This window comes from Rhineura floridana, chromosome 9 (assembly GCF_030035675.1).
Source record: "Rhineura floridana isolate rRhiFlo1 chromosome 9, rRhiFlo1.hap2, whole genome shotgun sequence".
In the NCBI taxonomy this organism is placed as follows: domain Eukaryota; kingdom Metazoa; phylum Chordata; class Lepidosauria; order Squamata; family Rhineuridae; genus Rhineura; species Rhineura floridana.
This window is the reverse complement of record NC_084488.1, coordinates 12,806,478-12,867,425: the sequence shown is the minus strand read 5'-3', so window position 1 is coordinate 12,867,425 and position 60,948 is coordinate 12,806,478. Positions and strand designations below refer to the sequence as shown.

Below are 60,948 nucleotides of genomic sequence, written 5' to 3'. Positions count from 1 at the left end.
TTGCTGATATATGAGCTGGCTGGTCCGTCCAGAATTTACCAGGCTGAAAGGTGGCAACACCACCACCCCGGCCCATGTGTACAGTGTCTTTATTCCCACCCCCACAAATGGAATGACCCTCCTCTAGAAGGAAGCCATCGCGTGGGGCGGGGGTGGGGATAGGGAACGCCAATGGAAAGGGGCTCCTCGGAGGGTGTGGACCTGCATGCCAGCGAGGGAGGGGGGGGGCTTGAAACTCTCCCTCTCAATGGAAACTTTTGATGAATTATTCATTAGGCAAAAAAAGGAAGAAAAAAGGAAGAAAAAAGGAAGGGGGGGGAGAAGAGCGAGCGAGCGAGCCCGAAGTGCTGATGTCAGTCCGGAGGAAGGAGCCTAGCGCAGAGGCTGCTGCTGCTGCTGCTGCTGCTGCAGAGAGAGAGAGAGAGAGAGAGAGAGAGAGAGAAAGGGGCACTGACTGAGCATAAGGGTGCAGCATGCTGCCTGGCTCCTGTTCCACTTCCAGCCTCTTCAGTAGCAGCGGCGGCGGCGGCGGCGTTGCTCCGGCGGAGAGCGCAGGGCCAAAAGGGGACCGCGGGGAAGAGGAGGAGGAGGAGGAGGAGAGAGCGCGATGGCTCGCCTGCGGGGCAGCGGCGGCGGCTGCGGCGGCTCTTTCTGGCTCCTGGTGCTGGCGGCGGCGTGCCTGCTGCCGCGTGCTCAGGTGAGGAAGCCGGTCCGGTGCCCTGCCGTCTGCAGCTGCACCAAGGAATCCATCATATGCGTCGGATCCGCCAACGTGCCGCGAAGCCCCAGCGACATCAGCTCCTTGTAAGTCAAGCCGAGGGAGGGGCTGAGAGGGGAAATCTGCTCCCCCTCTTCTCGGGCAGTGTGTGTCGGGTCTTTAAAGGAAAAAAAACAAACAACTTTCCCCGCTGGATGCTCAGTTCACATAAGGTGCATCGGAAGAGGCGAAGGGTGGTGCCCGGCGTTCCCCGAGCGGTCTGGGGTAGTGCATGCTTGCGCAGCGGGTGAGGTGCTGAGGTTGTCGAAAAGGTATTTTATTTCTTTTCGGCGTGAGAGCGCGGGGGCTTGAGCAGACCGTTCCAGGGAACAGAAAGGTGGGGGCGAAATGGACCAGCGTCTGAAACTCCTCAGGTCACTAGGGAGATGGAGCAAGTGGCCATATTAAGAGTCCTGGAGAGAAAGAAATCATTTACATCTGGATAATTAGTGATCTGGCTTTAACTGCCTTGGAACAAAGATGGTTCAGGTTCCTGGAACTTGACAGAGAGTTAGCTGCCTTTGGATGAAATGTAGGACTTTCCAACTTTCAACATCACTTTGAAATCAACTTCAGGCATTCTTTGACCCTGTTTCACACACTGATGGTTTCTTTTCATTCGGATATCACACACACACAGAGAGAGGAAAAATGTATATATGTAATACATATGAAAATAAATCCATACACTAAGGGGAGAAACAAAGCAGATCCTAACTCGTTGGCAAAGAGGCTGTAAAAAAAGTACACAGTATTTAGGATTAATCAATACATACGGTGAAAGGAGAAACTATTGAGAAGCAGGTTCAGAATGGGGGACATTTTGTCTATATTTCAATAGAATAAAAAGAGGTGGCAGGATCTTCAATGGGAGAGGACATGGAAAAGCTGTTAATAGAGATGATGATGTTGATGATGATCACAATAAAAAGTGTTGTAATTAGTTCCTGTGGATTTTTCTCCATTTTTCTCCCCACTCCCCAGGAGCCTGGTAAATGGAACCTTTTCTGAAATAAAAGAGAGAATGTTTTCTCATTTGCCTTCCCTGCAATTGCTGTAAGTATTGTGTTTTTTTAAAAAAGAGATGATCAAAGCTCTCCCCTAGGTAGATGCATCATGGAACTTTGAAAGAGCTGTTTCCAAATCACAGTTTGGGAGCCACCAAAGGCCTGGTGAATGTTAATTTCTGCAACCTGGGAAAGACTGAAAGGTGCATCCAGTGCCAACATTTGCACTGGAAGGGTTTGCAAGTAAAGAGCTAAGGAATCATTACTTTGGAAAGGAAAGGTTAGCACAGAAACTGTGATAAATCGACATACGATTGTAAAACAATATCTCAAATGCACTATGGTGTTTATTTATTTCATTTGTGTAAGGGTGGGGGCCCCACCACAAACAGTCCTGTTGTTTGGCATTCCTTTAAAGGAGTATGCTAAAATAAAGGGCGGGGGCACGGAGGAATGTTGCTCCAGCTGCAATGTTACTTTGTTGAGGAGCAACCCAAGAAATTGGCCTCTTTGGCACCCCCACAATAATCAACCTCCTCCTTATGTCTCTGTCATCACAGAACCATTCCCAACTTGGTTCCTTCCATTTCCAAATTGGTTTGGGTGGGCTGAGTTACAACATCCACACTTTTAAATCACAATCCATATTGTGGTTCCTGATCCTGACTCCCTGGGCCCCACTTTCACCTGGGAAAGGATAGATGCCTCTCAGACTCTCATTCATTCATGGGTGAAGAGGAGAGAGGAGCCCACCGGATGGCTTAGTAGTGCCAAAATCTATATCCCCCGCACTGGATTTTTCTTGGTTTGGGAAGTATTGGTACTTATCCCCATCCAGCCACAAAGATACCCTGGCCCACAGACTGGAAAATAAATGTTTTATACTGTTTCTGCTCCCAGAAGTCTCCCTTGGGAGCAATGCAGTGAATTGCCACATTGTGCAATGAGTTCTCTGATGCAATACAATGAGCTGCCAAATTGTGCAATGAGTTGCACAACAGCTGACAAAGGGATATATTGAAATTATTGTAGCAAATTGTAAAGACCAATGACAGTGTAACATCTGTCCCCTCCTGTACTATACTAGCCATTGTCCTTCAGGTTATAAATTGTGGTTTACTTTGATGCATGAGTGCTTCTGATCTTTTTAGTCTGACTGTTTTACTGAAACTTTTGCACTCGTTACCATTTTATGATTTGTGGTTGCTGTGATATTTGCACTCCTGTTTTGTGATCACCAAAATCTTTTTTGTTTAACCAGTAAAATGTAGAACTTGTTTTTAAAAAATCAGTGCAGCACAGGCTGCACACACCAGCACATATTCATGATGTCATCAATTAGCGCCGACATGGATAGGCTTCTAGACATGTCTGCTAAGACCTGTAGGCTCTGGAGGATCTACTGTAATCTGTTGAAGCCCACTTGTGGATTTTATATATTTTGCCAAGTTCCACCAATCTGGTCAAAAATATTCATGTGGAAATAATTCAGTGGTAACTGTAAGAAATCAGTTGTAACCATTGGAGAGTGATAGCTATTTATCCCAAGAGGTCAGTTCCACAAGCTAGCAAAGGTTTTTGGGTCTATAATAGCTCTACACTAGGAAGAAAAATGGAATATGCATATTTAGCCATCCAGCTGAAGATAAGGATAGCACCACCCACCTGTTGAACTCTTTTTTTCCTTGAGGGGAAGAGAAGTCCCTAGAAATGTGTAAATTGCCTGAAAGTTGGGGGCTCTTCCTCCACATCTGCAATGTACTATAGGATATAGTTCAGAGTTAAGGTGTCATTTCCTCAATTGTCCCTATTTTTGCTCATTGTCCCTATTTTTATGTATTTCTGTTCCACTGGACTCAGTATGATGGGCTATTCTCTGCTAAGAATAGTTTATTGGGCCAGGAGTCATAGATACTGGTCCTTTTCTGCTGCAGCCTGGAGTGGCAAGACCAAGGCAGTGACTTCTAATTCCCTTTTGTCATCTAATAATGTAATGTATTGCCACCCTGCAGTTCCAGGATGGTCTGGCCTGGTGTGTCCCATCCAGGGTTAAAACAATTATCCATACAAATAGTTATATCAATCATATTAGTATTTTCTATGGTTATTAAATTATGGCTACATTTTGCAATTGATTTTTTAAAGTTTGTTTTATTCATCTCTCTGTGTTTTCTAAACTACAAAACATAAATGAGACAATGGGAATCCAAGTCAGGAAAAATGCTAAATAAATGTTTGACAGTGATATAGAACTATGACTATCAGCCTGTCCAATATATTCATTATGTCTTCCCAATGCTCTATCATGCTCTGACATGATAAAGAAACAGAACCCAAAATAAGGCTGTGCAGAAAAGAGGAGCAGGCCTGATTCTTTATGGACAAGGTCAACAGTAGTGGGGAGCAGTTTAGTTACTACTCCAGTGGTGTCCCTGCACATACCAGGACTCAGAGTACCCAGTGAAGCAGCCATCAACAAGATCCTATTATCCAAATGGGTTGACCTCTCCTTCCCTCTATTGCCATCCCAAGGCTACCAGAGGACCACCTTGCCTTGAAATACAGGGGAGGTGGGAGAGAACCCTGGGGGGTTGTGCACCCTTTAGCTCCTAGCGTTCCAACTGAGGTGGCCCTTCACTTCCCCAGCTTCCACGACAGATCTACTTAAGAACCATCTTTTTCTAAGAAGAGAGATCTAGCTTTCAATACATGTTTTTCTTTCCTTACAGTTTGTATATATATATATATATATATATATATATATAATATTTATTGATGTTTTAATATTTTTATGAAAATATTTTGTGAGATTTGCCTGAAAAGCCAGATAGAAATTTAATTTAATTAAATCCCTTTACTTTCCCTCATTTAAAATGAATGGCTACCATTGGGAACAACATTAGGATGGGCTACAGATACATCAGTCCTAACAATAATAATGGGACATCCTGGAGAGGAGCAAGGTCTCTCTTTCTCCTCTGAAGACAGCTCCACCTCCTGACCTTCTGAACACAATGTCTGGCATGAGAGGAAGGGGAAGTGTTCCTTAACTCCTTCTTGGGGCTATGGTCACTTAAGGCAGGGATGAGGAATCTGTGGCCCCTCAGATGTTGTTGGACTTAAACTCCCTTCAGCCCCAGCTACCACATCCAATGGTTAGGGATAGTGGGAGATGTAGTTCAACAACATCTGGAGGGCCACAGGTTCCTCATTCCTGGTTTACAGGGACAAAGTCAGATTTGGGAAAATAGGAATGTCCCTGCCCCTTGCCCTCTCTCTGCAAATAGTCATAGTGCTGAACAGAATCGGGATTTCTGGTTACCCATCTGTGGAATGCTGTCCCATTTGGTGCTTTTGCTGACATTATTCTGGTGCCTCCCCCCCCCCCAGGCTTTCGCTAGACTTAAAAGATTTTGGTTTTGTTACTAGTGTTACCATGATTTTTTAAAAAAAGATATAATGTATTTATGATTATGTTTTTAAATGTGTTGTAAGCCGCTTAGGGAACTTTGGGTAACATGCAACTAGCAAGTCATAATAATAATAGGTATAAGAACTGTCAACTCCACCGTCTTTGCTATCCACTAATCTTATAAGTTATTGCTGCTGCAGTTTGGTGGGGCATGGAACAATCAAATCAGCTTTTCCACTGTGGATGTGGGTATAATCAATGAGTGACCTCTATTTTTCTCCCCTTCTGTCTGTCAAATTTGATGGGCCTTTGCAGTGTAACATATTTATCCTTATCCTTACATTTATATCCTGCCCTTCCTCCTAGAAGGAGCCCAGGGCAGCAGACAACAAATAATAAAACACCAAGAACATCTTAAAAACAAAACATCTAAAAAAATAAAAAATCTTCTTGCCTTCCGATTTGTCGCAGATCAGCTATAAGTATATAATATATATCAAACCTGTCCATTAATACATACAAGATCACTTTTCTCCATAAGCTATCTAATTAATCGTCAAATCCCATTATCATCATTTCATTTTTATCTTTCAACAAAAAGTCTAAAAGAGGCTTCCATTCCTTAAGAAATATATCTGTCGATTTTTCTCTAATTAAGCATGTCAATTTATCCATCTCTACTAAGTCCATTAACTTCAATAACCATTCTTCCATTGTTGGTGTTGATTCCATTTTCCATTTTTGTGCATATAATAATCTTGCTGCCGTAATCATATATAATATTATTCTTCCATATTTTTTTTATGTTTGTTTATCCATAAAACCCAATAAAAAAAATTCTGGCTTTGTCTGAATATTTATCTTTAAAAATTTTTGCATCATCCTACCTATCTGTGCCCAGAATGATTTTGCCTGTATTATTATGTTTTTGTTGTTTGACTTTGTTTTGTTTGTCTTCTGAAAATTTGAATAAAAATTATTAAAAAAAAAAATCTAAAAAACATCTTAGAAACAAAACATCTTTAAAAATGTCTTTAAAACATCTTTAAAACAATTCCAATACAGATTCCATGTAAAACATGTAGATCTTGAACACCAAACATATGCCAGGTAAAAAGGTTAGAAATTTTCGACTAGGCTATTCTTTGTAAACTGAAATATTCATGTGGCCCATTGCATTGTTTCTACTTTGAACTTTTATCTGCGATACTGCTATGTAAATGTTTCTGGAAACCTGGTTAATTAGATTTCAGTCTACCTCTTTCTTCTTCCTAATCTTACTATGTTTCAACTGCATATCATTCATTGTTAATTGGACAAGTTCAGGCCAATGTTTGTGATCATCTGTGCCCATGTGCCAACTTGCCACCTGTATAAGAAAGGCTCATGGTGACAAGGGATGTATTCAACTATGTGGCTTACTGAATTATGGTTTCAACAGAAACAATCAGCTTCCATGTCTTTCTTACTTACTTGCTATGTCTGTATTGCCATGTCTCACTGATGGGAGGGAGAAATGATGCTTTGCTTCTAAACCACACGTAGAGTAGCCATGTATGCATTGCCAAAAAAGAAAAAGAAATGACAAAGAGAAAATGCATTGCCAAAAAAGAGGTCAAAAGAGGAAAGAAATGTGCCTAACATTTGCATGTGATAATATGCATGTATAGGTGGAAATATAGAAATAATCACTATGATTTAAATAGAAATACAGTGCATCTCACTGTAGTGGGAAAGACTGTGACAACATGACCTCTGTGTCTGCTCAATCTGCTATCTAGGTGTTATGGGTCGATGAGCATCTTCATGGCTCTTGCTATTCCTTCTTATCCTTTATCTTTAAAGTGGGCTTGGATTAGTCAGTCCTTCAAACAGAGGACACTTTAAATATTTTCAGACAGTCTTCTGTAAAGTAGGGCACATGGCCACCCTACTTATAGGGCAATGCACAGAACTATTTCCCTTGCAGAAGGCACATATGTCAAAATGTATTGAGCATTTTCATTCAGTGTAATCAGTCCTCCATTTCCATCTAAAGTTTGCCTCTAGTTACTAGCGCAGGCTGCTGTTTGGGGGCAAATGGAGCACTGCCCTATCCACTAATTGGCTGTCAGTCAGATCCCACCTGCCTGCCTTCTTACTTACAAGTTACAACCAATCTAGGGAGTGGCTCCGCCTACAGTTTCCTTTCTCCTCCCAGTGGAGTCCTTGCAGAGCTCAGTAGAGGAAGATAGGGACAAAACTAGGATTAGTTGACTGTGCTGTCATTTGCTGTGGCTTCACCTACTGTTGGTCTCCATGTCATCTGCCCTACCAGTTCTAGTGGGCACCAGCCACCACTGTTGGTTATTTGGACAATAAGACCTGAGCCCACTTGTCTGTGATAGTTTCTTAATTGTCTTCTCCCCTTTCAGCTCCCCCCTTCATCTGCCATGAATGGAAGAGTACTAAAACTTCTCGCCTGCCATATGAACTTTTGGGAAACTCCCAGAGCTCCTCCCCTTCAGTCAACTCCCTTGCTCCTTCATTTTCTATTATTAAACATATGGCAAAGCTATGGAATTTTAAATTTCTTTTTTCCTGCCACCTGAAGAGTTGCCTTTGCTAACAGAGCAAAGTGCGCTTAGTTGCATGCCAGTGGGGTGGGAGAGTATTAAATGAGCAGTTATCACTTAAATGATGAGCAGCTGATGACCTGTATTTGGTTCTTGTTGTGCATTCTCAATAAGCTTACTAACGGAAGCTCAGCTTTGTTTAGCATTTCTTTATGATGCCATAAATTGTATCATGATACGTTTTAATGGGTTTCCCCATTTGTATTCTGGTTTTTAGATTGCTGAATTCTAACTCATTTACAATCATTCGCGATGATGCCTTTGGTGGTCTCTTCCATCTAGAGTACTTGTAAGTTTATTTGTTTGTTTGATGTAGTAAGGTAAGATTTCTTAAAAGAATGAAGCTACTCCCAATGATTTCCTAGTATGCTGTCCTTTCTCTAGATGTCATCACATGCTCTGACTCATGGGGGCAAGTGGATGTGTCTCAAACTATTCAACATTTCTGCTTTCTACCACAAGTTGTAATGTGTAAACTAGGAACTAGTACAATTTCCCAAGAGAAGATACCAGATACAGGGAGGCCTTTCTTTGCAGGGAATGTACATAAATTTCCATTTAGCACATTGCAACTTAGAGTGGAATGCTGAAGTGCAATCTTGCTTGTCTTTTTGTTTCCTAAAGTGGCCATTTTTAGCACTTAATGTCCATTTATTTCCAGAGGGGAAGCCATGTTTGTCTGTTGCAGCAAAAACAACTAAGAGTCTTCTGGGACCTTCAAGTTTGTTAGTCTTTCAGCCTTTAAGCCTCTTTGTTGTTAACTGGAGAAGTTGTAGATTACTTGTTAAATGTGTTTGACGTTCTATTATCCTTTTATGTCTAATGGCCAGGATTCCATGCACCTCAAGGAGGCTTTGAATTGTCTTTCACAGACAGCAGTCTCCCCACCACCATCCATGCCACATCGGAAACTGCTTTTAAAACTGAGGGAACTTCCAAAAACAGACTGTGATAAACCATGAGGTGGGGCAATGCCTGCTATGTATGAAGCACGTTTAAAAAAAAAATCCCACTGGGCATGCTCAAGCCTTCCAGTGTGCCTGAAGTAGTTCTTTGGATTCCAGCCAATGTGCCAATGATTAAGAGCTGGTGCAAAATTTGTTATCTCACTCCAGTGGAGATATATTATGTGTGGACAATAGAAGAACATTTAAATCTTATGAAATGTGCCACTGTTCATACTGAAAAGCTGAATTACAGTAGGTTAAATGAGGATGCTTCACTGAAAAATGGATAAGTTGACCGATTACCCCAACTAGAGATGTGCTAGAATTCTGCCCAATTTGGATTTGATATTGATTTTCTATTAATTTGCTTATTCTGAATTGTTGCAGATCGGATTTTTGTGCAGCAGCTTTCTGTGGCTATTGTCAGAAATTGATTTTTTTAAAAAATTCCACCTCTAAAATATCAAGGAAGAATGATAATTTTATTAATATTTACTTTTAAAATATCAACATTTCCTTTTAAAATATTGATATTAATATTCAGTCATGCAATCTATTGCATCCTGATTGATGCATTTTCCCTCTGTGCAATAGGATTGATGTCTAAAGTAACAAATTAAGATTACACGAATAGCCACAGCTCTTAATATTACCATTCTATATATGATGGTAGACATATTCTTAGCTCTGGTGTATTGCCATCAGGTGCAGCTTTTTGCCACGTTCACTTCCATAGCGTCCTAGAACCAGGTTCCTTCTGATAAACAGCATGGATGGCCTCCACCACCTCCTTGACTTCCTTTCCATTTCATAGCCTAACCATAAAATCAAGATGTTCCTGTCCATAAATTGCATTCTGATTCAGGAAATCAGTGTTTCATACAGTCACCTTTGATTAAGTAAATGCCTGTTTGACATTTCTGGACAGGGCTAGAAATCAGGTCCGAAAGGCAAAGGTATTTTCCCCCTAACTAGATTTATGTTATTGCCCCTTTAAAAAACCCCAACGCAACTCATATTTTAAAAATCCCCCCACCCCAATTTTATGCTGAATAGTTATATCCTGCTCCTGGTTTTATTATATGAAATTGATTTTAGTAACTTAGGTTGTTTTTATCGTGCTTTATGTATTTTACAATTTTTTTGCAAGCCGTTTTAAGTTTACTTTATAAAGAAATGGGGAAATAAATGTAAAAATCAATAAATAAGTACTTTCAAATCCTATTGATTACAGTAGGAAAGTACACACTTAAATATCTCCCACTGAAATCAATGGGACAACAGTGCTAAGATTCGGCTGGATCATGCCCTACATTCCTTTTTGTATTGGTTCTAACATTTTACAGTTTCTATGGGCATTGCTTCTCTGAACTCAGGAGAGGAGGGTTATATATGTTTCAAGAAATGCAACTAACAGCACAATCCCATGCATGTTTACTCAGAAGTAAGCCCCATTACATCTTCAAAGCTTACTCCCAGCAGGTAGATGTGCATAGGAAAACAACTGGGAAGTCAGTGCATTCATTATGCTGTTCCTCATTGCCTTAATGTCTTGTGCAGCTAGTGCCTCTTAAAAAATTACACGTATAGTTTTCTTCCAAGAGCAGGAAGCAGTCCTGCGGGGCAGATCCTTTGCTGCCAGTCTTGAAACAGCACTAGTCTAACATGGCATGTTGTGACTATAGGTCAACTGGCTCTGTGAAAGGTTTAGCCGTTGTCTGATGGGATTGTTTCAGCAGCATATGTCTGACTCACAAGAACAATTGTTAAATCCAAAGCAATGAAAACATCCTTGCAACTAGAGATGTGGGAAAAATTTGATTCCGTTTGCATTTCAAGCTGAATCTATCAAATGTGCACTTTCTGAAACAAGAGGAGAACCGAAACACAGCCGTCCTTCAAACTTAGCTCTTGTTTGAATTTTGCAATAATCAAACAATGTTTACAAAAATGCATACATTAGGTGACAGTGTGCATAAAATGAACATATAAGTGAAAATAACATATAAAATGCATTATATGACGAGAAATGGCTTGCAAAAATCTGTACCTTAGTCAAAACTGCCTACAAAACTGTCTTCATTTGGAGAAACACACACTAAGATCCTGGAGAATTTTCACACGGATCTTTAAACACACACACACAAATTGCTGCAGAGATGTGGAGAACTGAATTTAAGACTGGAAAAATATGAAAATGAGAGAAGCAAAATGGACAGATCCCGCCATCCCTACTTGCAGCACAGCCTAAAGCCTGCCAAGAGCCCTGCTGCTTACACAGAGCTCCTGCACTGTTCCCTGGAGATGACTTTCATGGGTGCCACTAGAAGTTTGGTTAACAGAGACTTTTGTTCAAATAGACGACAGCATACCTTAAGCCTAAAAAGGGGAATAAGACTTTTCACTTGATGACCCCCCTCCCCCTTTTCTTCCATCTTCAGCTTTTCCTGCTTCCTGAACTTTCTGCTTTTCTGCAAGTACTAAAATATTCCCTTAACATATATCTTTAAAACAAATCTTTCTGCATAGATTTATTGAAGGAAACAAAATAGAAACCATTTCAAGAAATGCATTTCGCGGCCTTCGAGACTTGACACACCTGTAAGTCTTCTAATGCTAATTTGAATTATTTATATCTTACATAAGATATAAATATCTTTTGGGATATACATTTTAAATAAAACAATAAATGCTGTAGTCCTTGTTGAAGAAAATATAAGACTAAATAATCAAATGGACCTAGAATTGATGATGGGAGGCAATGTATTCTGAGCTCTTCATAGTACTCAATTCACAAGTCACTTAGATCGAAATCTTCTCATTCTATTTACATATAAAGAGAATCACATTGTTAAGACTCATCATTTCTAGGATTGTTTTATGGTTAATGATCAATCAGTGACTTATGTCAATGTTTTAATGTTTCACAGTCCTGCTCATAAACTGTTTTGTAATGTGGGGAACCAGATTTGTCTGATTTAGCTGTTTTTCCAAGAGTCTGAGATAAACCTGACAAGCTTGGGAATAAGCACTGGACATCTGCTGGAGGCTCTGCACTGGCAACAGAGAAAGCGAGAGAGCGAGAGAGAGCGAGAGAGAGCGAGAACGAACATCTGATGCACTAATCAGAGCTCCTGAAATTACAACCAGACATAATAATTCTGTTTAGCCTTGTTTGCATGCCCCATCATGTGCCCAGGACTGTACAATGTTGGTCACTCACCCCTGCTGTCCACTGACTCTTACTCTTTCTCCCTCCAGGCCCAATGACGGGCAGTGGGGAGAAGAAGCAGGAAGAGTCAAGATGGCTAGCTCAGGGGCCGACATGGTACTTCAAGGCCCACAAAAACCTGAATTAGCCCAGGAATGTGGGAATCAGAGGGTGACAATCAGAAGTATATTCACTAACAGGCAAAAAAAAACTTTCAGTTTAAGAACTTACAGATATTTCTATCAAGCCAACAGATATTTCTATCAAACTTTAAAAAGCAGGGAATTTGGGCAGTTATAGTGAATGCACAAAGGGAGCAGGAGACCTAACCTCCTCTCTGAGATATTGTACCACCCTATAAATTTGTAAAACAATTTGGGTTGGTCTTTCACAGTCCAATCCACTTGCTGTGTAGTTTAGAAGAATTTGGTGACATGTACCTCTGAGCATACAGTGAGTGGTAGAAACACCTGCAATCAGGACTACAACTCCAAAGATGGAAAATTACATTTTTTGTATGTTTGTTGGTGTTCCTCTTACTTTGCTTCTTCCCTGTGTTACTACTGTCCCCTGTGTTACTACTACTGTTATTACTGTTCCCTGTATTACTACTGTAGTACTACTGTACCTAGAACATTATATTTCTTTCATTATCCAAGAAATCTGTGTTAAATTTATTTTTATTAATTTCAAAGCCTTTTTATTGGTCAATATCATATGATGATGAAGACAGACTTTTGTGTTTCAAACTAGAGGTTATGTTCTATATCTATTTTGGGTGCATTAACAGTTGAATCTGAGACTGCAGTTTGATGTAAAATCAGACTGATTACAATATGCTGCTATTTAAGCAATGACTCTAGCTGTTGGAAAAAATAAACTTGGCCTGCCCAAGATGCACGTGTTCAGCCTGCTATGCCTGAACCACTCCACTTAAGGAAGGGCGGGCATGGTCAATTAAAACATAGAGTAGATGTAGAAATTTGCTAGAATATATTTCACCTCCCACTGATTTATCTTGGGCAAACTGAGACACTCCTCATGTCCACTGGATACTTTTCTGCAGAATAGTCAGTGCCATTATTCCACAATTGTTTTTGGAGTTTTTTATTGTAAATTTTACAAAGTGTTGCTGTACTTCACATATTCACAAAAACAGAGCAAAAGAAAATGATTTACTATAGGAAACTTCACTAAAATTGGATTGCAAAGTAAATCAAACATATTCAATGTGACTATCTGAACTATACCAACTGTCTTAATATTGTTGCTTCCTCCTTCCTAAAACAAGATCAGCACAGCACATGTCTTGTTTCTGTTATTTGGGCTGATTGCAGGTGTTGCCACCACTCACCATATGCTCAGAGACACATGTTACCAAATTCTTCCAAGGTACACAGGAAGTGGATTGGACAGTGGGAAGACCAACCCAAATTGTGTTTGCATTTTGATAAATTTGTAGGGCAGTACAATATCTCAGAGAGGAGGTCAGGTCTCTTGCTCCCTTGGTGCATTCACTATAGCTGCCCAATTTCCCTGCTTATGGGGTGAGATTGGGTGGGCAGGCACTGGGCAGAGGGAATCCAAAAGGAAAACGTGAACAGTATCAGTGTTTTTCAGGATTTCCCCTTTTTATTCTACAGCAGGCACATGAAGTCTCCCACCCAAATTTTAACCAAAGCTGTAACTGGCCACATCCACACCAGACCTTTATTCCACTTTAGACAGTCATGGCTTCCCCCAAAGAATCCTGGAAAGTGTAGTTTGTGCAAGGTGCTGAGGACTGTTAGGAGAAGCCCTATTCCCTTACAGAGCTATAATCCTCAGAACAGGAGCTGATTGTTAAATCACTCTGGCCACTGGATCTCTGTCAGCAGAATAGAAGTCTCCTAACAACTCTTGACATCCTTCCCAAACTACACTTGCTAGAATTATTTGGGCAAGCCATGACTGTTTAAAGTGGAATAAATATGTGGCGTGGGTGTGGCCACCTGATTAGCCAAGCCAAACAGCTGTGAGTCTGGCAGTTTAGAATACTGATAGTTGGTTCTTACTGAGCATGCCTGCGCTATCATAGAGTCCAATGTTAAATTTCTTAAATTAAAAATCAGCTATGCATTTTAAAAAAATGTCAGAAATAGGATTTCTAGCACTGTAAACATGGCTGATTTTAAATTAATTTCAACAAATTATGAGACCACTGACAGAAAAGAGTCCAACGGGTCTGTTTCCCCCCCTTGTTTTACACTTGGAACTCTTGATGCTCTCTGAGTGTTTTGTGTATCACTATGAAAACTTAGAGAGTTGTTAAGCAAGAGCTTCTGAGTTCAGGACTATACATTTTGTAAGGTTTTGTTTTGAAATGAGCTTTGGGGAAGCAGCAGAATGACATGGGGATATTTTCAATTTAACATTGTAGAATGTGAAAAATCCATGCTGGCTATGCAGCCACTCTCATGGCTGTATAATTTCAGAATAACAGCATTGGGTTTTAAATCAGCCCACATTTATACAAAACAATTCATGCTAATAGCATTTTAAGTGATGCATTATGGAGCTACAAATTTCAGTATTTACTTTCACCTTGTTAATTAGAGTACATTTCACACATCACTTGATCGGTCAACACACCTACCTGCATGCTGGATCTTAGACAGGTCATAAACGCACAAGCAACTCAGCAGTGTGCTCTGCTACTGCCAATCAGGCAAGAAGCAGTGCAGGGGACACATATGGCCCTGGTGCTGGTACAGTGAGGTTGGTGACAGAGATGGAAGCTGGTAACAATACCAACTAACTCCATTCCCAACTATCACTCTCAAGCAATAGCTAGCAAGGCACTCAGTGCATATTTGGACTTCCTCCCTCAGAGCTCTCAGTGTTCCAAAAGCTGCTTATATAGCTCTCATTGGCTTCCTTCTCCCTTTGATGACATCAGCAGCTAGCTGACTGGTTCTTTGATTCAGCCAAATTCCTGCAACCTCCCCTAGATCTTTCTGCTCACCGTTCTTATACAGGATAGTTTGAGGACTGGCACCAGTTGCCCTGCTGTGGATTCTGGAAGTGCCATTTCAACATACAGTCATCAAGGTAGAGACATACATGCTTGAATTGTCCTCTGGTTCAGACATACCTACCGACCAGTATAGAATTTCACTCTCCCCACTGTGGTTCAGCCAGGCCAGTGTTTATACAGTCATAGACAGACACACTTGGCATCTGGCATGTTTATCCAGTTAAATGTTTATTCAGTGCCTTTTTAAAAAAAGAAGCCAGTGCACTTTTTAATTTGAAATATTGTTCTGAGTAAGAGTGTGTCTTAACGGCTATCACATGGGGCAGCCAATGAGCATTATGTACAGCCAGCTCCTGCTGGAAACAGGAAGAACTAGTTGCTCCTGAGCTAGATTCTATGAGAGTGTTTGGGCATCTGGCCACAAATTCACAGTGGGCTCAATACTCATCATATGTAGTTCTGTACCGGGCCTTTCTGTGTGTGCTGTTTTTTCCCATCCGAAGCAACAGAAAGAAATTTGTTGGATGGCACTTTGAGACTAACTTTTCAAAGCTTTTAATTACATAAACAAAAACAATGCTTTTCTATTCTTATGAAGTAAGTCAGAGTGTTTTGGATTTCTATTAATTTTAAAGGGTTTTATTCATTCATAATCTTATTACTCATTGTCAACATTGGGAACTGGCTAGCACCCAATGGTTAACATTAGCTAAATGTTGCTCTGTTTAGTGATTGTCATCTCTCTGACAATTTTAACACCTAACTTTACTTTTCCAGTTCTTTGGCCAATAACCAGATTAAAGCTCTGCCAAGAGATGTCTTCAGTGATTTAGATTCTCTGATTGAACTGTAAGTAAAGCCAACCAAACCATTTGCGTTGTTGTAAGCCTGTCCTTGTGTGGCTTTTAAAACCTGATCTTGGAATTTTGGATTAGCATTTTGAGCTTTGTGTACTTTATACTGATTCTGAAAATGAACACATCAAATTATATTTGCTTTGTGGCAGCCTGATTCCAGATTATCCAGTGAAATATTTTCCATTACTTTTTTATTAATGATAATATTCATGGTGCTCTTATCAAGGTTGTCGATGCACATTCCCCCAGCTCCTGGAGTAGGCTTTTTGAGCTCACTCATAAAGTCCCTTTTTGCAATTACACGTTTTTCTTTTAGTATGGAACAATTGTATTTGAGGTGATGGGGGGGTGATATGAAAGCTCAGTCTGTGATGTTTGATCTGTGATGGCTCATCCACACAGGAAAGTCACCATTCAGTGTGAATCAAGCAATGATGAACATGCATGAGCAAATGAGCCTCTCCAAATATGAACTTACAAGTGTTTCGAGTTTTACCTGATTTTGTGGGATCCTTTTAAAATAAAACTATACTATCCTTGCAGTTTAGTTGATTATTTTTAAGGTGTTAGCATTAATGGATCAATTAGCCAAAGTTCAGTATTTTTCCACCTCTTAGACTTCACTCCTATATATTATTTATTATTATTGCCCACCCTTCACCTACAGTGGGTTACAACAACGTTAAAATACAGTGTTAACTTTTTTTGAAACAATCAGAATCACAAAATAGGGTGAGTCCTAAAAATATACTGTACGTCTCAGGTGTCAACAGCCATGGTAAAGAGGTGCATCTTTAGCATTTGTCTAAAGCAGTACAGTGAGGTTGCCTGACACACTTCAGTGGGGAGGGAGGTCCACAACTTAGGGGCTGCCACAGTGCCCTCTCCTTGGCCACCTCCCCCCAAGTTTCTGAGGGTGGTGGAACTACCAAATGGGCCCCTTCTGCTGATCTCAACACCTGAGAGGGTCTTTAGGGAAGGAGGCAGTCTTTCGGATATTTGGGACCCAAGTCAGTTAGGGCTTTAAATGCTAGTGCAAGTAACTTGAATTGGTCCTAGAAATGAACTGGCAACCAATGCAGCTGTTTTAAAACAGGAGTTATATAAGATCTAATAGCAACCCTAGCTAGTAATCTGGCTGCTGCATTTTGGACCAACTGAAATTTCCTAGTTGTCTTCAAGGGCAGCACTACATAGAGTGCATTGCAATAATCCATTCTGGAAGTTACCACGGCATAGAGTACTGTGGCCAAGTCATCTCTGTCCAAAAGGGGCTGAAGCTGGAGAACCAGCCAGAGCTGGAAAAGAACACTACTAGCCACTAAGGCCACCTGAGCCTCCAGTGACAATGTTGCTTCCAGGAATATCCCCAAGCTATGGACCTGCTCTTTCCAGGGGAGTGCCATCTAGAACAGACCATATCTCCATGACCTGGACTTGAGAATTCTGGACCACTAACACCTCTATTGCTTTAGGATTCAGCCTCAATTTATTGACCCACATCCAACCCATCGCTACCACCAAGCACCGGTCCAGCATCTCAACTGCCTCTCCTGATTCAGATGGAACAGAAAGATAGAGCTGGGTGTCATCTGCATATTGATGACACCTCACTTCAGATTGTCTGATGATAGCTCCTGCAGCTTCATATTGATGTTAAATTGCATGGGAGACAAGATGGAACCCTGTGGAACACCATAGTCCAACTCCCATGGTGCCATACAGTAGCCTCCCATAGTTACATTTTGGAAGCAGCCCTGGACGTAGGAGCAGAATCATTGAAGCACAGTGCCCAAACCCCCACCTCCCAGAGACACTCCAAAAGGATACTGTGGTCAACAGTATCAAAAGCCACTGAGAGATTGAAGACAGCAAGCAGGGTTGCACTCTTTCCCGACAGATGTCGTCAACCAGGGCATTGAAGGCAGTTTCAGTGCCATGGCCAGGCCCAAAGCCAGACTGGAATGGATCCAAGTAATTAGTTTTCTCCAAGCATACTTGAAGGTGAACCTCCATCACTTCCTTGAGCATTTATTCAATTTATATCCTGCCCTTCCTCCCAGAAGGAGTCCACACTTACCTGGAATTCAATCTCATTGGATTTAAGACTTACTTCTGAGTAGACATGCATTGGATTGTGCTCTAAACAACTATTTTCCAACAACTTTGAATATTGATATGATTGAATTATGGGCTTTTGAGTCTAGACTTCTCCCAACCAAACTTCTTTCAAATCTCACTATAGACTCCTTGCACCTTTGGGCCAAATTCAGCGTTAAATGGGATTCTTTTTTGCTTTCCTCCATATGTTCTTAAACCAAAAGCAATACTAACAGGCTGCTACTCAGGTTAGATGAAGGACTCACAATTGGCCTCCCTGCTAAGAAAAAGATATGAGGACTCTGCATCTTTTCACCCAAGCATGGGAAAGCAGCTGGATGTATTTGTGCAGTGTTAAGTGGACAACAAATTGCAGGAACAGAAAGGGTTAAGTAGTCGTCTCTCTGCCTTCGTCCCACACCGGCTCATCTTCAGCTCTCCATTCCACTCTTAAGATCAAATCAACTCTCCCTTATGTAGGAGAGCCCAATGTTTATTTTCCAGTGCTCTTTCGGTCTTGGGTGATGTAGGTTTTCTTTTGATAGCTTGTTTCCTTTTCCTTTGGTTCTCTTATTTGTGGCAGTGTCCTGACAGCCACTGATAAAGACAATCTTAAGCAGTTATGCACTACACTAGCCAGTGTTTGAACTGGGTTGTTAAAACCTGAGAACTGGTATAGTGCATAGCAGGGATTGCCAGTTTGGTGCCCACAGGCTCTGCTAAAATTAGGCTTAAAAGAAGCATTCTCTTTTAACCAATACAATAGATAGTGGTATGTGCTTAGCTGTGGTATCTTTGTGGTGCCTACAACAGTTCATCTGGTTTGCAAATATGTCCATGGGCTGAAAAAGTTTGGCTTTCTCGTTATGTGCCTTCAAGTCGATTACGGCGGCCCTATGAATCAGTGACCTCCAAGAGCATCTGTTGTGAACCACCTTGTTCAGATCTTGTAAGTTCAGGTCTGTGGCTTCCTTTGTGGAATCAATCCATCTCTTGTTTGGCCTTCCTCATTTTCTACTCCCTTCGGTTTTTCCCAGCATTATTGTCTTTTCTAGTAAATCATGTCTTCTCATGATGTGTCCAAAGTATGATAACCTCAGTTTCATCATTTTAGCTTCTAGTGATAGTTCTGGTTTAATTTGTTCTAACACCCAATTATTTGTCTTTTTTGCAGTCCATGGTGTGCGCAAAGTTCTCCTCCAACACCACATTTCAAATGAGTTGATTTTTCTCTTATCCACTTTTTTCACTGTCCAATTTTCACATCCATACATAGAGATCGGGAATACCATGGTCTGAATGATCCTGACTTTAGTGTTCAGTGATACATCTTTGCATTTGAGGACCTTTTCTAGTTCTCTCATAGCTGCCCTCCCCAGTCCTAGCCTTCTTCTGATTTCTTGACTGTTGTCTCCATTTTGGTTAATGATTGTGCCAAGGTATTGATGATCCTTGACAAGTTCAATGTCGTCATTGTCAACTGTAAAATTACATAAATCTTCTGTTGTCATTACTTTAGTCTTTTTGACGTTCAGCTGCAGTCCTGCTTTCGTGCTTTCCTCTTTAACTTTCATCAGCATTCGTTTCAAATCATTACTGGTTTCTGCTAGTAGTATGGTATCGTATGCATGTTTTAAATTATTGATATTTCTCCCTCTCATTTTCACACCTCCTTCATCTTGGTCCAATCTTGCTTTCCGTATGATATGTTCTGCATACAGATTAAACAAATAGGGTGATAAAATGCACCCCTGTCTGACACCCTTTCCGATTGGGAACCAATCGGTTTCTCCATATTATGTCCTTACAGTAGCCTCTTCTCCAGAGTATAGGTTGCGCATCAGGACAATCAGATGCTATGGCACCCCCATTTCTTTTAAAGCATTCCATAGTTTTTCATAATCAACACAATCAAGGCTTTGCTGTAATCTATACAGCACAAGTGATTTTCTTCTGAAATTCCTTGCTCTGTTCCATTATCCAACGTATGTTTGCGATATGATCTCTGATGCCTCTTCCCTTTCTAAATCCAGCTTGGACATCTGGCATTTCTCCCTCCATATATGGTAAGAGCCTTTGTTGTAGAATCTTGAGCATTACTTTATTTGCATGAGATATTAAGACACTTGTTCGATAATAATTACTGCATTCCCTGGGATCCCCTTTCTTTGGAATTGAGATGTATATGGAACACTTCCAGTCTGTGGGCCATTGTTTAGTTTTCCATATTTCTTGACAAATTTATGTCAAAATGTGGACTGATTCAGTCTCGGTAGCTTGTAGCAACTCTATTGGTATGCCATCTCTTCCTGGTGATGTGTTTCTTCCAAGTATTTTAAGAGCAACTTTCACCTCACATTCTAAAATTTCTGGTTCTTCATCATACGGTTCCTCCATGAATGAATCTGTCATTCTGGCATTTCTTTTATAGAGTTCTTCAGTGTATTGTTTCCATCTTCCTTTTATTTCATCTTGGTCCATCAGTGTGTTCCCCTGTTGATTATTCAACATCCCTATTCTTGGTTTAAATTTCCCTTTCATTTCTCTAATCTTTTGGAATAGGGCTCTTGTTCTTCCCTTTTTGTTGTCCTCTTCTATTTCTATACAATAACTATTGTAATAGTTCCCTTTGTCCCTACGTACTAGTTGCTGTATCGCTGCATTTAGGGTTCTAACCGTGTTTCTATCTCCTTTTGCTTTCCTTCTCTCTTTAACCATGTTAAGAGTTTCTTCAGTCATCCATTGAGGTCTTTCTCTCTTTTTAACTAGAGGTATTGTCTTTTTGCATTCTTCCCTGATAATGTCTCTGATTTCACTACATAGTTCTTCTGGTTCTCTGTCAACTAAGTTTAAAGCCTCAAACCTGTTTCTTATTTGATCTTTATATTCTTCGGGGATGTTATTTAAATTGTATTTTGGCATTGTGATTGCTTTGTTCTTCTTCTTTAGCTTTACTCTGATTTTCGATACGACTAGTTCATGATCGGTACTGCAGTCTGCTCTTGGTCTTGTTTTTGCAGAAAGTATGGAAATTCTCCATCTTCTGCTACCAATTATATAATCAGTTTGATTCCTATATTGACCATTTGGTGATGTGCATGTGCAGTCGTGTTTTTGGTTCCTCACAAAATGTGTTCACGAGAAACAAATTATTGGCTTCACAGAATTCAATAAGACTTTCTCCTACTTCATTTCTGTCTCCTAAGCCCCATTTCCCCACAATTCCTAGTTCTTCTCTGTTCCCTACTTTCGCATTCCAGTCCCCCATAATTATCAGCACATCTTGTTTTGGTGTGTGATCAATTTCTTCCTGTACTTCTGTGTAAAATCTCTCCAATTCTTCTTCTTCTGCATTTGCTGTTGGAGCGTAGACTTGGATGACGGTCATGTTAATAGGTTTCCTCTTTAATCTCATTAATATCACTCGCTCACACCTTGCATTGTAGCTCCTAATTGCTTTTGCTACATCATGTCTCACTATTAAAGCAACCCCACTTCTTCTTAATTTCTCATTTCCTGCATAAAATATTTTGTAGTTGCCTGATTGAAAATGTCCCATTCCCGTTCATTTTAATTCACTAACGCCAAGTATTGTAATGTTGATACGCTCCATTTCTTGTTTGACAATTTCTAACTTTCCTTGGTTCATGCTTCTTGCATTCCATGTTCCTATTGTGTGTGTCGTACAACTCCGGACTCTCCTTTTGCATCTGTGCGCATCAGCCTCTGGGCTTCCTATCAGTTTTGACCCAGCTGTGTCATTAGTCACAGCACTACTCGTACTTGTCCTTTGTTCTTCCCCAGTAGCTTGGTGAGTGCCTTCTGACCTGGGGGTCTCATCTTCCAGCACTATCTCGTGTTGCATTTTGGATACTCTGTTCATAGGGTTTTTGTGGTAAGAAGTATTCAGAGGTGGTTTACCATTGCCTTTCTCTGAATTTGGATGTATCTAGGTCTGGTGTCTCAGCTTTGACCATTCCGCCATGGGTGCCCCTGCTAGGAGACTAGCCTCTTGGTCTAGACTCCTGATGGCATTGCTCTCAGCTTCTTCAACACTCTCAAACCCCCTCACCACGTTAAGGTGTGCTTCCTAAAGGGGGAAAAAAGTTTGGCAAACTGTACTAATTGATGGCCTGTCAGTTTGTTCTGGCCCTCAAGGCAATTTTATCTGTCCTTTGTTGTGGTAAAGCCCTCAGGCAGTTGAACTCATAAGGAAAAGCAGAATTGTTGTCAAGTTATTAGAGATAATAATTTTTAATATTATATGTCTTCTTAGATTTTATATGTCATTGTTCTGCTCTGTCTGAGTACAGATACACCCACATTGCTAGGTGGCACCAGCTCTATCAGGGAGTTTGACCACGTTGTGAAGGTGTCAGTTTGTGGGGCAAAATACACATCTGGCTCCTGAAGCACTGCCTGGAGAATAAAATGGCTCATGAGAACACAACAATTTGTGTATTAGATAGAGAGTTGGACCTGGACCAGGGATTCCTGGGTTTAAATCCCTCCTTAAAGGTCACTCTTCTCATACTAACCCATCTCACAGGATTATTGTGAGGATAAAGTGGGAGAAACAAACCCATATAAGAGGTCCACCCTGAGTTTATTGGACGAAGTGTGGAATAAAAATACATTAAATAAATAAACTTTGCTTTCAGCCAACAGCTGGTATAGCACAGTGGGGAGGAGAGCCTGGCTGGGGGTCCAGAGTCTGTGAGTTCAAATCCCCGCTCGTGTCTCTTGGGTGTCAAGGGCCAGCTAAAGATCACCCCCACAGTGAGTGGCTCAGGGGTTATGTGCCCTGCCACCTGTGCAGCATTGGGCAAGGTGCATAGTCCCAAGGAGCCTACTTGCCCCCCAGCTGACAGTTGCAGACAAGGAAGGGGCTGGCTTGTGCAGCTGTGGTAAGCTGAGCAGGCCCTAGCCAGCTGGGGAGGGCTAGCCTCAGAGAGAGGCAATGGTAAACCTCCTCTGAATACCGCTTACCATGAAAACCCACTTATAGGGTAGCCATCAGTTGGGATCGACTTGAAGGCAGTCCATTTCCATTTCCATTTTGCTTTCAGCTACCAGTGTAATAAACCTTGGAAAGTAGTCATTTAGGTTGGAGCTCATAAATAATGGAAAACTGTTTTGTCAGACTATTGCAAAGTCATTGATTGTTTGGTCCAACAAATTAATATGCCTGTTCTTTACTTTATATATAGTGTACTCGGTGACAGCTTATATTAACATATATATTTGCAGCATATAGAGACATTTGCAGCATATCTGAGCCAGTGTGGTGTAGTGGTTAAGGTGTTGGACTACGACCTGGGAGACCAGGGTTCAAATCCTTACATAGCCATGAAGCTCACTGGGTGACCTTGGGCCAGTCACTGCCTCTCAGCCTCATGAAAACCCTATTCGTGGGGTCACCATAAGTCGGAATCGACTTGAAGGCAGTACATTTACACTTTATAGAGACATCACAGCAGTAAGTGTGGCGCATGTGCCTGTATATGATATATTACACCTGAACAACTTCCATTAATTTCAGTGGGGCCCCATGTAGGAGCAAGGCTTGTGGCTTGACAGTTTTTTGACCAGTATCAGTTTTGAACTGTCCAAATGTTCTTTGCATTAAATATTACAATGTAACTTTGAGAAATCTTTGACTTTTGACTCAACAGCAACCTTTTCAAGTCTGTTTATTTTTTGTGTCTCTTTTTAGAGATTTAAGGGGAAATAAGTTTGAGTGTGACTGCAAGGCCAAGTGGTTGTTTCTGTGGTTAAAGATGACAAATTCCACTGTTTCTGATGTCCTGTGTGTTGGTCCAGCAGAATTTCAGGACAAGAAGTTAAATGATGTCTCAAGTTTTGATGATGAATGCATCACTACAGGTATATCTTACTGCAAATGCGTAATGATAAGAGTCTGAGCCACCTAAGCCCACAAACCAAGAACACTGATAAGACGTTTCCCCAGACTTTTGCTTTGTTAGCATTATAGCAAATGCCCTATTTTTAATTATCACATTTTGTTCTTTACATATTGTAACATATTAGTAAAGAGGCTAATCGTTGTTCGTCCAAAACACACTCCTTTGGTTTTATAGAGAGAGAGGCTTCTTCCTCATCATTCTTCACCTACATCCCCACTTCTTGACACCTTCTGTTCTGTTATTTTTCTAAAACGCTTACTAGGGAGTAAGCCTACTGAGCCTTACTTCTGATTAAACATACATAGTGTTGCAGTGCTAGAATGGATTCATCCTCAGACAAAGCAAGTTAAGACAAGACATAAGAACGTGAGAACAGCCTGCTGGATCAGGCCATTGGCCCATCTAGTCCAGCCTCCTATTCTCACTGTGGCTAACCAGATGCCCATGGGAAGTCCGCAAGCAGGTCCTGAGCACAAGGGCACTCTCCCCTCCTGCGGCTACCACCAACTGGTATTCAGAAGCATGCTGTCTCTGACCATGGAGGCAGAGCATAGCCATCATGGCTAGTAGCCATTGATAGCCTTATCATTTATGTATTTGTCTAACCCTCTTTTAAAACCATCCAATTTAGTGGCCATTACTGCCTCAACAAAGAACTAACAGTAGAACTAAATGCTATGTATAATGTGGGCCTGCTGGCAAAAACTGATTTTGTGTCTCATTCTCTCCAGTCCTCAGTAGTGACGCTATTATCCTGTGTCATCACAACTATGCATTTATTTATTTTATATATTCTTAAACATATTTATATACCACTATTCATCGAAGCAGTGTACAGCATATTTAAATAAATGATAAAACCATATAATTTTTTAAAAAACAGAAATCATTAACTAGCAAAATATTGCAGAAAGATATTATCTCCAATGCCTGCATAAACCTGGTGACAGAAAAGTTTTCAGCAGGTATTTAAGAATCAGAACAGAAGGTGCAAGCTGAATCTCTATTGGCAGAGCATTCCGCAGGACTGGTCCAATGACACTATAGGCTCGATTTCTTGTTGTTGTCAGATGAGCCTTGTCAACTCGGGGGAAGATGAATGATGCTCCTGCAGATGATCTCAGTGACTGAGCTGGGATATAAGGGTTCAGATGGTCCGTAAGGTACCCTGGACCTAAGTTGTTCAGGGCTTTGTAAGAACATAAGAGCATAAGAAGAGCCTGCTGGATCAGGCCAGTGGCCCATCTAGTCCAGCATCCTGTTCTCACAGTGGCCAACCAGGTGCCTGGGGGAAGCCCGCAAGCAGGACCCTTGATATCAAGCAGCCATTGATAGCCCTGTCCTCCATGATACATGGACCTTGAACCTGGTGCAGTAGTAGATGGGCAGACAGTGCAGATGTTTTAACAACGGTGTTACATATTGTTGGCCATGTGCACCCACTGCATTCTGCACCACCTGGAAATTCCGAACCAGGTCCAAGGGCAGGTCCACATAGAGCACATTGCAATAATCCAGCCTCAAGCTTACCAATACACGGACTACAGTGATACGGCTATCCCTGTTCAAGTACAGCTGTAGCTGGCGAACAAGACGAAGCTGGTAAAAGGCACAGAGGACATTGGAGCCTCTAGTGACAGAGACGTATCCAAGAGTACCCCCCCAAGGTACACACCTGCTCCTTTAGAGGGAGTGCGACTCCATCCAGAACAGGTAACTTGCCTATCTCCTGGACACAGGAACCATCCACCCAAAGAGCCTCCATCTTCCCAGGATTCAAGCACAGGTTATTGGCCCTCATCTAGTGTCCCTCTCTTGCTAGTGGCAACAATGTGTAAAACAGGGGTGGGGAAACAGTGCAGCAACCTCATCATGTAATGCATTCCACTCAGGCCACATTCACACCAGATATTTATTCCGCTATTATTCCATTTTAGACAGTCATGGCTTCCCCCAAAGAATCATGGGAAGTGAAGTTTGTGGAGGGTGCTGAGAGTTAGGAGACACCCTATTCTCACAGAGCTAGAATTTATCAGAATGGTTTAACAGTCATTTCCTCTTCCCAGAAAACTCTGAGAATTGTAGCTCTATGAGGGGAATAAGCTTCTCCTAACAACTCTCAGCATCCTTCACAAACTATACTTCCCAGCATACTTTGGGGGAAGCCATGACTGTTTAAAGTGGAATAATAGTTGAATAAGGGTCTGAGGTGAACATGGCGTCGATATGGCAAGGTCTGGGGATGGGGAAAACAGATATAGACATGTTGTTTTCAACATCAACCCTGTATCTTTCATAACATCTAGTTCCACCTTAAATTCTCTGTTTTGGCATATGGACCTGGATTAAGTGAAGGGCATGAGCACACAGTATTTTCCTGCATATGAAGCCAAAGCTTTGCTCTCCCACTACTAATGATGCGAATGCAATTTAAAACTGAATAGTGGCTTTTTTCTTCAGCAGAAACTGCAGCACACACAGAGAAACCACAACACAATGTTAATATACTCCTCTTTTTCATATACATGCATGACTCCTTAAGTTGCTGCTGCTACCTCTCTCTTTGCTATGTTCCTATATAATAGCAGGAAAAGGAAACTGCTGAAAAGTCATTCGTACCCCTTGGCAAGTCCAGTCTCCGTTTCCTCAAGTGTCCTGTAAAAAGTTTTTGTGCCTACGAACATTGCAAGAGCAAACTATCAGAGTGGAGAAGTTTTGTTTAGGGGGTGACATAGAAATAGATTACGAATACTAACTCTCAAGGCAAAGTGTGAAATGAAATTCAAGAAGAGGCAAAAAGATTTCAGAGTTCAGTGGGAAATCTTAAGAGTGCCAGAAAATATACTAAAAGTTAAGACTGAAATAAACTTGTCATCAAAATGAAAAAGTACTGAAATTCCCCTGGAGTGTATGAAGCAGCGGCATATCACTGCTTATGTAAAGCCTTTTGAGATTGGTATTATATCTCCTGCGCCATTACTTTTTGTAGAGGACCATGTGAAGACCATACGATTTTTATCAGTTGTGTCTTATCACTGGTTAACTTAACTGTTGTATGTACAGTGGAGTGATAACTCCTGTTATTTACTTCTCCAGAAGTGTGCATGTTGTAATTATTATGAGTTCAATGGAGGACGCACATAAATACTGGTGACTGTTAGTAAAGAATCTTTGCATCTTCATGTGAATACTAACAGGGATTTGGTGTACTGACCTTTCAACATGCCTCGTCTCCAAGTGTATGTACAGGTAGGCAGGGCCGGTGGCAGAGGGTGGCCAGGATGCACTCTGGTTGAGGGCCCCTCCTTAGGGTGGAAGGGTAGCGCTCCGGTTCCGTGATCCGTGGCAGCGTCGGGTCCTGCAACCCAACTCTCCTGCAGATTGCAGAGAGGGAGCTCCCAGACACCCCCCACCAATACAGACAGTGAGGGCTTCAATAAGCCCGCACACATGGTCCACCTACCTCTCCTATCAGTATGAATGCTGTGCATGCTATGCGCACATGCCTGCTGTCACCCAAGACGGCAGTGGAGGCTTCCCTAAGGGACTGACACCCCTGCCGCCATCTTGGTTGATGGCAGGCATGCATGCTACATGCGCACGTCATTCACATGACACAAGAAGTAGGTGGGGCACGTGGGTGGGCTTATTAGCCCCACCTCACCTGTGTCAGGGGGTGTTGGGCTATGGCACCATGGGCCTGGGGGCAGGCTGGTGTCCGAGGCCCCAGGCATGCCTGGCGCCAGCCCTGCAAGTCGACAATGTCAATCAGGAAATATGTACATTGGTATGTAAACATATATATTCTCCACTTGGGGACTATACACGTTGCCTGACCATTGTGCAAAACTGTCATGAATGCAGTGTATATTCACTGGACTATGCACAAAACTTCTGATCTTTTCATGTTCTCTAATTGTTGATAGTGATCTTCACTGACCAGACAATGTGCAAAATCTTGCTGATACTGTCAATTTGTGCACACCCTAGTGCCTTCATGTGAATGTGCACAGTCACCAATGTTGATACACATTCACTAATCAACTCACTGATGCAGCATACCTAGTATGATGCAGTAATTAAGACCATATTCTGTTAGGTGAGTTTATATTGTCTAAGTCTTGCATGAGCCATGGCTTCAACAGGGAAAGTGGCGTACTTAAGCCAGTCACTGTCTCTCAGCCTCGGTTCCCCACTTCACACTTCAATAAAATTGGAATAATATATTGGCCTGTTTTGCAGTATTGCTGTAAGGATTGAGAATGTGGGGTAAGAAGTATATAAACACTAAAAACTTTTATTACTCACATTTACCAGCGCTTGGAAAAGTTACTTTTTTGAACTACAACTCCCATCAGCCCAATCCAGTGGCCATGCTGGCTGGGGCTGATGGGAGTTGTAGTTCAAAAAAGTAACTTTTCCAAGCTCTGCATTTACCCCATGCGTTCTACCCTGTAAACATTGTATTGAGAACTGCAAGTGACTTGTACTGTTTTGGTGGGTTGAAATTTCCGGAAAGACTGCTTGGCCATGGCAGGCAGAGAGGCATCAAGGTGTTCCAGCCACACAGTTGTTTCTTCATCTGCACAACAGCTGTGTGCTAGAGGGTATTTCAAAACAGATAAAATCAGCAAAGGTGTTCTAGTTTTCAAAATAGCAGCAGGAGAGGGAAAATGCTGAGGAAGCAGGGCAATGCCATTAGTGAAGGAACATTCTCCGAGCCCACTGCTAGAAAGGAAATGCATTTTTTTAAAAACAGAGTATTGCAGCAGCGTAAAGTGAAATTTTTTAAAGTCCATACTGTGAAACAAATTGCTGAGATGTCAATGCAAAGGACAGTTTTTGTGTCTTTGGAGCAAACTGGATATATCATTTAAGCTTCTCATTTTTAGTGTTTCCTAAGAACAAGGTAGAATATTCTGTACACTGATTGATTCAGAATGTCATCACTACGAGACCTATGGTCTGTAGGTACCAGAAACTAGGAAGAGGTATGGAGGATGTGATCAGTTATAGTGCAGCCCCAGAAAGTCACAGTGTAGGTGTGGAAATATGACTCTTAGCACATAATATATCCTTGGAGTTAAGGCCCCAATTCTGCAGGACAGTGTCAGACCCATGACTTTAAATGCAGGTCTGCCTCAGATCAACTGAGAGTAATTTAAAGTGCACATGGTGGTGTGTGTGTGTTAAATTCTTTACCCCATTCTACTGATTGCCCCCCAAAGTAATTTTCCCAAGCCAGGTTTTCCCAGTAAAAAAATCAACATTGCATGTCAATTTTGTTTTGTTTTCTGCCAAGTTCAATTGTAATGTCTGCTTTTGCTTAACAATTAAACATATATTTTCAGATTTTGTGGTTCATCAGATTTTACCCTTCCAGTCAGTGTCAGTGGACACATTCTGCTCAAAAAATGATGTGTATGTAGCCATTGCTCAGCCCAGCATGGAAAATTGCATGGTGCTAGAATGGGACCACATTGAGAAGAACTTCAGGAGTTATGACAACATTACTGGTAAAAATGAATGCATCTTTTTTCTATTTGTGATATTATCTAATTAATTACTACTTCAGTTTGAATTTTGTTTTTTTATTATTATGTACAAGTATGAGGGAAAATGCATGTTGGAAAGAGTGTCTTCTACTGATCTCTGCTGAATTTCAGTTGGATCCACTGGGCAAATAAAAATTAGCATATGCTAAGTCACTAATTTCAAATTCAAATTTTAGGTCACTAGCAAAATGGTTATCATTATGATGGATAAAATAGGAGTTCAAATATTGCAGAGACCAGAGAGGGCCACAAGATGCCACGCTCTAGCTTGACCATGAGATGGAATGTAAAGCAGAACTATTCCGTTACAAGTAGACTTGATTCTTAAATATGGAATTGAGCACAGGCCAAACTAGATGATATGTTGGAGATCTATTATCAAGTCTTCTCATTCTTACTAAAAAAAAAGAAAACTCACAACAGTTGAAGGAATTGGATTCAAACCACAGAAGCAAGGAAGGGGGTGCTAACTGTCTCTGTACTATTTTCTCAATACAGGGGCTCTTCCAGACTGATGCTATTCAGGTTGCACAATTATGGTTGATTTGGCAACAAACCTGCTTGCCCAAAATGTCATACTTTTTGTGATAAGAAAAGTGATGGGAAAATGCATTGGAAAGTGCAGGATAACACTTGCGATGCAACATCATCTAAGCTCCTCACAAATAGATCAGAATGAACGCTCAGTGAATAGCTAACATCATCTAATCAGGACAAATGCTCAAGGTATTCTGGAAGCGCCCTAAATCCCCTTAGCAGCTTTGAGAGGGCATTGATATTGGGGAAATAGTGCTGGGAAACTAATTAAAACCCTCACCCACTGCTCCATAATTCAGCCCCCCCCCCCCAATAGTGCCATCAGGGTAGATTTAGGGGCAGAAATCCAGGGGCCCCATTCAGCAGTGTTAAAAGGAGAGGAGACCTGTCAGACTGGCCAGGCAACATTCTGTGTGGCAACATTAGGAGTGGTGTCAGGGCAGCCGCAGAGAGACAAAGAGAGCTCTTGTTACAGCCATAATATAGTTGTTTGCTCCTGCCCAAATCAGCCGAGGATTCCTTGCCTCATCTCATCTCTACTTGTCTTGAGTCCTCCTCCTGCAGGTTTGAGCCAGGTGATTTTTGGCCTCCAAGGAAATCATCATCAGGTTCCCTCATGCAAACCCTTCATTCACACCTACAGGAGGAGGACTTGTGAGGAGATGAAGGAGCAGCAGCAACAAAATTGTTGTTGCCACCATCTCCCTTCCTTCCAGATCATGGGGACAGAGAAGATGAGCCGGTGCTACTAGAAAGCAGCAGAAAAAGGAGGAGGAGTCTGGCAAGAGCAGCTACCTTGTCCCAAAGCAAAGGAGAAGCAGTTGAGTGAGTGAAGGGAGCAACCACCAGCATTTTGGAGTCTCTCTGTTTAAAGATAGTGGCTCACAGAGCAATCCAAATGATAGGAAGCTGGCGGAGGGGGAGGCTGGCAGAAAGCTCCACAGCATACATTCCACGTTTGGGAGCTACTGGCCGGCTGAATGCAGGCTCTGTCAGGAACTGCATGCAGGAGGTGGAAGGGAAGGGCTGGCTCCCATGAATAGCACTACCATTGACTCCATTGATCCGCAGTTCAATTGTTTTCCTCCGCCGACCTTCTTGTGGGAGGAATTCCTGTGAGGATTGGGACCCGTGGAGCACTCTGAGGGGGACTTAGATGCTGCATAAGACCCCCTGTGGCTTCTCCTCCGCCATGCCCCCAGAATGTCCCATTTTGGGGGTTACCGCCGGCTTCTACCAGCTCTCCATCTACTGGGCTGGCCATTCCCAGTGGACACTGGGGGGCTTCTGCCAGTTCAGCCAGGAGTCCACCACATCGAGCTCCATCCAGCCAGGTGTAAACTCAAGTTGGATGGCTCTCTCAGTCTTATGGTCAGTCAAATGTTGCCCATCTGATTCTGGATTATGTTTGTGATAAATTCTCCAATAAATACTTCGTCACAAATCAAAAGAGCTTTGTACTAAAAGAGAGAGAGAAATTTCTGGGTGGGCGGGTCGGAGGGATGGGTGAGAATTTCAATTCAGTTTGCATTTCAAGCCGAATCCATCAAATGTGCAGTACATGAAACAATATGAGAACCAAAACACAGCCATCGTTCAAAATTCGCATTTATTTGAATGTTGTGATGCAGTTTGCCAACCAATGTTTGCAAAAATGCATATATTAGGTGAAAGTGTGTGTAGAAATGAATATATAAGTGAAAATAACATGCAAAATTCATTATATGGTGAGAAATCATATCAGTGTGTACATTAGTCAAAAGTGCCTACAAAATGTATTTCTTAGAAGAAATTCTCACTAAAATGCTGGAGAATCTTCATGAGGATTAAAAAAATCCACAAGTTGCTGCAGAAATGTGGAGAACTGAAGTTAAAATTGGCAGAATGAGAAACTGAAACTGACTGATCTTTCCATCCCTATTGGGGGGCTGGCCAAGGTTGGCTGCAGAAGCAAAAGCCCAAAGCATGATGAAGAGTGGGGACGGGCACATGGTAGAGCATTGGGCCACTGGTCAATTTCTGATGGATTCATGTAAAGAATTTGGGACCAGTTTACTTTTTCTCATTTTCCTTAAGAGTGACTATTCCAGATTACTTAACAAAGACTTAACTATTAAGAAATCCTCAGTATGCAGGTTTGTTAGGATGACCTAATACAGCCTTTATTGTCAGGGGCAGTACACCTATAAATGCAAAATGGTTAGATAGCTGATCACCAGTTTTTGAAACAAAAATTTAAGCACATTCAAAAATGCATCTTTGACTATAGGCTTGTAGTCATGATATTGCCTTTATAGTGAGTTTGAAATGTGAAACATGCATGCTCAGGGTCTTGCTTCTTTATTTCTTTGGTTGCCAAATGAATGTAGGTGGGGGAATGATGTAGCTTATTGTTGGATGTCCATTATGTGCTTCACATTTAAGGCACGTGCAGTAATACACATTACCTTCTAAAGCCCCCACTCAGGTAACACCACTAAGTCGAGAGTCAGAAAAGTTACCTAATTGACCCACTGAATCCTGCTACAGCAGCAGCTTACATTTTTAGACTGGAAACCCACAAATTAATCTCCAGCATCTCATCTAAGTTGACTCTCTAATATTTGACAAAAAGACAAAATCAAGGAACTGACTTTTATGTATGAGATTCTAATTGAACACTGCATCTGTTTGAAAGAAAAGAACAATAATCCTTTATAATAATATTATTTATTTTCCCCACCTTACAAGAGTCTTCTAGTTAGGCAAGCAATTTTGGAAGTGTTGGGGTCTGCAATGGTCAATCCAAATGGTCAATCTCTTCCTGCCTTCTCCCATTTTCACCTAAAAACATGGTTGTACTGTTTCCTTCAACTTGTTCCCTTCCTTTCCCAATTTTATTACCTCTTTGCACATAACAGGCCAAAACACTGTTTCATGTTACTAAGTTGTTAGCTAATAAATGATAGTATAATGCTTATTTAGCTGGATTAGGTCTGATTATGATAAACAGGCCCATTAGCATACTAGAATCTGTTGCTATTCAGTGTCATTTCCCATGCTCATGGGAACACCTCTGGCAGAAGGTCTAGACTCTGAACTAAAGTAGGGAAGTCACTCTGATCCATTCTTTGTGTCTTAACTAGGCTTTAAGGCAGAGGTGAGGAAGCTTTTTCAGACCAGGAAATAAGGAATGAGTCTGCCTCTCATTCATGGGTGGAGAGTAGGGATGGAATGATCTGTCACTTCACTTCTCTCATTTTTCCAATCTGAAATTCAGTTCTCCACATTTCTGCTGCAATTTGCAACATTTTATTTTAAAAATCCTCATGAAAATTATTTAGCATTTTATTGTGAACTCCTAATAAACACATTTTTTGTATACAGTTTTGATTAATTACCCATTTTTTGCAAGCAAATTCTCCTAATATAATGCATGGTTGTATTATACTTTCACTAGTATACTCATATTTATGCATATTTCCCCTAATATATTCATTTTTGTAAACATTGGTTGGAGAAGAGAATTGCAAAATTCAGACAAGTGTGGATTGTGAAGGATGGCTGTATTTAAGTTCTCAAATTGTTTCACAAAGTGCAAATTTGATAAATTTGGCTTTAAATGTGAACCAAATCAAATTTCTGCCCCATCTCTAATCCAAGGCTGCATTCATTCATGGCCAACTTTCCAGTAGCTTCATGCCAGTGGTGGGTGGGGCTAGAGGCAAAAGGAGATGGAGCAATAGATGCGTATGGTAGAGTAGGCTACATTCCAGCCACACAAAGGCCAGAGGTTCACGCACATGCTCTTCATCTTTTGTCCAAGGATATAAGAAACATTATCAGTGTTCAAGGACACATTTCAGCTCAGCCAAAGTACTCAGCGAAGGATGAAGCAGGGCTAGTAAGGGGTGTGGTCTAGGGAAAATCCCAGCTGCACTTCGCCCCTGAGTCTGAGGTTCCCCACCCCTGCTTTTGGGCGACACTGCAGGAGGGGTAATATGGGACACAGCCATACCCTGGAAGAGTGGGCTCCTTATTCCCTTGTAAGGGTGGGGCATTGTCAAGATGGCAGAGAGAAGAAGCATCTGGATCTCTGCAGGGCTTTTTTCAGGGAGCCAGACAGGCCAAGGCATCTGACCAAAGGAGCGAGGCAACATTACACGTCAGATATGAGCTGCAGTCTGTCCCTATAGGCAGGTAAGGAAAGTGCAAAGCAGATAGCAGGAACAAGAAACTGAGAAGAATTGTTACAGAGTCAGGAATACACAGAGGCAGAGCAAAGAGCAGACTCAGTGAGCTACATTCAGTAGTTACTGTGTTATGTGTTAGGCCAAATCTGCTAACATGAAGTAGAGGACAGGAAATTACCATAACCAGTTGCAACGGGCTTGGGATGGTGCAAGGCCAGAAAATTTGGTTGGGCACAAGTAGACCTGTAGTTTTAGTCCATTTACTTATATACTGCATGTGACAACCTCCAAACATTGTGCTCAAAATTCACAGAGTAGACTAATTAAGAACAAAAGTAACAAGTAACAAATAAACATAACATACTGCAAGATAACATTTACATTTCAACAATTACAATAAGCCCCAGACATACCAATATGCCAGCAATATCCAGCACCAATAATATCAGCATTATACCCACATTAAGCAATTTACTGAGCTGATCATATTAAGAGAGCAATAAGACAGATCCTCTGTATCAAATAAGCAGTAAAAAAGGAAAAGACAAAAGTGACAAAATTAAACTACTCTTAGCAAAAGTCTCTAATGAAGCGTGCTACATCACTATGCTCAAACACAACCAAGATGACCAACTGAAAGGCACATTTTTGCCAGATGAGATACACAACCCCTCACTGGATCCCACTTCTAGCCCCCAAAAGAAAAGGCACAATAACCACGAGGCACTTCAGACAACCCATCCTCCTGTAACAGAAAAAGATCTTTTTCTCACCAGGCTCCCATATCCTGAGCCAAGAAAGGGCATCCTCATCTTTATGGCAATTATCTTCCTCCTGGCTGTTTCTAGGCTGCAGAGCACCAGAAGAGCCAAGAGGGGAAAGCCTCTTCCTTGCCAGAGATCTCCATTAAAGGGCATGGTGCTGAAGGCAGCATGCTGAGATGCTGCAGCTCTCTTTCCCACGCTGGCTGTCTCCCAGAAGACCTATGTTTTGAGCCCACCCACCACTCAAGATGGGGGGGGGCTGGCAAAGAGTTTTAAAAGGCTGACACTGCAGTCCTATGCATGTCTACTCAGAAGGAAGACTTGTTGAGTTCACTGGGAGTTACTTACAGGTGTGTAGGATTGCAGCCAAGGAATTGTTCAGCGCTGCCTGTTTGGTAATTCTCAAGGAAGAATAGCTTAGCATCATGCTGACCTTTCACTTTGCTACCTACTGCCCTTGACAGACAAGCACAAAACAACATGTTTTATTCTTTGCTCTGCTTGGTTCAAGTTAGTCAATTGATGGTGTTTTTCTAAGACAAAGTTGGTGTAGAAAGATGATGCTCTCCTCAGCTTGGAACAGGATATTGGTTGCTGTATGGCTTTAAACTAGGACTTTTTTATGGTCAAAACAAGTTAATTTAAGTTTTGCTGATCCTTTCAAAGGGTAGAAGGGGCATCCTCATTGATCAACAGCAGAAGCACAAGGTTGTTAAGGCTGACAGGTTACGAAGCTGATGTTAAAACCTGTAACTGAAGCAGGGTTTTTGCTTAGTAGCTCTGTACCAGGTCTTATCATGCATGTCCTTAGGCTCTCCAAGGGATGTTTCCAAGACTGATTTTTTGGATACTTAGAGACACCGGGCTTTACTAGAAGGACCAGCTATAGTTATCTGCAAGGGCTTAAAACAGGAGGGGGACATAGCTCACTGATAGAGTATTTGATTTGCGTCTGGATAGCAGGTGATGTGAAAGACCTCAGCTTAGGACCTTGAGGAACAACTGCCAGTCAGAGTGGACACTGGTAGACTAGATGGGCTGGCTTGGTATAAGGTTTCCTATATCATTCCGATATCTTCAATTCAAATTGGCATCATCCCTGCAGGAGCTGCAGTTGCTGGCTGGATTCTCAGCTCTGATGTCATTAATTGCTATTGCTGGATTTGAGGGATTCTCTTCTCAGACCAGCAAGCAATACTACACCTTGTGTACTGCTTTGCTTTTAGAAGTTACAATGGCAACACAGAAACCTACTTAGAATCATAGAATAGTAGAGTTGGAAGGGGCCTATAAGGCCATCGAGTCCAACCCCCTGCTCAACGCAGGAATCCAAATCAAAGCATTCCTGACAGATGGCTGTCCAGCTGCCTCTTGAATGCCTCCAGTGTCGGAGAGCCCACTACCTCTCTAGGTAATTGGTTCCATTGTCGTATGGCTCTAACAGGTAGTTTTTCCTGATGTCCAGTCGAAATCTGGCTTCCTGCAACTTGAACCCATTATTCCGTGTCCTGCACTCCGGGACGATCGAGAAGAGATCCCATCCCTCCTGTATGTGACAACCTTTCATGTACTTGAAGAGTGCTATCAAGAGTGCTTGATGGGGTCTATAATATTACTGCCAGGGTTGACTTCTGTCTTTCCTTGTTTGGAACTCCAAGAAGCACAGGGTTGGGTTTAGCTTGGTGAACTACCATAGACAGTGTGTGCTCCGGCTACAGAGCTCTCCACAGCAGAGATGAGGAACCTGTGGCCCTTCAGTTTTTGTTGAGCTACAATTCCCAGTATCCCTGACAATTGGCCATGTTGGCTTGGAATGATGGAGTCTAACAGCTTCTGGAGGGCCACAGGTATTCCATTCTTGCTCTATAGGAAAGTGTATTGTTCTATTTGCCTATAATTACTAGAAGCCTGGTCTCTTGTCTTTGCCTGGAAATTTTTCCTTCCTACGTTTCAAGGTCTGGCTTTCACCTCAAGCCAGAGAAGGTTCAGAGAACCTTGACTGTCTAGGTCAGGGATGGGAAACCTGTGGCCCTCCAGATGTTGTTAAACTCCAGCTCCCATCAACCTCAGACAGCTTGACAGATGATAAGAGATTATGGGAGTTGTAGTTGTTGAGGGAGGACGTGTGCATTGTTTTTTTTAACATAGTCCAACAACAGTGTAAAAACATATCTTTTTGCCCAGGCTTTCCTCCACCCATAAGATCAGACTCTGTTTTTGTTTGTTTGAATTCCCTGAATTCTTATTTTTACTTTTTATATGTGTTTATACTCCTGTTTTACTGGTTGTATGTTGTATTTTGTCTTAATGATATTGTGTATGTTGTACACTACTTGGAGATTTTTAAAATGTTAAACGGTTTATAAATGTTTTGAAATAAATGAAACATGTGAGGACCCATCCCTGGTCCAGATTTAGATATTGCTGACTAGAGCAGCAGATTGGCCAGTTTTGAGTGCCTACAACTAAGCTTAACTTTGAGTTGATCTATCAATTAAATTGATTTACGTTTTTAGCCCTACCAACAATATACTCCATGCAGTTTTCTTTAACAGTGACACTGATGCATTTCAGACCTTCAGCGGCAAGCTTTATAACATCTTCTCAATGGAAACATTGTCTCTTCATAATTGTTTTGATTGTCTTGGTCTAATCTCAGTCTAGGGAACATTCAAAACAATGACAAACTGGTCAGTATCTTGTTTAAAAGGTTTAATTGCACTTTGCTAACATTGCTATTCTGTTTGAGCCAACAGGTCAGTCCATAGTGGGATGCAAAGCTATCTTGATTGATGATCAGATTTTCGTAGTGGTGGCTCAACTTTTTGGTGGCTCACACATTTATAAGTATGAGGAAAGCTGGACAAAGTTTGTCAAATTCCAGGACATAGAAGTTTCCCGCATTTCAAAGCCGAATGACATAGAGCTCTTTCAGATAGAGAGTGAAACATTCTTTGTCATTGCAGATAGCTCAAAAGCTGGTTTGACAACAATTTATAAATGGAACAACAAAGGATTTTACTCTTACCAGTCCTTGCATGAATGGTTCAGGGACACAGATGCTGAGTTTGTTGATATAGATGGAAAATCTCATCTGATCCTGTCAAGCCGTTCACAGATTCCCATTATCCTTCAATGGAACAAAAATTCCAGAAAGTTTCTCCCACACAGTGAGATACCTAACATGGAAGATGTGTTGGCGGTGAAAAGCTTTCAAATACAGGGCAACCTCTACCTCTCACTTACAAGATTTATAGGTGACTCCAGAGTAATGAAGTGGAATAGCAAACAGTTTGAGGAGATCCAGGCTCTGCCTTCTCGGGGAGCCATGACCCTTCAGCCTTTCTCCTTCAAGAATAATCACTACCTAGCCCTCGGAAGTGACTACACCTTTTCGCAAATATTCCAGTGGGATCATGAGAAGCAGCTCTTTAAAATATTCAAGGAAATCTACGTACAAGCCCCTCGCTCGTTCACAGCTGTGTCCACAGATAGAAGAGATTTCTTCTTTGCTTCCAGTTTTAAAGGCCACACACAAATATTTGAACACATAATTGTTGACTTGAGTTTATGAAGGAGCGGTACGAGGGAGGTGGGAGGGAGAAACTCGTGTACAATGACATTTTCACTTAAAAACAAATGGAAAGGACAGATGACTCATTTCCTGAAGGTAGGATGTGCCTGTGGCATTAGTCAGGAGTTTTCTGAACTTTATAGAAGTGCATATTTAATCAGGGATCGCATTAACTTGGTGAAATGCATGCCATGCCCATTTTACCATTGGTAAAGACACTTTAAAGTCTATAATTACTCAGAAAAAAGTGTGCATTGCATTAGAATTAATTCTAACACATCTCAAATACTGATGCAGACTTGAAGACGGAGGTGGGAAACCAGAAGAAGCAGGACAGGCATCGTGCAGAAACAAAGAGAAAAGCTCCAGTGTGCCAACCCTCCTTTGAGCTGATCTTTTCAGAATTCATAGTGAAAGAACAACTCCACATGCTTGTTTGTGATTTGTAACAAATAGCATCCAGATAGAAAAGCCTCATCTGTTGTCTTTGCTTCATGCTAGTCAGGGATGACAGCAGGAAAAAGAAGCAGCTCTGCTGGTTGGCCCTCTGGAACAGCTATTATGGGAGGACCCTCTTGGGGGCATTGATAAATTCTGATGTAGTGAAAGAGGAAGTTTCTTTTGAATGTACAGTTTATGCATTAGGTGAGGAAGAAGCTGTAGACATGCGATCCGTTCCCTAAATATTGCCCCCAGGTGGCTAGCTCACAGCAGTTCTGCATTCAGTAGTTCATCAGACTCAGAACTAATCCAGCCCACCTGTGCTAATATAGTAGTATTTATGGCCTAACTAGATGTTATGGGAGGCATAAAGCTGCTGTCAATCCATATCTCCCAATAATATTTAGTAAAAGAAGCAAGTGATGTGATGCCATCACACCCATAGTTTTCCTATTCCCATGTTTTTTTCCCCATTGGCTGCTCCCACACCTGGGCCTGACTCCAGCCAAAGTTAAATTTGTCAAAGTTCCCAATGATTTCAGTGGGAGAGTACTACACTTCTGCTTAATTCTCCCATTGAAAGAACTGGGAGTTAGCGCTCATCTTTGGCGGGATCATGTCCTGTTAATTCTGCCTTATTCCTTTCATTTGCTGCTTCATTTTGAGATGGCATCCCAAGATACGGCCACTAGAACTTGTGTTATGGTACTTCCTATGCTATGGGTCAATTTGTGTTTTTAGTTTGTTTATCCATATTATTCACTGCATGCTTAAAAGAATCTCCCATGCACAGCTCACACAATCGGAATGGTCTTTTTGTTAAAATGTAGGTTACTTGATTAGGCAACTGTGCCACATATATGAAGATTGCGTGCAACAATCAGCTCAGTTTCCAGGTACTAGACATTCCTAGATTTATTGTAAAAGGGCTTTGCTTGCATTTAGTTTCCAGTTTTAAAACAATGAAATGCAAAGCTATAGTGACATTCAGTGGTTTCCAGATGATGGTGATGGGGGGGGGGGAACAGAGTCCTATTGGTTTTTAGCTTACAATTTTATTTATTTTTCCCCCTCTGGAAAAAATACGCCACTTATAAACAGAAAGGGACTGTTGTGTTAAAAATAATAGTGACAACAATAACATTAACCCCTCCAGTCTCCCTAGAAGGCTTACAAATGTAAGCTAATTCAATATAATCCATTACCAAAATAAACATAGAAATGTCTTCATACTTCTCAATCAGAAAGAGAGCCCAATTTTCAAGAAATTTGCTTCCCTTCTAAAGACAATGAGTCAGTTTTTGTTATGCTTGTCTGTGCAGAGTTTGCTATGCTTGAGTTTTTGGCACAACCTTGCCTGTTTTCCAAAACCAAAAAGCAGCAGTGATAACGATGGCAGAGATCAAATTACCTTTAGCAATTAGTATGCAGTGTTGGGTCCCATTGCTCATCATCATCCTCTGTCACCTGCCAAAGTAAGTCAGGCTTCAATTTTGCCCCACAATTGAGGGGACAGTATGATGACAATGAGACTCAGGAGGAAACAGTTAGGAGATACAGTGGTAAAAGTGTGACCCTGGGTTAGAAACTTGGTAATCTTAACTAATGAACAGCCTTGCTGACAACCCCTGCAAAGTATCAGGGATCTGTATGTATGTAGGAAACCAAATCATGATCTTTCCTTAACACAGATTTTTTCTAAAATTGGATTGTGGTTCTATTTGCGTTACAAAGGACTGTAAACTGCTGTGTTCAAAAACAGCTTTTAAATTAACCAGACTCTTCAGATGTCCCACCACTCTTCTTCTGAACATTGTGTTTTACATAGCATTTCTGCACCATGTGAGCTAAATCCTCTTTCACTCATTCCATTTGAGTCAAGCCAGTGAAGCAATGCTGTTCACATAGGTTTTAAATGAAGCACTGAAAATGTTAGCAGTAGGTCACTCCAGGCAATCTAGCTGAAGATGCTAAAATAAAGCAGCTCCCATACATGACTCCATAATCGAGAATCAAACTTTGTTCAGCAGCCTTTAAAAAGAAATGTTATAGATGACAGAATGCAGGTTGTGGCCTTCATTAATCATAAGCAGAGTGGACCTAGAGTGGGTGGAGGCTTTGTCATGGCTAGCTGGGAAACTCAAACAAACAGGAGTCTCTTCTTCCACTCAGGTTATAAAGCAAAGCCATCCTACATAGCAATGCTCAAGACCAAGAAACATAGTAATAAAAAATAGCTGTGGCCCAGACAATTTAAGTTTCCCTTTTCCTCATCATAAAGGTCTATGTTTCAGAAACCACTTTCAGGGTTTGGCTTTAGCAATATCTGGTATGTTACAGCAATAAATATTTTAGCCAACATCTGGAGAAAACAGCAAAGAATCTTGTGCCATCTTAAAGACCAGCAGATTTATTGGGACGTGAGTTGGTGAAGACGAAAGTACACTTTTATCAAAAGGAGCCACATGAAAGCTTATGCTGACATAATCCTAGCCATCTTTAAGGTGCCATAAAGTTCTTCATTGCTTTTGCTGAAACACAGTGACCCCTCTGGAATCCAGAGAATATTAAGCATGCCTATATCCCACTGGAATCAAAGAAATGGAAATGGACTGCCTTCAAGTCGATCCCGACTTACGGTGACCCTATGAATAGGGTTTTTATGGTAAGCGGTATTCAGAGGGGGTTTACCATTGCCTTCCTCTGAGGCTGAGAGGCAGTTACTGGCCCAAGGTCACCCAGTGAGGTCACCCCAGTGTGGGGGTTCGAACCCTGGTCTCCCAGGTCGTAGCCCAACACACAAACCACTATGCCACACTAGCTCTCTGGAATCAAAGAGAACCAAGCAAATCATTCTTCTGTTTTATTTCCATGGGCTGTAAGTGCACCTCATTACTTCTGGATTGTATCTGATGCCTTTCCTACCCTCTGTGTTACTCCATCACAAATTAACTGTTTTCTGCAGTACCCCACAAAATCATATTAAGACACACACACCCAAGTCAACAAGGCTATTTCGCTGTAGTCCTGGTTGACCCCAGTTTTCCTGTTCATGAAAAGGGAGTACAGGTGGCCAGCTACAAGTATGGTTCTTGACTTCTATGTTATATGTGGTATGTGAAGAAATAGGTCATGATATGCTAGCATTAAGTAAGCCTAAGTTTTGTTTCTGTATTTTCCAAAACACATTAGAAAAAAAACCTAACTTGCAAGAGCTATGATTTAGGATACAATCCGGCTGAAGTTAAGATCTATGTATTTCAGTAGCAGATAATTAATTTTTATTATTTCATAATAAGCTCAGGACTATGCATATTCTCTCCCCCCATTCTCACAATAACTGTGAGGAGATTAGACGGAAAGCTAGTGACTGGCCCAAGTCATGCAGTGAACTTTGAGGCTGAGTGAGCATTTGAACCAAGGTTTCCCCACTCCTAAATGACCACTCAGATCACTTTACCACACTGGCTTTACTCTCCCACTAAAAACAGCTTCCTATGTTCCTAACTCTACTGGAGATTGCAAGCATCATTTCATTATGTATTGGGCGTTCTCAATTTCAGTTGATTCCTGTATATTCTTATCACCATGTATAGCTGAGTCCTTCACTGAGGAAGACCAAATCTTCTGTAGTTGGCTGTTTTTTAATAAGTCTCTCTTGGTTTCTTGAATGAGTCCCATGCAGCAAGGTATAACAGGCACATGGCAGACAGCCAGGTGCATCTCTTCTATTAGTACACTCCCAAAGTATTGAACACACATCATTATAAATATATGAATGGATACATTTTAAAGCCAAGAATTCTCAGTAAATATCTTTCATAAAGGTATTTGACACCACAGTCCTAATCATGCTTGAGAAGTAGGCTCTGTAGATTTAATCAGGCTTACTTCCCAGTGTGCAAGCAGTCTAGGCAAGCTTCTACAAGATGAAAATGCATTGGCCCTGATCCAGTTCTAGTTGCAGCAAACTAATTTTGCATGTCAACCGTGGCCCAGATTCAGGATAGATGGATCAGTTTATTTCCAGTGCGTGTCAGTTTTGCATGTGTTAATTCATAAATCTGTTCCATCTCATTTCTGCATTAACCTCTGAATTGTTAAAAAGAAATTCACACAGTCATATTTAAATACATATTTATATATTATCTCAATGTATGCATTTCTAGATGTATTTTATCTAAAATACACATTTTAATGCATTTTGGTACATTTTTTCATCTAAGAATTGTATTGTAAAATTTGGAAAAGTGATCCATATGCTAATCCGAGAGATGCCAATTAGATCACTTCACATCAAAAGTTAGTGAAATCAAGTACCCAAGCATACTTGTGCACCAGGAAATGTATCAGGAGATATTTCCAGTTCATCAGTGCCCAGCAACAAGATACTGATTCATGTAATAGTCACAACCTACAGGACTGCTGCAACAATTCAAGATAACGTATATGAAGCACTTTGTACACTCAAAAGTGCTGTACAACTGCTATTGTTATTATCATCATAATCTATTGTAATCCGTTGACTAATAAATCTTGATTGATTGGATTGTCATCATTATCATCTTCCAGCTGTGCATCTACATTGATTATATGCATGAAAAGGTGTTTCCATGTGTGTAATCTTTGTTGCTGGATTGGGCACAATCCAGAATAGGTTAGTTGCCACCGAGGCCCATTGAAAACAATGGAATGGGACATAGTTGTGATTAACTTGGGTCTTTTTGAACCATCATAATCCTATATGTCTACTCAGAAACAAGCCTCATTGATTTCAATGGGGCTTGCTCCCAGGTAAGTGGAGGTAGGATTGCAGCCTTTGTTCCCACTAAATTCTGGCCATGTTGTACCTAGTGGGTCAGTGTGTTCCTTTCAAACATATTTACATATTTTCTGTCAAAGTTAGAATAAGTATTACTAGAACACACAACTGGCTTTGTGACTCAAAATCACCAGCCGCTTCAGAGAAGTAGTAAGTGATAATGATAACATTAAAATGCAATTAAAATATGATAACAATAATATAGAGGAACACCCCCAAACAACCCCCACTGAATCCAGTTTCAATAATGACTATGCATGTAACCCAAACAATGTGAGATGCTTAAATCCCTTTAAAATCAACACATGGTGTATAGTGAACCAACCACAGAAAACCCATTAATTCTAGTGGAATTTGGGAACAACTAACTTATTCTGCCTTGCACCCAGTGATGTCTGGTGGCTCCGTGTCAGTGGGGCAGTGGAATCTGCTCTGGGTTTAGTTTGAACTTTCAAGGAGCTGTCTAAGGTGATTCAGCTCCTTCCGCTTCAGCACTGTGGACAGATCCTTGGAAGTTTGGACTAAAACCTGGAGCAGACTCTACTGCCCCATTGACATGGAGCCACCAGACGTCACTGCTTGCATCGAAAGAATCTGCATGGAGTACTGCGTTTAAAATAGTCATGTCATCATTGGGGAGGACTCGGGTTTTTTCATTTTATAAAAGAATCACACCAAGGGATATTAACAGCCTAATCTCATGCAAAGGTAGATGCTCCTAAGTAAACTGAAATCAATAGGTGCCCCTGTTTCTGTACAGGACTTCCCTACAAAACATCAGTACTTGGAAGCAAGTCCTAATGAAAATAGAACTTACTTCCAGCATGAGCTATAATCTAATCAAAGTGAAATACATGTATGCCCCACTGATTTTAATGAGTTATACAGAGAGTTGCATGCTTAACTCTGTTGCTGAAAACAGCAGGTTCTAAAGTGCTTTACTTTGGGTTATCCGTTCCATGGCTAGGATTGTGCTGAAACACACTTATGCTAAAACTAAATTCTGAAAACAGCAGGCTAACTTCTTCTGCAATTCCCACCATCACTAAATCGATACCAGCCAAAGTTAGGGACTTTCAAATCCAATTGATTTCAGTGTGAGAGCTAAGTACACCAAGAAGTGAGTTAATTCTTCCATTAAAATTAATGGGATGCAAAGGTGTTTAACTTTGGTAGTCTCAAGCCCTTGATATTTGAAAAGTAATAGATTAGTACTGGCTTATACCTGGAAGGCACTGGTTCCCTCAGTGGATCAAAAAGGAAGAGGCAAATAAGATGAACTCAGAAAAGAGACGTTTAGATTACTGTGCTATAACATTTTTTTCTTGCTTTAAAACAAAAACACATTTTTGAATGGGGGTGAATATTATATATATTATCCTTGTCAAATCATGCTCCCACTTTTTTCCAGAATATTTTCCCCAACATACGGTTCAAGCATGAAAAAGTGGAATCTACAGAAAAGCGACAAATCCAGGTTGCAAGATGTAATTTGGTTTTCCAAAAGAGCATGGATATAGGCGAATCCAAATACTATCAGTGTAATCCTATGCATGTCTACTCAGAAGTAAGTCCCATTGAATTTAATGGGACTTACTTCACAGGAAGTGTATATAGGATTGCTGCCTATGTTGTTACTATGGCCTGTATTTGGTTAAAGAACATAGGGTGTGATCTAGGTCTAGTTAAGCACATGTAAGTCCTACTGATTTCAGTGACAAGGGTCTAGCATGAACATTTCCATCTCACTAAAATAAGTGGCACAAAATGATACAATTCTATCTGGACCACAGCCCAGTTTCTATGCATATCTCATACTTTCACACAACTGTTTATAACATAAGACATGTACAAAGAAGATTGGTAAAAGATCAACATGCCATTTGGCAGAGTTTTTACATATTACGTATAGATGCAATAGTTTATACAAGTATAACACAGTATTGTGACAGCAATAAAAGCATTTTAAGACTCTATATACATATAGCTATTTTATGGAAATCAGATCAATTACCTTCAGTTCTGCTAATGCCTCTGTGTACTCTATTAGTATAGTATGTGAATAAAGCAAAAGTCAGCAAAACAGTGGTTATGATGTGTTGTGCCTACAATGGTTGGCTCCAAAACATTAGAAGAGGTCATGCAAATGGGCTTCTATGGAGACAAGAGTCCTTGTGATGTGGGATGTTCCTTACAATGCCTCAGAAGATCTGCTGATGATTAAGTGCTCCTGTCTGCCACCTGAAATGGAGCCCTTCCCAGTCAACCAGTGCTAGCCTATACTATTTTGCTGCCTGAAAAAACAGAGCCCAAATGGCAGCCCCTGCTAGGAGCCAACACTCTAAAACATTCTGCTGCTCCATTCAAACACCAGTTTCAACCTTCATCTATCACCCCTCTTCCTTGTTCCCCAGTCATGGTTCCTTCAGAAGCAGGTCACATCACCCTGATGCATGGTGGAACAGACTTTGCAGCCACGGTATTTGCTGAACTTGTTTATCTATCTAGGTGAATTCTTGTGGGCAGGTTCATCATCTGTCCAGAGGGCTCCATTCCCACTGCTTGAAACCAATTCTTTCTTAAACAACTGTCCTGCACCTGGTGAGGGTCTGGAGCAAATCTGTGAGCTGGAGAGGTTTCCATTTCATGGAAGAAGCAGGGCCCTTTCCATTCCTGTCAGGAGCCTGTCATACCGCTCAGCCCAGCAGTTCTCTACTTGCATTTCTTTTGAGGCTCTTCACAGAACGCAAACTACTCACCTCGAAAGAGAAGCAGCAGGATGTTTGTTCCTCCTTAACATAGAAAAGATTGAATACAGTACTAGGGTTGCGAGGCTCAGGGCCTGAGAATGATTCTGTATCTTTAAGAGAAGAGAAAATTCAGCCAGGTGCAGGTTTTCTTGCAACACTGTAATGGGAAAAACCACAAGGTGAAATTTTCCCTTTTATTATTTATTTATTTATTTATACCCCGCCTTACGGCCAAAAGGCCCTCAAGGCAGCTTACAAGAAAAACACAAATACAGGAATATATCCATAAAACAATACAATTTACAAAATTAAATAGCCAAATAACATTATTAAAAAACAGCGATTACAAAACTTCCAGTGAACATACAGTGTGGTGCAGGCGCCTGGAGCAGCAGAAACATCTCAGGTTGCCCCCAACAAAGCTGTTAGTTGGTTCTCTCTCTTTCCTTCTATACTTGCAAGTCTGACACCTTCAATTGAACTTCTAATCAGCTTCTCTGACGACAAAATACAAGTAAGCTTTCCCCAGCACCAGCCGGTCCTGCAGAAGCAGGGTGGGTCATGGCCTGGATGTCGTTCCCCATCCCACCTCCATAGTTGTAAATGGCAGCAGCAGCCCCCCACTTGGCGGCGGCATTGATCTTCTGGGAGGAGGGAGAGCCATGGCGTACTTGCGATGGCGGCGGCGGCCAGGATGCGGAAGTTGGTGAGGGGGTTGCAGGCGTTGATGGCGTCGAGCCCCTCCGGAAGCACCAGCCTTTATACATTGCTCTCATTGACAAGGGCTGATACATTGGCAGTTCAAAATGTTAAAATCTCATTTTCTCCTGTTGGTATATTTAAGGCACAGCATGGTGATAAAGGTTATCTCTGATAGTCTGTTGCAGCTCGTCATCTGGAGATCCTTTCTGAAACCTCTGGTTGAGATAATGTCTCAGATCTTTGTTCAGATGACTTCCTGCTTCCTTCTTCACATTTTAAGGTCTATAGCCAAAGCGTCCTCCCCTTCCCCCTGCACAACTTTTAAAGATACAGAAGACCTCCTGGCTGAGCCTCCACGAGGTCTTCTGTATCTTTAAAAGTTGTGCAGGGGGAAGGGAGAATTTCACCTTGTGGTTTTTCCCATTACAGTGCTGCAAGAAAACCTGCAGTTGGCTGAATTTTCTCTTCTCTTAAAGATACAGAATCATTCTCAGGCCCTGAGCCTGGCAACCCTAGTCTCAGTTGACAGTGGTAGCTCAAAGAGCATCCTCAAACAATATAGCTGCTCTTTCAGGAGGAGTGCAACCCCATTCAGGAGAGGCAAAATTCATTGGACCTGGAAACTACTTGCCCACACAGTCTTCTCTTGATTCAGTTTCAGTTTTGTGGTCCTCACTCAATCTGTCATTGCATCCAGGCACTCGTTCAGATCATGCACAGCCTCTCCTGAATCACATTAAGTAGAAATTGAGCAGAGAGTCATGAACATGCTGCTGACACCTCGACCGAAATGTCCCAGTAATTGCTTCCAACAGCATTATAGAGATGTTAAGATGTGCAATTGCATTGGGAACAAGGTAGTACAAACATTTCCGCACACACCCAGCTTGACCATGTTCCTTGCCCATTGCAAAGTGAGAGCAGAATTTTTGAAATCAAATGTTGACAACCCTGCTCCATGTGGTCTTGCAAAGACTAATCTTTCCAGCCAATATGCCCCCTCATTGATTAAGGTTATTTGACTTATGGGCATGCTGTGACCACACAGTTGTTTGTATAGATGTTAGTAATAGTTTTTTGCACATTTTGACCAAAAACAGGGTCCATTAATTTATTAGAGAATGGCTTAAAAGCTTCGTTCTGGCAACAGCCCACTCAAACTTCTGGACAGAGGCACTACTCTGAGAACCACATTAGTATCCCTTTCTGTTTGGTGAAAGAACAGAACTTCCAGGGTTTTCTGGCACTGATCTTTCCATCCATTGGCAGGTCTCCATGTACCTGCTTTCAATTATTTACAGTCTAGAAGAAAATAATAAAAAATAACAGCAAAGAGCTGAGAGGCTGGGAAAGGGGTCATTCACCAGAGATATATGGTTTTCAAACAAAGAACATTGGATCTCCAGTGGCCTTCAGACAATTGAATGGTCAATATAGTGTTGGCTTCTCCCCCTTGCTTCCTGTGTTACCAAGTTTTATTAGTAGAAAATAAATACTCTGTACTGACTGCTTTTAAGTCCTATTGATTTCAGTGGGAGAGTTAAGCATTGCATAAAGGCTATGGTCCTAAATAATCTGATTAAGAAGCAAGGCCTGTTATTATCTAAATAAACATGTTTAGGATTGGGTTGTAAATCTCTCCCATTGGAATCAATGGATTATGGAGGCTGTAATCCTATGCACATTTTCCTGGCAGTAAGTCCCATTGAACTCAGTCGATCTCAGGCCCCAGTAAATAAAACAATCAGGTTGAATAGTGCTTACCTTTCATTAGATCATGCTTAGAATATTTTCCCCATGTTTGCCTCATGATTGTAGGGATGTGTTCCATACAGGAATACCTGTTTCTAATGACAGGCTGGTGCTAGTCAGAAATTAAACAGGTGCAGCTTTCCCCATTAGTGCAGACCTATGTTGGAAAGGCTACACAATGAACTTTTGCCTGTCATGTGGTTGTCAAAGATATAGGAACTTGACCTGAAATACAGTGGCAATTGTAGATTTTTGAGAACACTAATAAGTGTATAAACTCTCACATTTTGTAAAGAACATAAAGATCCTGAATCCTTTGTTATCTTCACACCTATTAGTCAGAGTCCACTTGGAACCTCAAGGTCATGGGGAAAAATGCAACCTGAACCATTTGCCAGGATCACTCTAGTTAATACTTGTGCAAGATCTGCACATTTCAGCAAAACTCCCCTTTTTCTCTATTGCTCCCAATGTGCATCTTTGAAGGTCATTTTTAAAGGCTTACACTGCCATATTTAAATCTAGCTTGCATTATTTGCTCATTTGCATATGTGGGCTTATCTGTCAACACATTTATTTCTATTTACTGCTTGGACATTAGTACTGGATTGTGTGAAAAATAATCCTTTCCTAACTACTGTGGCTGTTTCAGTTCTTGTGTAAGTAACTCAGCAGTCTGAATCATCATCCAGCTGCAGGTGCTCTATTGCAATTTTCTCTGTTTCATTGTAGTGTATATAAGGCCAGTGGTTAATAAAACACTTGCCATCTGCTATTATCAATAAGCTCCTGATTTTAAATGTCCATAGGATAACTGGTTAGCGGATGTGAGGGAGTTCAAAGTCCTCTGCATACTAATTGCGATAACAACCATCTTTATAATAGCAGCTCTTCAAATTCAGCCTTTGCAATGGCCTGTCATACACAAGGATTGGAGCAGAGCCATAGTTATCTGTGCTATGTAGATGTCAACCATAATATTCAATAAATGGTTTTTTAAAAGGTTTCCCTCAGTTTCTTGTGACAAACAATGCACCACTTCTGTTTTAACCTCCAGGTCATTGCTTCTTCTTCATGCAGCTCTCTGCCCAAGGAACTAGACAATATGTACTAGGATGTATGATTGACACCAAAAAGAGCAGTCCTAGACCTCATCCTCATTTTCTCCAATTTTCTCTCCAGTAACACCACAGAGCAGCATTGTGTGGGATGGGCTGAGAACTGGGAAGAAGTCTGAGCAGATATGTAACCTAAGGGTCTGGAAGCCTGGAGGCAAGATGGCAGAAGGAAGGGTCCAGTGTAGACAAAGAAGAGGAACTCTAGAGCAGACAGCACATACAACTAGGTGATCAGAAGGGCTTAGAAGATATTGGGCAGAGATGGGGAAACAGTATTCCTTCCAACGTTATTGGACACCAACTTCCATCAGCCCCAGCCAGCATGGCCAATGATCAGAGATTATGAGAGCTGTAGTTCAATAATAGATGGATGGCCTTGTTTTTTTTGGGGGGGGGAAGATGGCCAAAAGATAGGGTGGCTAATAGAAGTGAGCAGTAAACTAACGGTTGGGAGTGAAAGCTGGAGACTAATATCAAAGAGGCTCCCCTCACAAGCCTCTTCACCAGCTGACAGCCCAGCTTATGAGTGTTACACCAGGCTTTAACAGATGCCACAGTATTTGTTGATGTTTCATTGTGTAGAAATAACAAAGCCGTACTACTTCTATACAGCCATCATATTACTGACTGTTGATGGGGTGAGGTTGGGGGACTGTTAAGATTCAGCAAATTGGCTTTAATGAAAAATACAAAGAAGAAATAAACTAACCAAGCAGAATGTGGCAATTTAAAGCACAAGAAACAAGAATGTGAAGGTAGAATATCCATATTCAAACATCGCCACATCACCTCTCTCCACCATCCATTTACTTACATTGTCTCTTCTGAAGGAAGGACTCAGCAGGAAAGGATTTTCATAAATGGAAAAGGATGTTTAACAATTCTGAGCACTCTGAGGATTGTTAATAGTAAAAAGATTAAGGCTGTAGTTCTATACACATTTACGTGGGAATAAATTCTGTTGAACTTAGTGAGCTTACTTCTGAATAGTTATGTCTAGAATTGCACTGTAATGCTGCAATCCTAGGGGATATATACACATACTTTAGCTACTGTTATGTAGATGAAAACAATAAAGGGTCTTATGGAACCTTAAAGATGAACACAATTTTTTAAGCCATAAGCTTTCATAGACTAGAACAGATGAAGTGGGCTCTAGTTGATGAAAGTTGATGCCATTATAAATTTGTTAATGTTTAAGCTGTCTCAAGACTCTTTATAGTTTTTGCTCCAGAAGGCTGTTTCTGAACATTGTTGTACACATCATTTGTACCTATTTGAAAACCTTCATAAAATATTAATAACAAACATGAATGTATTATAAATATTCTTTTTCTTCTATTTTTAATGAAGCAAAACAAGAAAATTTGAGATCAGAGCAAAATCTATTTTGCAAACCCATAATGCATTTCAGATTTGCTTAGACTAACATCCCTGAACACATTCCCCATCCCGCTTACAGAAAGAACCATTCCTACTTTTCAGAGCATATAGAGAATCAGCAGTGTTTCTGTGACTAAGAGAGGGTGGCGGATGCCTAATGAACATCCTGCACAGTCCTATAATTATGGAGTAAAATAACTTGCACAGCTGCACAGGACGCAGCTGTGACATATTCTGGAAGATGGCTCCCTTGCTAACTCTGTCGCACTGCTGTAAGTCGTCTTCACAATACATTCTCCTCTACTCTTGCTGTTTCCTCTGGCCAACTGTTCCAAGATATGTTCCTATATTACACTGAATATTTTGGAGTAGTTTTTAACATGCTTCCTAGTCTTGACCAGGCATGAGAATTCTTGAGCATCTTCAAGCAAGAACAAGAAATATAACAAGCAAAAAATGTAAGAACAGCCCTGCTGGATCAGACCAAAGACCATTAAGTCCAGCATCTTGTTTCCCACAATGGCCATTCAGTGGCGTATGGGAAGCCCGCAGGCATGAAGGCAATGGCCCTTCCTGCTCTTGTTCCCCAGAGACTGGTCTTCAGAGACATGCTGCCTCCAACAGTGGAAATAGTCCATAGCCAGTGTGACTAGTAGCCATTTGATAGCCTTATTTGTCTAATCTCCTTATACAGGTGTCCAAGTGGGTGGCCATCGCTACATTTAGTGGTAATGAATTTGTTAGCTTAACTATGCACACTGTGAAGAAGTACTTCCTTTTGTCCATCCTGAGTCTTCCAGCAGGCAGCTTCATTGGGTACCTAGTATTCTAGTATTATGAGAGAGAGATAACAACTTCTTTCTGTCCACTTTCTCCCCTCTTAATTCCCTTTTCTTTTAAACTAGAAAAGCTCCTTTCCTGATAGGGGAGTCATTTTGGTTTATCTTTCTGTGGATCTCAGAACTAATTTATTTATTTTATTAAGATATATACCACTCTTCACCAAAATGGTCACAGGGTGGTTTACATTACTTCCTCCCTTAATGTATGCCGTTTTGTACACAGCTTTTGTTGGAAAACTGCCTTGCAAAATTCAGAGAAGTGTGAATTTTGAAGGATAGCTGCTTTTCTGTTTGCACATTGTTTTGGTGAGTGTGAATTAGGTAGGTGTGTATTAAAATGTGAACCCAACTGAATTTCTCCCCCATCCTTATCAGCAAACTTGGCCATCTCACTGCTTTCAACCAGTTTTTCCAGAACAGTGGTTAAGCTAACCAAAGCCTGTAATCTCCCAGATGCCCCCGCAGCCTTGTAACCAGCCTTCCTTGTTTGGTGCAGCACCCACATTTGTAGGAGAGGTATTTTGGGGGAGAGGCGCATAGCACCAGCTACTCCCACCCCCCATCACTGGTGGAGATGATGTGAGGGCCAGGCCAGGAGAAGGGAAAGGCAGTGATCTTCTCCATCACTCCTCCATGCAGCAAGCTTGTAAATGTTCTTCGGAGAGATCTCCAGGAATACCAGACTCAAAAGCTTGACTTTGCCTATAGCTACAATCCCCTTTCACCTGTGGTTTGTCCCTGTGTTCTGATTCTTCATGAGCTGAACTACTGTGGTAAGAACAGGGAGCTCCTGAGTTTGGCTTTGATGCTGGAATAGGTATCTCAGTTTTTGATTCCATCCGAACAACAAATTTGTCCATATTATAAGTTTAGGGAAGGGCAGAAAGAAATACATACTTTAGAATGAGTTTGTTAACTCCTCCTTTAGGGTCCCTCCTTCTAGTCTTGTTCCTGACCTTTAGATTTTTCTTCCGATTGGACAAACAAGAGAAAACTTTTTAAATGTTTGCTATATAAAGTACTAACTAAGCGATTGGAAACTAATTCTGGAAAGCAACTGGGTTTTTTTTAACTGGTTGCTCGGTTATTTTTCTGCCAGAAACCCTGAAAAGGCCTCATGAGAACTGCACACATTGGGAAAATTAGAAATTAGGCCTGAGTTACAGTCTATGTGGCCAGCCATCCAGCTCACTGTAGTGTGCACAGCAGTGTTTCTATTCCTCTAGGGCTGTTTTCATCCTTGCCATCAAGTTCTCAAGAAAAAGATAAAAAATAGTCACTATGATTATGAATATAGTGTGTGCTTTAAAAATGTAAAGGGTAACTTAAGGGAGATATTCTTTCAGATCACTTTAAGTTATCTCTTTGTTTCACTCTTTAGCAATAAGTACCCAGGACAGTCCATGGGATGGAGTCTAACTCTAGCCCTTAATAGAAAGTTCTAATATATAACTCTTCAAGGGTCATGTTTCTCTACAGGCTGTGTTTTTTAGGATCACTTAGCAATTATAGGGCAATTGTTGTTAATCCAGTCCTTTCTAGGCCTGCATATGTCAGTTATCGTAAGTGAATGCACAAACTAGAGCAGCCATGATGAAACAAGATTGATGACACCTCTGCCCTGTCTGTGTCATTTTTGAGTGCAAGCTGCTTGGATTTCTCAAAGCATTGTCACTGCTACCAGAAAGAAGAATGTGAAGCCTTGGCACCTGATAAGGAGGTGTACTACACAGCTGTGTGAAGACATAAGAAAAGTGAAAGCACAGCATATTGTTGCAAGCCAATGCAGTTTTGAACTGTGTCAAAGGTGCCAGTGTAGAAAATCACTGATGCAGAGGTTCCAGTTATTCTTCTTTGTTCCCCTCCCAGGCAGATTATGATAGATAATTCATAGTCTGTGTGGAATTACATATTATGGTGGTCCAGTATTGGATAATTCCTACTTCCTGATCCAGCTTACTGATTAATTTTAAAAGGTGCATTCAAATTTGGGGTTTGTTAGATTTACATTTTGGATTATTTTTCTTTTCTTCTGTCTTGTCTGCCTCTATCTGCTTTACTTAGGGTTGCCAGGTCAGAAGCATCCCAAACCCTGAAATTTTAGGGGCAGGCCCAAGTGATGTCACAGGGGTGGGCCTGAGTGATGTCACAGGGGCAGGCCCGAGTGATGTCATTAAGCATGATACATTAAACATCAACCACAGTTGCTTGGTGCATACAATTCAAACAAAAACATTTCTCTCATTGGAAATTAAGATAGAAGTCTTAGCTAAAAGATGGAGCCTGGCTAGGGAACATTTAATCTATCTTATTTGCTTCTGGCAAGAAGGGTTTAAGTGCCCTCAGGCCAGGTCAGTCACCAGAAGGCCATTGTAGGAAGAAAGGAGCCTCAAGTTGTAGAGATGTTAGATAGGAGCACTCAGGAGAAAAGATGGATGCCCCTGAAGGCTGCAATTCTAAACACACTTACTAAGGGACTAAGCCCCATAGAACTCAATAGGACTTACGTCTGAATAGATATAGTTTGGATTATGCTGTTGGTAAAGCTTGGGTAGGGATCCCCTGCAAAGATATCCATATCCAAGCAGGATTGGCAACCCCTATCTGGAATGCCCTGCCCCTATCTTTTAACATGACTGCTCCAAACTTCTTTACAGATTTGACCCTTCACTTCAGAAAGAGGTTTGAGAAATGACTAAGAATAAGATGATTCTCTACCTTTTTCTGTCTACCCTGTGGGCTGCTATAAACTCACGTTGACAGCCAACCCAACTCTAGTGAGTAATAATTGACAGAAAGAAAACATGCATGGTTTGTTTGGTCTATCTTCACAGGCAGCAGCTTGGGAACAACAGCAATTGAAGCCATACTTCCCAGTGTGTGAATTCTCTTTTACCACTATTGGGCAAGAACAGAGCTTGGAAAAGTTACTTTTTTGAACTACAACTCCCATCAGCCCAATCCAGTGGCCATGCTGGCTGGGGCTGATGGGAGTTGTAGTTCAAAAAAAGTAACTTTTCCAAGCTCTGGGCAAGAAACAAACCATTATGCAGCCAACAAGGTGTATCATAAGTGGGTTTAAGGGGCTTGAACTGAGTGTATGGAGCCATTGTTGTTGCTTCTATGGATGTAAGGGAGTGAGATTAAAGGTAAATGAAATGCAAATAGAGAAGAAAAACAAAAGACAGTGATTTCCTAACTGCAATACTATACCATCCACAACAAGATTCCTATGAGTAAGACAGAAAACTCACCATCCAACAACCACTCAGGGTTCTTAACCAAAACTAAAAAAATCCTGGCAGCCAGTCAGCCAAAGTCACAGAAATCCCCATGCAACACAACCTGACTCAGGGGCTGCAGTTAGTGCAGAATGCTGCAGCACGATTGGTGATGTGAGTGAGACCCTATCAGCACATATCACCTCTGCACTGGTTGCCGATTTGCTTCCAGGCCAGGTTTAAGGTGTGCTTTCCATGTTACAGATTCCACATAGTATTTGTTCTGCTCTTGTGAGAAATCAGTCCTTTAGTATGGCAGTACCTATGCTTTGGACCTCTCTGCCTATTTATATTAGGCAGGTGCCTTCATTGTACTCATTTTGGCACTTGCTAAAAACATTTTTGTTTAGGCAAGCCTACTCAGGCATGTAGAAGCTATTGTGTTTTTTAATTTGTTCTTAATGCATTGTTGGTTTTATTATTTTGAATGTTTTTAAATACCTGTTTGTAACTGTTTTTGCCAATAATGTTATTGGTTTAATTCCATTTATAAACCTCTCTGAGGTTTATTTTACAATAAAGTGGTATATAAATGTTGTAAATAAAATACATAAACTTTGGAGTCACTGTGGCCCTTGGGTCTCTTTCCTCTTTTATACTGAGTCAGGCCATTTGGTACCATCTAGCTCAATTCTTTTTTTTTTTTCATTAATTTTTATTCAAATTTTCAAAGACAAAAAAAACAAAAAACAAAAACAAAAACAATTAAACAATAAAATAAAATGTTGACTTCCGATTTGTCGCATATCAGTTATCAGTCTACAATATATAACAATCCTATCTCTAAAATTATATTATAAAATCACTTTCCTCCAGTAGTTATCTTAATTAATCCTCAAATCTCATAAACATTATTTTATTCTTTCCACAAAAAGTCAAAGAGAGGTTTCAATTCCTTGAGAGATATATCTTCCAATTTTTCTCCAAATAAACATGTCGCTTAATCCATCTAGTCAAATCTGTTAAGTCCAATAATTTCCATAACCATTCTTCCATTATCAATATTAATTCCATCTTCCATCTTCAATAGTCCTGTTAAATCCAGTGGTTTCAGTATCCATTCATCCATAATCAGTATCCCATGATGATCTTGCTGTCATAGCCATAGTCATATAACAAAAGTCTGATGGGAATTTCCCCCATCACAAATATGTCCTTGCCATCAATTCTGAATATGTTGTTGAAATATTGTTGTAAAGTCACATCTCTGCTCTGGGTGCATCTCTGCTCTGTCACATATTTGTAGTTAATTCCATAAATTTTTTCTATGTCAAGCCCCATCACATCATTCCAGTCAAGAATTCTGAATATGTTGCTGAAATATTGCTGCAAAGTCATATCTCTGTTCTTCTTTTTTACAAAATGCACTGGCTCATCTCTTAAGAGTTTCTCCACTGTCACATATCTGTAGCCAACTCCATAGATTTTTTCTATGTCAAGCTCCATCACATCATTCCAGTCCAGAAAATTATCCAAGACATTGATAACTTTACCACCAAAATCTTCATTAATTTCTTCAGAGACAACGTTGAATTCCAAACAGTCAACTTTATTTCTATCATCCATAAACTCCAAATCTTTTTCCAATTTCACATTTGTTCCAATCTCCAGGGCTTGTAGCTTCCCTATCCCATCAAACTCCTCTCTCACAGAATCCACTATTTCTTTAAGCTCCTGCGTCATTTTATTAAATTCAATTTTCATCTCCTGACTACCCTGTCTCAGGGTTTGTTTCGTTATCTCAATCTCATCCATTATTTTCTGAAACATAATTTCTTCCATGGTCTCAATCACTTTCCTGGCTGCCATTCTTAAAACCACAGAAACAAAAATTATTTCAGCCACAATTGGGTTAATATTCCAGGCTTGCTTATATCAGTGTAGACAATACAGCCTGCCTTATCTCTATGTGTTCAGGAATACAACACAAACTTAGTTCCCAACATCAAAACAATTAGTGGCGTCGTGAACAAGCAGATTCGTCAAAGTGAAATAGACCAAAATAAAATTAAAAAAAAAATTCCCCCCCTCCTCGAAATAGAAATCCCTCTTCCGTTGGTATCTTTAGAATGCACCTCCAGGACAGCTTTTTGCGATAAACAAAGATAAGCTTTTTCGATTTCTTTCCTCTTTAATTTTGTTAGTGAAAGAGAAAAGCCATAACTCACCTAAAAAGTTCTTCACAGCTGATTCATTGACAAATCTCTTTTTTTTGCTGCACCAATTTAAATCAAGTGAAAAAAGAAAAAAGAAAGAAGGATGCTTATCTGCCTGTTAAAGTCCGTTATTCTTTAAAGAAAAGATAAACGTGTCGCTGTAATCAGGTAGAGCTTGATGAAAGTCCGTCCGGCATTGCAGTTTGAACCTTCTCTCATAAATAAATGAAATCCAGTCCTCCCCACAAAAACAGGCTTTGTGGTTAATCTTTTACGTTTCTCCCTGCCCGGGAGAAAATCTTTACCAGTCAAAAAAAGCGTTGTGACTGATTTTATAGCTGAAAAAGCTTCTTCTGAGACAAGAGCTTGGCTCAGAGGCAGCACAGGCAAAGCAACCCTTCCCGGAAGTCCACCATCTAGCTCAATTCTGATGACATGAACTAGCACTGGCTCTCCAGGATTCCAGGCAATAGTCTCTTTCAGGGATTGAATTTTGGATTTTTGCATGCAAAGCATGTGTCCTACCACTGAGCTACAGCCCTTCCCCTGTTTAAAAAGTATCTTTTAAAATTGTTCTTTTCAGTTCACTAATGAATGCCCAGCATGCTAGGGCAGATCTATGCCATTCATTTAAAGCACATTCAACATACATTTGAAGCACATGAATCCTACTACTGAATCATGGGAACTGTAGTTTGTTAAGGGTGGTGGGAAGTATAATGGTGAGGGGAAAACTACACTTCCCAGGAGTCTTTGGGGGAAGTCATGCATTTTAAATGTGAGTTGGATGTGCTTTAAATTTATTATGTGGATATACATTACTTCATAAACTTTGTCTTCATATAAATTTTAAAATGGGAATAGGCAACAAAGTTTACTGGGTGATCATGTTCTATGCACCATCTCTCAGCCTAATCTGCCCCACAGGGTGAAAACAACAGAGGGGGATCATGATCACCCTAAGGAAGAAAGGCACACTAAAAATGTAGAGGAAATAATAATTTGTAAATTTACAACCATAGTGTGAAATCAGATACATATCAAGACATAGTATGAAGAAATATTTATAAGCATGCATGTCAAAGGTGTTTATTTACACAACCTGTAAAGATATTTATAGTGCAATCCTATGCATGTTTACTCAGAAGCAAGTCCCAATGTTTTCAATTGGGCTTACTCAGACACAGAAGTTATGTGCACAGGACTGCAATTCAGTGATAAGGAACTTCATTTACCCAATCCAAAATTCAGAATCATGCCACTTTAAGCTGTTTTGCAACTGTTTCATACTTGTTTTATTGTTACTGGATTTTAAATAGCTTTATTTCTTGTTGTGAGCTGCCTTGGTTTCCAACCCTACCTCACAGGGTTGTTGGAAATATTCCATATATACACACATTGGAGAAGTAAAAATACATACACCCCATGTAATAGTTTATTGTCAAAACCAGTTGGCCATTGCAGAACATTTTTTTAAAAAAATAAGTATTAGTTTCCAGCTAAATCAAAGCAATGACACCTAAGTATGTCCTGCCTAACTGCTTAAAAAGGATTGGAGGGGGAGATATGAATTACAACACAGTCATTTTCTATGTTCACTCAAAAGTCCCATTGATTTTCAGCACAATCCTAACCATATCTACTCAAACGTAAGTCCTACTGAATTCAATGGGGTTAGCTCCCAGGTATGTGGAATAAGCAATGCAGCTTTACTCCCAGAAAAGCTTCATATTGTGAAGGTTATGAATAAGACAAATAAACTGCCCTCTTCAACAGTCCAGTAAAATTTAAACTTGTTTGACTTATTAATTAGAAAAGTATAACACTGCAGCATGTACACTTTTTAAAACTTCTGTTCACAAATTATTTGAAAGATAAAATGTATAATGTGCCATTTTTGCAAGTAATTAATTTTAAAAACCCTGCATGTACACTTTTATGCCTACTAAGATCCTGCTGTGATCTTCTGTTGTAGTGCAATCCTATGCATGTTTACTCAGAAGCTAGTCCCAATCCTGTACAGAGAAAGTAATCTTTATGCTGCTGAAAGCTATATATTTATTGAATTCCTGATGTGAGACAAGCAGGAAAAGGAAACTGTTCTCAGAACATGAAATGGGATTTAGCTATTACCTGGAGGTCAACAAATCTTGTCAATCACAACCCTGACTTCACTTATTGGCTAAAAACCTGAAAGAACAGGGATTATAGCAGCCTGTACTAACAGAAGTTGCCGGGGGGGGGAGCTGACATTTTGGTTTATATTTTTAGAACCAGACCACCAGAAACATTTTTTTTAAATGAAAGCTATGAGTCTGGAGATTAAGCTGACTCACTCGAAGACCTGGAGAAGATTCCCAAAACCCAGAGTCTCTGGGCAAATACGGGAGACCTGGCAAAATAGGAGAGCAATAGCAAAAACATTAACAAAGAAGAAACAAGAAAATACTACAGAATAAACCAAGCCAACATTTAAACAAATCATATATATCTATAGGCATTACAACACACAACTGTTATCTTGATCTTCAGGTCTTGTAAGTCTTTTCTTTCATCTTCCCATATATTCCAGTTTATTCCCAATTTATCACAGTATATTCAGCAGTGTTTGCAGCTCTGCCTGTTCTTTTACTTTGTTTGATCAGTACATTATGAAAGGTGCCCATCTGTCTAAAAATAATTATCTTTTTGGTGCCCCTCTGTCGTTCTAACAATATTAGTTAATTTCAACATTGAAACGTGCTCCCAAAAGTTTGCAGTTCGCTTATCTAATGATGGAGGACTCATAATCTTCCAGTGTGAAGTAACTGTGAGTCTAGCAACAGTCAATAGATACATAACCATCTCTCTATGGTCCCTTAATACTTGGTTTTTTTATACACCTTAAGAGTGCAATTAGGGGATCTACCAGTAAAGTATAACATGTTATGGCTACTATTTCGGCTACCCAAAAAGGTTTTATTGTTGGACAAGACCAAACTATATGGATCATATCAGCAAGCACATTTCTGCATCTCCAGTATAAGTTGTTACTCATTGGATGTATTTGAATTCAGTCTTGCACAGGCCAGACACCACCGAAAAAAATGTTTATTAAAAAAATCCTTCAACGTAACATTTATTGTTTGTTTTGGAGTGTTTCACAGCCATTTCCACACATTTAAAAGGATAATATGCCCTAAATTTCTCTCCCATTTAGTTTGATATTTATGTTCATAATTAACATATATTCTGCTCAGTGGTCTAGATA

The 60,948-nt window shown here is 40.8% G+C and overlaps 1 protein-coding gene across 2 annotated transcripts; it reads left to right on the top strand.

Moving 5' to 3' along the window:
* Positions 1-372: 372 nt before the first annotated feature.
* LGI2 (leucine rich repeat LGI family member 2) lies at positions 373-43,002 on the top strand. Of its 2 annotated transcripts, XM_061584415.1 has the most exons (8): positions 373-804; positions 1,742-1,813; positions 8,009-8,080; positions 11,268-11,339; positions 15,743-15,814; positions 23,639-23,808; positions 29,201-29,365; positions 37,634-43,002. In XM_061584415.1, exons 1-8 carry the CDS (start codon positions 608-610, stop codon positions 38,449-38,451), a joined length of 1,638 nt encoding a protein of 545 aa, XP_061440399.1. In that variant the 5' UTR covers positions 373-607; the 3' UTR covers positions 38,452-43,002. The 2 variants fall into 2 exon arrangements, with proteins under 2 accessions (XP_061440399.1, XP_061440400.1); XM_061584416.1 differs by lacking the exon at positions 11,268-11,339.
* The last annotated feature ends 17,946 nt before the right edge of the window (positions 43,003-60,948 follow it).

Excerpts from the sequence above, each read along its gene's own strand:
- LGI2 (XM_061584415.1), top strand. The coding sequence starts at position 608 with ATGGCTCGCCTGCGGGGCAGCGGCGGCGGCTGCGGCGGCTCTTTCTGG. Across the intron at positions 8,081-11,267 it reads CTCTTCCATCTAGAGTACTT|ATTTATTGAAGGAAACAAAA; the intron begins GTAAGTTTATTT and ends CTTTCTGCATAG. Across the intron at positions 15,815-23,638 it reads TTAGATTCTCTGATTGAACT|AGATTTAAGGGGAAATAAGT; the intron begins GTAAGTAAAGCC and ends GTCTCTTTTTAG.